Source organism: Bufo gargarizans, chromosome 10 (assembly GCF_014858855.1).
Source record: "Bufo gargarizans isolate SCDJY-AF-19 chromosome 10, ASM1485885v1, whole genome shotgun sequence".
Classification (NCBI taxonomy): Eukaryota; Metazoa; Chordata; class Amphibia; order Anura; family Bufonidae; genus Bufo; species Bufo gargarizans.
Window position 1 is genome coordinate 6,774,800 of NC_058089.1, and position 56,931 is coordinate 6,831,730.

The following is a 56,931-nucleotide window of genomic DNA, read 5'->3' on the forward strand; positions in this document are numbered from 1 at the left end:
GTGAGACAGAACATTTTTTGAGCATTCGATTTAATGAAAACAACGAATAAACTGAAACAGGATGTTTTTCAGCTGATCAAAAGTTTAGGACCACACCTCCCAAAAAACTCTAAACCCCCCCAAAACAGAAATCCAACTTCCAAACATGAGCTCAGTAATGAGTAGCTCCGCCGTTGTTTATGCAAGCGTTTCCATGAGGTGAGTGGGAACATTTCTCCAAGTGGTGAAGACGGCCGCACGAAGGCCATCTACTGTCTGGAACTGTTGTCCATATTTGTAAACTTCCCTTGCCATCCATCTCCAAAGGTTCTCAATTGGATTTAGATCAGGGGAACACAGGATGGGCCAAAAGAGTGATGTTACTCTCCTGGAAGAAGTCCCTTGTCCCGCGGGCATTGTGTACTGTAGCGTTGTCCTGTTACCCCACAGACGAGGGCCCTCAGTCATGAGGAATGCTCTCCGCAACATCTGGACATAGCCAGCGGCCGTTTGACGCCCTGCACTTCCTGAAGCTCCATTGTTCCACTGAAGGAAAAAGCACCCAGACCATTATGGCGCCCCCTCCACTGTGGCGCATAGAAAACATCTCAGGTGGGATCTGCTTGTCATGCCAGTAACGTTGGAAACCATCAGGACCATCAAGGTTACATTTTTTCTCATCAGAGAATAAAACTTTCTTCCACCTTTGATGGTCCCATGTTTGGTGCTCTCTTGCAAAGTCCAAACGAGCAGTTCTGTGGCGTTCAAGGAGACGAGGTCTTTGAAGAAGTTTTTTTGTTTTTGAAGCCCTTCAGTCTCAGATGGCGTCTGATGGTTATGGGGCTGCAGTCAGCACCAGTAAGGGCCTTAATTTGGGTCGAGGATCGTCCAGTGTCTTGACGGACAGCCAATTGGATCCTCCGGCTCAGCGCTGATGACATTTTTGGGGGTTTTCCACTTGACTTTTTTGTTCCATAGCCCTCAGGATCATTTAAGAAATTCCAAATGACTGTCTTACTGCTTCCCACCTCAGCAGCGATGGCGCGCTGTGAGAGACCCTGCTTATGCAGTTCAACAACCCGACCACGTTCAAAAAGGTTTTTTTTTTTGCCTTTGCCATCACAACGTGTGACTACCTGACAGAAAGTGACAATGAATCCACAGCTTTGCACAGATTTGGCCTTTTAAAGGCATGTGGTCCTAAACTATGGATCAGCTGAAAAACAGCCTGTTTCAGTTTATTCATTGTTTTCATTAAATTAAATGCTCAAAAAAAAATTTGATCTCACTCCCATCTCTTCTTGTTGCATGGTGAAGCTCTACTTGGAACCTTATTAAGATCCAATCATGTAAAATATGATTTTCTGCCATTTTTCAAGTGGTCTTAAACTTTTGATAAGGACTGTATAACATTCCAGAGCTGCACTCACTATTCTGCTGGTGGAGTCACTGTGTACATACATTACATTACTTATCCTGTACTGATCCTGAGTTACATCCTGTATTATACCCCAGAGCTGCACTCACTATTCTGCTGGTGCAGTCACTGTGTACATACATTACTTATCCTGTACTGATCTTGAGTTACATCCTGTATTATACTCCAGAGCTGCACTCACTATTCTGCTGGTGCAGTCACTGTGTACATACATTACTTATCCTGTACTGATCTTGAGTTACATCCTGTATTATACTCCAGAGCTGCACTCACTATTCTGCTGGTGCAGTCAACTGTGTACATACATTACTTATCCTGTACTGATCCTGAGTTGCATCCTGTATTATACTCCAGAGCTGCACTCACTATTCTGCTGGTGTAGTCACTGTGTACATACATTACTTATCCTGTACTGATCCTGAGTTGCAGTTTTAGTCTTATAAGGTCACTATTTTCTCTTTTATCCACCATTGTATTATCAACCTATTGTGTATTACTGTATAGACCATTAAAGATCCCTTTACTTAAAAGAGTGTGCCCCACTTTAATTTTATTTATTTATTCCACATTTTCAGACCGGGTGTTGTCTGATAGTGGGAGCACCTCTGTTTGGATTCCCACCTCATTCGAGTGCGACATTACCTTATATTTATTTCTTATCCTGTACTGATCCTGAATTACATCATGCATTATACTCCAGAGCTGCACTCACTACTCTGCTGGTGCAGTCACTGTGTACATACATTACTTATCCTGTACTAATCCTGAGTTACATCCTGTATTATACTCCAGAGCTGCACTCACTATTCTGCTGGTGCAGTCACTGTGTACATACATTACTTATCCTGTACTGATCCTGAGTTACATCCTGTATTATACTCCAGAGCTGCACTCACTATTCTGCTGGTGCAGTCACTGTGTACATACATTACTTATCCTGTACTGATCCTGAGTTACATCCGGTATTATACTCCAGAGCTGCACTCACTATTCTGCTGGTGCAGTCACTGTGTAAATACATTACATATCCTGTACTGATCCTTAGTTAAATCTTGTATTATACTCCAGAGCTGCACTCACTATTCTGCTGGTGGAGTCACTGTGTACATACATTACATTACTTATCCTGTACTGATCCCGAGTTACATCCTGTATTATACTCCAGAGCTGCACTCACTATTCTGCTGGTACAGTCACTGTGTACATACATTACATTACTTATCCTGTACTGATCCCGAGTTACATCCTGTATTATACTCCAGAGCTGCACTCACTATTCTGCTGGTGCAGTCACTGTGTACATACATTACTTATCCTGTACTGATCCTGAGTTGCATCCTGTATTATACTCCAGAGCTGCACTCACTATTCTGCTGGTGCAGTCACTGTGTACATACATTACTTATCCTGTACTGATCCTGAGTTGCATCCTGTATTATACCCCAGAGCTGCACTCACTATTCTGCAGGTGGAGTCACTGTGTACATACATTACTTATCCTGTACTGATCCTGAGTTACATCCTGTATTATACTCCAGAGCTGCACTCACTATTCTGCAGGTGGAGTCACTGTGTACATACATTACTTATCCTGTACTGATCCTGAGTTACATCCTGTATTATACTTCAGAGCTGCACTCACTATTCTGCTGGTGCAGTCACTGTGTACATACATTACTTATCCTGTACTGATCCTGAGTTACATCCTGTATTATACTCCAGAGCTGCACTCACTATTCTGCAGGTGGAGTCACTGTGTACATACATTACTTATCCTGTACTGATCCTGAGTTGCATCCTGTATTATACCCCAGAGCTGCACTCACTATTCTGCTGGTGCAGTCACTGTGTACATACATTACTTATCCTGTACTGATGCTGAGTTACATCCTGTATTATACCCCAGAGCTGCACTCACTATTCTGCTGGTGCAGTCACTGTGTACATACATTACTTATCCTGTACTGATCCTGAGTTACATCCTGTATTATACTCCAGAGCTGCACTCACTATTCTGCTGGTGCAGTCACTGTGTACATACATTACTTATCCTGTACTGATCCCGAGTCTGAAATCTCCCACCATTCCCTGCTTGTCCAGTGTCTCCAAAGTGCTTTCTCTGTGATTTGTGTTCTCAGAAGCGTCATCTTTACACCTGGCTCTGTATAAATATCCGACATAAGAAACTTTTCCCCCTGAATTATAGTAACTCATCTGTACTATTTGAGGAGGTGTCAGATAAGGATGCGAATGTCTGTACAGCGCTGCAGAATACAGCAGCAATATATAAGAAGCTCGCTGTAGGGAAAAGACTCTGGGCCAGATTTATCATTAGCTCAGGTCAGAATAATGGAGTGAAAAAGTCCCAAAAAAAGTCCCAAACGCTAAAACTGCGCACAAATTTGCGACTTTTTTCTGCTCTGCACTATGCTCGCCAGTTTTCTGAAAGTGGGCGTGTTTTCTTATGTAAATGAATCTCTAGACAGATTTACTATTGGGACTATTTAAAAAGTCGTAAAAAAGTCGCAATTTCACTCCAGTGAGGACCATGCTTATCTTATGAGACTTTTTAATAGAACATGCGACTTTTTCATAAAAACGTACGACTTTTTCGTAAAGATGTGCGACTTTTGTAAAGCTGCTTACTGACGGATAAACTGCTACCGTCAAACCACATTTATTACAGTCTTAAAGGGCCGATCATAAATCTGACTTGGCTAAAACTGACTTTAGCCATATGTGAAAGTGGAGTGAGCCGTCAGAGGCATGATAAATCTGGCCCCATGTGTGAACGGGCCCTTAGAATTCTGTATGGTTATGTAGAGTATTGCTCTTTGCCTCCACCTAGTGTTCTGCCTGTGCAACTGTCCAGCTAGTTGAGACTTGAACCAGGAAGTTCAGGATGATGCCGTGCTGGATTATCAAGTATTCTGGATTATAGGATGCCGGATTAAAAGGAATCTGACTACATATACTGCATACACATACAGGGCCTGTAGAGCCTTTCCGGACAGATTTGTGAATGTGCAAAATAAAATATTCAACCCCAAGCAAATAATAATAAAAATTACATTCTATGCATGAATTCTTCGCTACAAAAATATCCACATGCTTCAATTTTTTTTTTTTAAACTTCCATCTGTCTCCCATTTTTTTTCCCCAAGAACTCCCTGTACAAGCTGTAAAAGCAAAGTGCCGCCGCCCACTACCAGCCGCGCCGCAGCCACATGACACTCTGCGCCATGTGTTCCCTCCAGAATACACCGGACTGCGTCGTGACAAAAACACACAGACTGCAGGAAATTTTTTTTTTTTAGTTAACATTTTTATCTTTTTCTATTACGGGGAGATTATATCTAAAGAAACAAAAAAAAAAAAATTACACTGTCTGCGGTCGGAGTTACTATAGAGAGGTCATTGAGCAGCATCAAAATAGGTAAAAAATTGTGAAAGAAACAATCTTCTGATCTACAGAGAACTCAATGTCGCTAATAAGGTTTATAAGTCAAACTGGGCCGAGGATATCCTCAGGAGACGTCTCCAGGAGCAGCTCTGGAATGCAAAATCATAGGGGAATCTAATAAAAAAGTAGCAAAAAACAAAAAAAAAATGTATTTAAAAAAAAATAAACAAACAATACAAGAAACACATTTCTAAAAATAAATAAACATGAAAATGAAAAACACACATTTAGGGTCCATTCACACGTCCGTTGTTTCTTTCCTGATCTGTTCCGTTTTTTGCTGAACAGATCTGGACCAGTTCTGTACCCATTCATTTTCAATGGGTCCTGAAAAAAAATCAGACATTGTGCTGTCCGATTTTTTTCAGGACCCATTGAAAATGAATGGGTCCAGATCTGTTCAGCAAAAAACAGAACAGATCAGGAAAGAAACAACGGACGTGTGAATGGACCCTTAAAGGGGTTGTCCGGGTTCAGAGCTGAACCCGGACATACCCTTATTTTCACCCCGGCAGCCCTCCTGAGCCTGGCATCGGAGCATCTCATGCTCCGATGCGCTCCCGTGCCCTGCGCTAGATCGCGCAGGGCACAGGCTCTTGTGTTTTCAATAACACACTGCCGGGCGGTAACTTCCGCCCAGCAGTGTGTTCGGTGACGTCACCGGCTCTGAGGGGCGGGCTTTAGCTCTGCCCTAGCCGTTTTACTGGCTAGGGCAGAGCCAAATCCCGCCCATCAGTGCCGGTGACGTCACCGGGCTGCCTGTCAGCCCCATAGAGAGCCCGGTATGTCACCGGAACTCAGAAAAATGCCTTTGCCCTGCGCGATTTAGCGCAGGGCAAAGGAGAGCATCGGAGCATGAACTGCTCCGATGCTCATGTCAGGGGGGCTGCCGGGGTGAAAATGGAGGGCTGTCCAGGTTCAGCTCTGAACCTGGACAACCCCTTTAAGTGAAGCTGTATTTCCCACCATTCATTACCTGTGTCTGAAGCCTCATTCACACGTACGCGTTCCACGTACGCGTTCTCCACGGACAGCACACATCCCCATTCATTTTAATGTGTGTTAGTCAGTGTTTTTAGCACGGATGCACGCTCTATTTTTTCACGGATCCATCACGTTCATTATAGTCTATGGGTCTGTGAAAACCACGGATGCCATCCGTGTTTAGCGGATCATTAGGAGTTGATGCTTTGAAAATTATTCTTCAGCCGCGCAGTGTCAGGGAAACACGGACAGCAAAAAACGGACACACAGATCCTTCTCGGGACAGCTTACGGAGGCATCACTGACCACCTCCTCACGGATTTGAGCGCGGATACCGAGGTGTCAATGAGGCTTTAGGCTGGTGCTTAACGGCAACTTTGGTCACACGCATTAAAGGGGTTGTGTCAAGTTGAGAAGTTATCCCTTAGGCTACATTCACGCGACCGTATGAACGAGTCCGCATCCGTTCCGCAATTTTGCGGAACGGGTGCGGCCCCATTTATTTTTATAGGGCTGCAAAAGATGCAGACGGCACACTGAAAAAAAAAATAGAACATGTCCTATTCCTGTCCGCAAAAGCAATAGGCATTTTCTAGGATAGTGGCGGCATGTGCGCTCCGCGAATTGGGCCGCTATCCGTGTCTTGCGGATCTGTAAAACACCACGTTCCTGTGAATGTAGCCTTATCCACAGCTGAATGCTGGGACCCTCACCGATCACGTTATTAGGCCCCCCGCATGCATGACCACCACTCCATTTAACCGGGGGAGCGCAGGCCCCCCCCAATCTCATGATCGGAGTCTTACACTCGCCGATCAGACACATCCCCTATCCTGAGAATAAGATGGGACAGAGAGGAGAATTAAGGACCCTTCATCTGGGGATCACTTAGGACCCCCCTATTATCCCATATTTATTCCTTATCGTACAGAGGGAGACTAGATGACACTAGAAGGAAAGATGGCACTAAGCAAAGTTTGACTGAACATTATAGGTTTTGGAGATTGTTAAAGGAGCACTCCATGTACAGCTGACAATGGTATGCCTAGTGCAGGGCTGAGGAGGAGGAGGGGCATGACACAGGACACCGGAGAATCCTTGTGTCATGCTCCACCCCCTAAGGCATAACACAGTCCCCCACAGGCAGAGCTCCATAGGAATATCACTGTCACAGGCATCAGTGTCTCCATCAGGCCACGATCGCAATGCAGGGGAGCCACTGAGGTCCTGGAAATGCAGCCTGTCAGAGGCTGTGGTCACAATTAACCTTGGCCTCTTAGGGGTTAAACAACTGTGATTGGCGTGATCGCCGATCACAGACATTAGTTCCAAGTGTCTGCTGTGTAAAACAGAAGGTACCCAGCGGCTACGGCCATGTTCAAATACCGGACTTAATTATCAGATTTTCCATTCTGTTTTGATGAGCGCCATATACTTGGTAGTGGTCTCTATCTTGTATTGCACTTGCTGCTCCTATTGAAGTGAATGGCAGTACCGGAGAATGGCCACTACCCAATGTATGGCGCTGTGGTGTTCTGGTGTCGTACCTGCGGCTGCCCCTAACAGCAGATTGTTGGGGGTGCCAGCTGTCAGGCTGTAGACAGGTCATCGATATGTTCGTCTAGGAAAAGCTTCTGTGCACCCCCTAGTGGTGGCAGCAGACAAGCAGAACTGTATCATTTAATAATGTCTACGCAGAAGATTTGGAGCTACGTATAAGAAAAACGGAGCACCGACCGCTAGAGAGGGCTGGGGCTATTGAGAATAAAAAATACACGCGTTGCGGATTCGCATGCCGGAAATCCCCACCACAAATGCATAAAAAACACTGGGGCACTTTTATGCGTTTTTTTTTTTGTGTTTTTCGGTTTCTGTTCACCCCACAGAAGTCTGCAGAACGGCACAAAGAACTGACACGCTGCAGATTTTAAAACCAGCAGGTCAATTACTGCACATGAAAAATACACAAAGTGTACAGGAGATTAGTCTAATCGCATTCACTTTACTGGTACTGTGTTATGCCGCCATTTTACACGCACGTAATCCGCCTTGTGTGCAGCAACCCTTAGGCGGTTCACACGGGCGTGTCCGGATGAGGTCCGGATGCGTTCAGTGAAACTCGCACCATTTCGCAAGCAAGTTCGGTCAGTTTGGTCTGCGATTGCTGCGGGTGCCATCCGTTTTTCACTGAAGCCCCATTCACTTCTATGGGGCCTGCGTTGCGTTATAAACGCAGAATATAGAACATGCATGCAGAACTGAAGTACACAGACCTATTGAAACGAATGGGTCAGGATTCAGTGCGGGTGCTATGCGTTCACATCGCGCATTGCACCCGCGCAGAAAACTCGCTCGTGTGAAAGGGGCCTTAAAGGGCTGACATTTGCAATCTGGTTGCTATCGGGGTCTTCAATATGAGATCCGCAGGGGTCCGATTCCCAACACCCCACAGCCTCCCAATAACAGAGCCGTAGATGGCAGCTCAGCCCATTCACTTCAAGGGGACTAAGCTGCGCCTGGGCCACGTGACCGATGAATGCGACATCACACGGCCCAAGAAGAGGCCTAAGTGCTCACAGAGATCCGCAGTCTCTTTTTACAGCTGATGGGCGGGGGGCCCCCGGAGTCGGACCCCCACACATTTGATAAGGATGGCTTATCATGAGGATATAGGCCATCAGTATCAGAAGCCCGGGGACCCCTTTAATAAGGGGCAGCAGGATGTAAAATAACAAGCAATACTCACTGGATACAACTGCAGAGAGGTTATCGGACCGAGCATTTTCCGCCCCCTGCTGGACGTTATAATGGATTACACCGGTTTGGACATCACGAAATGTATCTATGGATAAAGAGCAGCATAGGAAGAAAATGCCTTTATCCCTTTCTGCAGCTACCTGTTTCCATATATTCTGATGAAATCCAAATGATCCGTGTTGTCAAAGCTTCCCCTACACTGGGATGATCAAAGGAGTGGGGCTATGATGAACCTATAGGGGCCCCTCCAGTCTTCCACAAATAAGGCTTAATCATCATTTCGTGATTGGTTCAGCAATCCTCGTTTCTCACCGGTTGCAAGATCTCTGCTTGCAAAACAAAAGAAAAAACAACAACATTTCTATTCACATCCAGAGGCTACAGTTTGCTACAATAATATCCAGTCTAGAAGATAACCCCCTCAACTTCAGACCGATACATTGTAGCAAACTATCAGGACAGGAGAAAGATGTGTGATGTGTTTACTGCTGCTCACAGTGGAATGGATACAATTGTAACAACCTCCGGAGAAGAATACGGTCTGTGTAGCTGTTCAGCCTATTAGATGACAGCAAGCAGGGGTATTGAAGTTGGTGTGCATACTACAGTTGCAAGAAAAAGTATGGGAATTGGAATGCATACTACAGTTGCAAGAAAAAGTATGTGAACCCTTTGAAATGATATGGATTTCTGCACAAATTGGTCATAAAATGTGATCTGATCTTCATCTAAGTCACAACAATAGACAATCACAGTCGGCTTAACTAATAACACACAAATAATAAATGTTTCCATGTTTTTATTGAACGCACCATGTAAACATTCACAGTGCAGGTGGAAAAAGTATGTGAACCCCTAGACCAGTGATGGTGAATCTTTTAGAGACCGAGTGCCCAAACTGCAACCCAAAACCCACTTATTAATCGCAAAGTGCCAACACAGCAATTTACCCTGAATACTAATATAGTATATCTTCCATGTACTTTATCATTTAGCTATAATAGCCTGCCTGTGCCGTTCATAGTGCGTTGATGAAAGGCAGGAAAAGTCTAAGGCATATCGGTACACCATGGACTTTTTCCAGGGCGTAGGTGCCCACTGAGAGGGCTCTGGGTGCCACCTCTGGCACCCGTGCCATAGGTTCGCCACCACTGCCCTAGACTAATGACATCTCCAAGAGCTAATTGGAGTGAGGTGTCAGCCAACTGGAGTCCAATCAATGAGATGAGATTGGAGGTGCTGGTTACAGCTGCCCTATAAAGAACACACACTAGTTCTGGGTTTGCTTTTCACAAGAAGCATTGCCTGATGTGAATGATGCCTCGCACAAAAGAGCTCTCAGAAGACCTACGATTAAGAATTATTGACTTGCATAAAGCTGGAAAGGGTTATAAAAGTATCTCCAAAAGCCTTGCTGTTCATCAGTCCACGGTAAGACAAATTGTCTATAGATGGAGAAAGTTCAGCACTGCTGCTACTCTCCCTAGGAGTGGCCGTCCTGTAAAGATGACTGCAAGAGCACAGCGCAGACTGCTCAATGAGGTGAAGAAGAATCCTAGAGTGTCAGCTAAAGACTTACAAAAGTCTCTGGCATATGCTAACATCCCTGTTAGCAAATCTACGATATGTAAAACACTAAACAAGAATGGATTTCATGGGAGGATACCACAGAGGAAGCCACTGCTGTCCAAAAAACCATTGCTGCACGTTTACAGTTTGCACAAGAGCACCTGGATGTTCCACAGCAGGACTGGCAAGATATTCTGTGGACAGATGAAACCAAAGTTGAGTTGTTTGGAAGAAACACACAACACTATGTGCGGAGAAAGAGGCACAGCACACCAACATCAAAACCTCATCCCAACTGTGAAGTATGGTGGTGGGGGCCTCATGGTTTGGGGCTGCTTTGCTGCGTCAGGGCCTGGACGGATTGCTATCATCGAAGGAAAAATGAATTCCCAAGTTTATCAAGACATTTTGCAGGAGAACCTAAGGCCATCTGTCCACCAGCTGAAGCTCAACAGAAGATGGGTGCTGCAACAGGACAACGACCCAAAGCATAGAAGTAAATCAACAACAGAATGGCTTAAACAGAAGAAAATCCGCCTTCTGGAGTGGCCCAGTCAGAGTCCTGACCTCAACCCGATTGAGATGCTGTGGCATGACCTCAAGAAAGCGATTCACACCAGACATCCCAAGAATATTGCTGAACTGAAACAGTTCTGTAAAGAGGAATGGTGAAGAATTACTCCTGACCGTTGTGCACGCCTGATCGGCAACTACAGGGAACGTTTGGTAGAAGTTATTGCTGCCAAAGGAGGTTCAACCAGTTTTTAAATCCAAGGGTTCACATACTTTTTCCACCTGCACTGTGAATGTTTACATGGTGTGTTCAATAAAAACATGGTCACATTTAACTCTTTGTGTGTTATTAGTTTAGGCAGACTGTGATTGTCTATTGCTGTGACTTAGATGAAGATCAGATCACATTTTATGACCAATTTGTGCAGAAATCCAGATCATTCCAAAGGGTTCACATACTTTTTCTTGCAACTGTAGTATGCATTCCAATTCCTCGCCAACTTCAATACCCCTGCTTGCTGTCATCTAATAGGCTGAACAGCTACACAGACCGTATTCTTCTCCGGAGGTTGTTACAATTGTATCCATTCCACTGTGAGCTGCAGTAAACACTGTATATTAGTAATTAGCTTTAGAACTTTTCATTACACAGTGAGTAAACTGATAGTAAATGCTCTGCTCTTCCCATTCACGTCAGGGCCTGAACTCCAAGGTGATGGCTGATTAGTGGGGGTCCCGGTTGTATTGGTGTCAATCCAGATTTTATTTTATTTCAAATAATCTGGTTGCTATGGAAACCAGATTTTCTATAGGGCTGTCATTAACCAGTCCTTCCCGGATTACTCCGATCAAGGCTAGACTGGTACAATGCCTGGCGGTATGCAGGCTAATTTTGTTAATTTTTTGGTGCCAGATTAATTGCGTTAAATTTAGGTGAAGATGTAGAATAAATTTACTTAAGGCAACAGCTGTATTCACGATTCTGCTGGTTGTTAATGGAAACAGTAAGCAAGCTTGCTGTCTGACTCCGCAAAAGCGGAGATCCTATAATGGAGGGGGTGGTCATTCTTTCTGCATCAGATTATTGTGCAGAGTCCGGTATAAATATCACAACTCCCAGAATGCAAATCACCGAAGCAACATTTGTGCAGACTTTGAACAATGTTGAATAGCTGGGGGATTTCAGCTCTAAATTCTGTAGAATTGTGAACACAGTTCTTGAGTATAATACAAGCTATAAAGCAGGCTCAGTACACCAGCAGAATAGTGAGTGCAGCTCTGGAGTATAATACAGGATGTAACTCAGGATCAGTACAGGATAAGTAATGTATGTACACAGTGACTGCACCAGCAGAATAGTGAGTGCAGCTCTGGAGTATAATACAGGATGTAACTCAGGATCAGTACAGGATAAGTAATGTATGTACACAGTGACTCCACCAGCAGAATAGTGAGTGCAGCTCTGGAGTATAATACAGGATATAACTCAGGATCAGTACAGGATAAGTAATGTATGTACACAGTGACTGCACCAGCAGAATAGTGAGTGCAGCTCTGGAGTATAATACAGGATGTAACTCAGGATCAGTACAGGATACCTAATGTATGTACACAGTGACTGCACCAGCAGAATAGTGAGTGCAGCTCTGGAGTATAATACAGGATATAACTCAGGATCAGTACAGGATAAGTAATGTATGTACACAGTGACTCCACCAGCAGAATAGTGAGTGCAGCTCTGGAGTATAATACAGGATGTAACTCAGGATCAGTACAGGATAAGTAATGTAATGTATGTACACAGTGACTCCACCAGCAGAATAGTGAGTGCAGCTCTGGAGTATAATACAGGATGTAACTCAGGATCAGTACAGGATAAGTAATGTATGTACACAGTGACTGCACCAGCAGAATAGTGAGTGCAGCTCTGGAGTATAATACAGGATGTAACTCAGGATCCGTACAGGATAAGTAATGTATGTGCACAGTGATTACACCAGCAGAATAGTGAGTGCAGCTCTGGAGTATTATACAGGATGTAACTGAGGATCAGTACAGGATAAGAAATGTATGTACACAGTGATTACACCAGCAGAATAGTGAGTGCAGCTCTGGAGTATAATACAGGATGTAACTCAGCATCAGTACAGAGTCAGTGACTGCACTTTTTAGGTACAGCTGCCCAATAGACCATCTTATTTGCACAGTATACAGTACTGCTCAGTTCCCAGAGACATTCACATTGATGTACTCACAGCATTACTATATAACACGGGACGTACAATTTTTGTACACAAATAACTGGCTTACTGCAGGCTTTTTATCTCATTTTATTAATATATTTTTTTAGAATTTTATAAAGGACGCCTGCATATTGCAGCATGCTAGTAACCAGGATGACAGAGCCCGGCCTCACATTCTTACATTTCAGGAACAAAATAGCTGCTTTGGATAAGGATTCAGACACCGCATGATTCAGTTGCAGTTTGCATTTTCATTTTTGTGGGAGGGGAGGAAGGGTCATGGATTCCAAAAAATATATAAAAGAGAAAGGAAAGCTTAAAGGGTTATTCCACTGGATAGGGAATAGCCGTTTGATCACTGGGAGTCCCCTCCCCTACTGATCACGAGGATGCAGTCCCATGTCACCTGCTTGAATGGAGCAGCAGCTGGGCATGGGTACTGCCCAGGGCGAGCCCGGACCCTTGAACCCATCCAACAGTTATTCCCTGTGCAGTTGGGGATGATTTATTATTACTGGAATACACCTTTAAGGGGTTAACTCATGAAGACATCCCTGTGCCCAATAATGGGGTCCTCCCTTGTATCTGGGACAAAAAGGTCCTGAACATGTATTCCCAACACACAGGGACCCCCACCAATGGCCAGAATGGGGGATGCCCTCTGCATCGTGGCTTTCTGTCTGATGGAGGTCCCCCAGTCCAGCCAAAGGTCAGATCCTAACCGAGTAACATTTATCACTAGAGGAGTAACTTGAAGCTCCAGGGCCCCCACCTACCCTGTGCCATTTATACTACTATGCTTCTTATGTGGCTGAAGGGCTTTTGGGGCCCCTCAGACGCCAGGGTTGAGTTGTAACTGCTGACTTTGCACCTCCTGTAGCAACACCACCTGAGTTCTTTGGTAAGTGTCCATGGCAGGAATACCCCTTTAATTACTTTCCTTTCTTCCAGACCTGATCCTATTTTTCCTCAAAAACCTTAACCTTGTATCAACGGTGACTGAAAACGAATGAAGGTGTTCATGGCCCGGCGCAGAAGGCGTCTACGAACCCTTAGCTTATACTTTATAATTTTCTTTCACAAATTGAGTTACCTCTGCAGCAAAACAGAGATGTAGCAGAGCTGAATTTGCCATTTAACACTATGGAACCGTGCAAAACTCAGCTCTGCTACATCCTTACAAAGACATTATAACAGAATTAAAAATAAGAAGAAAAAAAATAGATATATCCCCCAAAAAAATTATAACATAAAATCTGCCATAAAATATTCCAAACAAAAACAATAAGTATACATGACGTGTGATTACACAAGTTTTTGTGCCATAAAGGAAAAGTGATGTCGTTACAAACGTTGGGGTAACCTCTACAGTGTATGTCCTTAGAACAGAGGGCTCCCCGAGGTACGCTTAGCCTGCTTTGGACCCGAAGGCACTCCCATTGTACCCTGGGGACAGAAAGGCAGTGGAAAAAAATAAAAAATTGCCCAATGGATGTTTATCTTAGAAAGCAGATAGAAGATACATTGTTTCTAACATAACATTGGATACAAATTAGGATAAAACGTAGATTAAATTATACATATATATATAAAAATTCTGGATTTGGACTTTCCTGGGTCCCGATATACAACCTTTGTTCTGACCTATAAACATAATGGAAGGGTAAAAAACAAAAAAAAGGTACCTGGTGGGGATAGACATGCTTTAGGGGAAAGGTTTTTTGGAGAGTTGTGGTTCTCTGTCCTGTTTTGGCCGTATGGAAACAACGGCAGCTGCCATAGGTGAAAAGTGTGATACGAAGGGTGAGGTGTCCTAATAAAACGCTCAGTCTATATTTAGTGGGATTTTTTTTTTCTATTAATATATATATATATAATATATATTTATATATATTTATTTTTTATATTTTTTCTTTTTATAATATACCAAAGTATAGATAGAAAAAAAAAAAACAGATCCAATAGCTTCAGGGCTGCGGCTAGGTTCAAATGTCTTGGTAATACTCTGAACCGAGTTCCATAGAGTGGAGCATGGGTTTCTGGTCGAGGGAGGACATCTTGCTGAGCATCTCGGCCGACAAGGAGTAGCTATTCCCTGACTTTTCCTCGAACCAGCTGTCCAGAGCTCTCTTAGCATCGAAATTAGAAATGGACGGCCCGTTCACCGCTATGGCCAGGAGATCGCTCAGCTGATCCAAGGTGAGCCTGGAGCGGTTGTTTTTGCGTAGCCTCTGAAGAGCGTTGCGCCCTTTCTCGCAAAAGGCCGTAGACGTGGGAAGGACTTTTAGGATCTGCACTACCTTGTTCAAAAGGAGGAACCTTTGTTTGTACTTACAGATATGGCCTATCAAATCTTTGAAACCGTTTTTGGTACAGTAGTCAGCCTTGAGCTCTCGCCATTCCATCAGCAGACCGCTCCTGGTGTCGGTCCCCTCCCTGCAGTCCGAAAGAAACGACGGGATGCTGCTCAGGTGCTCGTATATTTGCAGCATTTCCTCCTCTCCGTAGCTTAAGAGCTCTTCCGTGCTTCTGGGCCACATGGACAGGTCAAAAACTTGGCAAGCCTTAACAAAAATTCGGCTACGGGAATCAAACCGTTGGGCCAGGGTCAGTTGGGTCTTCTGGCAAATCTTCTCACGGATGGACTGAAACTTGGCTTCGGCCACACGCAAGTTCTTCAAAGAGATCCCGTTAAAGCTTTCCCGGAAGTTTTCTTCAAATTCCTGCAGATATTCCCCGGGAGAATCTGTCAGGCGGCTAATTTCTTGAATGGCTTCCTCTATTTTTTCATCCACCTGGGACACCAAGAGGTACTCGCCCTGGAAGACGTAGGCCAGACGGGACAAGACTGCAATCACATCCAAGAGGAAGTAGATGAGCTTAATTGACTGATAATCCATGAGAAACTGAAGGAGGGCTAATGCAATAGCAGAGGCGTCGGCTCTTTGCGTTTGACCGCTGACGTCTTTCAAGTGGGCCACCACTTCCAGGTAGTCCTTAATCAGAGCATTCAGCACGTTCTGCTCACCTATAATCCATTTCACCCCCCGGATATCGCCCAGGAATTCCGTCTCCTCGCAAAGTGTTGCGGCTGTAAGTCGGAGTTCACACATCAGGCGGGGGGAGTACCGGTAGAAACTAAGTAGCTGCTTCAGATTGTTTTCTAATTCTTCTAAACATGGAAGTTCTTTTCCACTAATTGCATCCAAAATTTCTAAGTGGGGCCTATGCACCATGAAAGGTAAACACAGTAGCCAAGGCAAGGTTTTCCTGATTGTCATGTACATATTAGCTCTTAGTCCAGCCGTTACGTTGGCTCCATCAACTCCTATCCCTATGGTCGGCCTCTCGTCCTGCAGTCGGATACCAATTGCTGAGAAGGCCCTGTCAACGCCTTGGAGGTAACCCTCAGTGGTAGGCAAACCCAGCTCTTGAAGTGACAGGAACTCTGTGGCGGGTGGGCCATCGTTACTGGTGTATTGGACATAGACCGCTACTGTATCGGCAAGAAGGTCTTCGCTTTGCCCGTCTAAGATGATACTTAGAAAAGGGGATTGTCGAATACGCTCTACTAAGTCTTCCCGAAGTGCTCTGGCGATGTGATGAATCAAAATCTGACAATCACCTTCGTTCATGTACTGATCGACGACGCGGAGTTCACACTTTCTCAGTAGTTCTGCTAGAGGTCGGAAGTCATAATAAGGCCTGCCTTCCATAGCCAAGTGGTATGCTGTGTTGAAAAGAAGAGTCATGTTCCTGCACATCTCCTCTGTCTTTTCGGGGTGCATCCTGAGCTTGTAGAGCTGCAAGCACTTTTTGTGGAGGTTACTTTGGCTGTGGAGCTTTATCGTATGGATCTTAAATTGTTTCGAACCAATGATGAAGGCTGAAGTCCTTGAGGACTGCACCGTGTACTGCCTGCAAACATGACACCACATCTCGTTCAACGTAGACGAGTACCTCAGGAACCAAAACTTTTTTAACCATTCTTGCTTGAAACGACGGATCCGTCTACCAGAGGAAGCAGACATCTTCGAAGGCTCATCGGTAGATGCTAGTATCTCGTTGGAGACCGACTCATCTGCCGAGTCTACTTCCTGATCGTCATCTTCCATCATTGTGGGAGCGATGGACATGTTTTCTGGAGCTGGGAAGTGAAAAAAATATATATACTCATTAGGCCAAAAAATCCACTTGGACACGAACAAAGAAAACTTAGACGAGTAAAGAGATTAAGAAGGAGGTTGGGACGTGTTTATTATGCACCATGTGACCCTAGAAAACTAAAAAAAAATCTTCATTAAAAATATTAAAGTATCTAGTCTACATCCTGCAAACAGTATAGTCTATTAGGTAGGTAAAATGAAGGCTAACTAACAGTCTACCATGAGCATCAATAAAACTAAATGTAACATACCTGAAGTATCTGAAAACTCTGGAACCTCAGTTTTCTGAGGAAGCAACTGAGGAACTTCTGGGACCTTTCCAGACCTTAGCATTTCCACCTCAGCCTCAAGTTCACGGATTTTCTTCTTCAACCTGATACAGTTTGGGCAGAAAGAAGTGGTGGGGATCTCGTTTGAATCACCAAGGGCAGAGAACTCATCCGGACTTTCTACTTTGATAGACGAGCGGTCTTCTAGATCATCTTCTGGAGGGTTGGTCTCCCTGTCTAGGCCTTGAGCGGAAGCATAAGGGACCTTCCACTCCTTGGGGATTCTTGTTTGGTTTTGGGAGGAAAACTTTTGGTTCGTTTTACATCTATCTCCATGGTCCTCATGTTGATACTTGGGAACCTTTTTCCCCAGTATAGGACTACTCGTCACCAGGGGATGGTCTTCCATCTTGGCAGACTCCAAAGAAGCCTCTAAGACATCTTTGAAGATTAAATCTATCTTTTTCTTCTTGGTGTGAGGGTTTATCTCCCCCTCCTCACAGCTCCGCTTGTAGAGGCTCTTTCCTTGCTTAAGGGCTGTAAGTGGAAATGGGGCTTTCACATCTTCTTGGTTTTCCAAGAGTCTGTCATTGTTTTCCCTTAACAAACCTCTTTCTCCTAGAATGGAAAATTAGGCGTGTTACCAGTTTGCCACATGTTCCCTTATTACATTTTTAAGGACGACTCCAAGAAGGCTTTTCATGAGAAATGCTGCAATGTTACACCACTTCCAATAGACCCTTTTCTGCATCGATCTAGACTTGGATCCACATTTAGGACCCTCCACTATTGGTTAAAGCCAAGTCCTACCCCGGAGCAGCCCTACATGCTAGAGGACCACAGAAATGTAAATTGTAGACATAAGGCATGAGCATCTTTTGATTACAGTGCTGCCCTGCCCTGCATACATCATTAAGGACGTTTTCTGAGACCCACAGGTTATCAAAATCAGACTGTGGGGCTCTGACTCCCACCACACCCCACAATCAGTTGTTGGAAGGGGCCTTTTCTTCATCCTGCGAAGTCACATCCGTTGGTCGTACGGCCATACTGCACCTCAGTCCCTTTCAAGTGAATGACTATTGAGCTGCAATACCAAGAACAGCCACTATACAATGTACGGCGCTGTGGTTGGTACTCTATAAAGAGGCTGTAAGCCTTATCTGAGCGCCTACCGATCTGATATTAATGGTCTATCCTGAGGACAGGTCATCAATATTCTAACTGGGGTAACGGTACTTTATTATGCTAGGATACTCTGTAACATTATGATTAGTAGAGGACTGACTAATCCAGAGAACAAATGGCCCTATTGGCTTTTTCCATGAGCAGCAGAATTTAGGTCTGTCCACTGTGCGGGGCAAATGCAACATGGCGCCATTCATGTCAATGGACAAAGCTATGTAGAACTCACTGGATAGGTTCTGAATTATTCCCATGTGATAAGGGGATGATACATCACTATGTCCTGTCTGGTTTAGGTCTGCGCCTCCGTCACCATCTCCCAGCACAGCTCCAGTCGAGGGAATGGTGCCGGCTGCAGCTCTGGGCGGTGCACGGCCTGGTGGCTGGGGCACCGCCATGCAGTGAAGGTGACATAGTGCTAAACTGGAGTCCTAGAGGTCAAAACCCATGAAGGTATATCCTAGTGATATAGAATTACTTTACCCCTTTTAAAGGCTTATGGACACCTCTGCACTAAAAATAACAATAATAATAATGTTCATTCTAAATAGTCCCTATTAAATAAATTTCCTACCATTTTGCTTCTGCAGAGTGTGTGCTAGCCCTTCACCTAGCTGCCGAATCGGACATAAATCCATCAAAGCTCTGTTCCTGATGGATCTCTCTGCTCTCTCCCCCTCCCTTCTCTCAGTGTTAGGGATAGCAGCAGAAAAGGGGAGGAAGTTGTACATGGCAGATCAGAGTGTGGAGAGGGGGTAAAGCATCCAAGGAGAGTGGCTCATACAGGCTGTAGATAGGGAGGAAAAACAGACACGTGACAGTTTGCAGGAAGGGATCACGTTTGCTGTGTGCAGAGAGAATGGAGAGAACCCATGACAGACTCTCCAGGGGAAAAGGAATCGCATACTTCTCCGCATCAGTGACCGTCAGTAAGAGAGAAAAGCAATCCCTCGTAGGCTGTAGAAATTCCCCATGTAATAACAATTCTGGATCCTCTATTCTTATGACTATGTTGTGCCATTCCTTTATTATTTCTACTAGAAGTTATGAATGAATTGCAATTAGCCTTCAGTAAGGGTACAGAGGGGTGTAACCAGTTGGGGGGGGGGTGTACCTGCACAGACTGACTGTATCCAATCAGCGCTGCCATTGTCAGACTGTGCACGAGCCCTAACCCACAGCACAAAAAATCTGCTCCGCTGCCATGTCAGGTAATAGGGCAGCAACTGTTCTGTTTCCCTCTAGCGCCACCACAGGGGAAACAAAGGATTACACAGTAACCATTAAAATCAATGACCTGCCTGTGTAATGTTTAGATATGTCAATCTCTGGAGAATTGATGCGAGATTCCCTTCAGTTCACTAAGAATGCATGCATGGGGTCCAAATGGGTTAACGGGATAAATCGCATTAAAGTAACACTCTGGGGGGTAAAAACGATACAATGTGTAATGTCTAATGCATGGATCAGCGACCTCAGGCACCCCAGCTGTTCAGAAACTACAACTCCCAGAATGCTCCAGTAACTTCTATGGGAGCCAGAAGAAACAGTTCAGCATGTTTGCATGCTGGGAGTTGTAGTTTCACAGCAGCTGGAGTGCCGAAGGTTGCTGATCCCTGGTCTAGTGCAGGGCTGGCCAGCCTGCGGCTCTCCAGCGGTTGTAAAACTACAACTCCCACCATGCCCGGCTGTAGGCTGAAAGCTGTAGGGCTGCAGGTTGGCCATTCCTGGTCTAGTGCATGGCTGGGGGGGCAGGGCCTGACACAGATGCTCCGCCCTCTCAGGCCCTCCACTAGGCATACCATGGTGTCTAGGTTTCTCCAGAGAGCTGCCGATATCATTCACAGGAGGTTGGAAATAATGGCAAAATTTCATGTATTTTTAAAAACAATTATTGCAACATAAATTCTCACAATTTTCATGCCCAACATTCACAGATTGATAAGGGATCAGAAAACTAGGTACACATGGTGCATAACTGTAAAACCATCACATACAGAGAGAAAAAGCATCATTAAAGGGAAAGTATCACCACTTGTTACAATCGCTAGACTAGGTGTGACGGGGACGGGGGACGGGGGGAAAACAGGTGCAGGTCCCTTTAAAGGGGTCGCGTCACAAAACATATTCTACATTTTTAAAACCATCACCAGGATCTGAATAATTTTGTAATTGCATGTAATTAAAAATGTAGCACAGCCATTGAGCTATTCAATAAAACGTATCTGTATAGCGCCGCCCTCCTTATTTTTTTGTCCGTCGCACGTGCTCAGTTTAAACCTTCAACTGCCGCCTGCCATATGTTCTGTTAGAAGCTGTGGCAGTTAAAGGGAGAGAACTGCAGCAGAAAGGGCGTGCCCCCTGAGCTGCAGCAGAAAGGGCGTGCCCCCTGAGCTGCAGCAGAAAGGGCGTGCCCCCTGAGCTGCAGCAAAGGGCGTGCCCCCTGAGCTGCAGCAGAAAGGGCGTGCCCCCTGAGCTGCAGCAGAAAGGGCGTGCCCCCTGAGCTGCAGCAGAAAGGGCGTGCCCCCTGAGCTGCAGCAGAAAGGGCGTGCCCCCTGAGCTGCAGCAGAAAGGGCGTGCCCCCTGAGCTGCAGCAGAAAGGGCGTGCCCCCTGAGCTGCAGCAGAAAGGGCGTGCCCCCTGAGCTGCAGCAGAAAGGGCATTCCCCCTGAGCTGCAGCAGAAAGGGCATTCCCCCTGAGCTGCAGCAGAAAGGGCATGCCCCCTGAGCTGCAGCAGAAAGGGCATGCCCCCTGAGCTGCAGCAGAAAGTACATGCCCCCTAGGAAAGGACACATCCACTGAGCTGCCAGGCTGAAGATAATCTAGCAGAGCAATGACTGTGGAGACCTCTGGATCCATGTGAGGTACAGGGCTGGTTCTAGATTTGTTAGAAAGAACCTCAATCATGGCATAACCCCTTTAAGTTGCACTGTAAACACTGTTGGACCTCAAGGGCCCTTGTGTGTCTGGAGGCCATTATCATGTACCATCCAGGGCCCACCAGAAGATCCTCCTCCAATCCTCTAATAGCTCAGTCCAACTCTGAATTAACAGTAGCTGAAGGATATTGGAATGAGAGAGGAAACTAATGCAAACAGAAAGGAAGGGGGAGGTAAAACGGGGGCAAATTAAGTATTTTTAAGTGGATTTGAACCTATAATGTTTCCTTGGTCATATACTATTATATGAGAAGTTGAAGCAATAGCCAAGGTTTGGTAACTATATTCCTTCTACTTACATAGATATTAGCATTTTTCAGTTTTATTCCGGCGGCCATTTTGCCAAAATGACAACAGGAAGTGCAGCCACACAAGTTGCCACATTAAAATTAGCTTCCGAGATGGTAAATTGCTTCTTTGTTATGGATAGAACAGACTAACTGAATGAAAGCTAACACAGACTAATATGGCTGCACTTCCTGTTCTCACTTTTGCAAAAATGGCCGCCTGTCCTGCACAGATAAAAGCCAATATCTCTGCACTTAAAATGAATACAATTTCCAAACTTTGGCCGCCGTTCTAAGTTTTGGTTTACTAACAAATGGACAATTTAAAGCTTTGGGTGTAAATCACCTTAAAGTGCTCAAGGTCATTCAAGACGTGTATCTTATATCACGGAGAAGATTCCCTTTAATGTATGCAGTAAAATAGGAAAGTTCAGAAGAGAAGGAAAGCTGAAGAGATGACGGGTAGGTAAGTCGTGTGCGTTACCTCTGCTGAGGTTGCGGATGATTGTCTCCTGAGACATGCTGTGCAGCCGCTTCATGTAATCCTCGCTGTACCACACCCGCAGCTTCTCCCCGGGCTGAATGTCACAACACGCGCGGAAGTAAATCTTCTCGCTGTGCTGGAACGCCATGAGGTTCTGCTCCCGCTCCTCTCGAGATATCACTACATATCTGCAGTACAAAAATGTCATAGGTTCAGATAACGCAGTAAGAGAGGGACTAACGGTATGGTGGGTCATGGGAGGTAAGTATCCTTCTGCTAGGCAGTGAGGGAAATCTGAGCCAGCGGGAAAAAAACAAGGAGAGCAGGCAGAGTGCACGCACCGACAATCACGCCATTAAAGTCTATGGGGGTTGTGGAAACAGCTAAGTGCACTGGTGGTGCAACTCCATAGACAGTATGGGACTGAGCCCCACGTATTACACATGTCGGAGGTTGGACTCTCCCTTTACCTGAACGCTCTATTTAAATTGTGGATGTAACCATAGTGATACAATGTAACCACAGCATGACAATGTAACCATAGGTAACAACAGTAATACAGTGTAACCTGCAACGGACAACTCTGGCAACTAACTGGTGTGACTTAGGGCTATTCCTAAGAGCGCTATCCTGGCAGCTCCCTGGTTTTCACCCGTTAACTCCTCTACAGGGATGTGGCCTTCACTGCAGGGGAGCCACCAGGCTGCTACCTCTTGGAATAGTCCTGGGGTAGATGGCAGCTGACCCACAGAGGTTAGAGCGGGTCAGGCAAACAGTCTGAGCTCAGGGCAGGCAGAGGTCAGGGCTGGCAGATGAGGATCAATACCATAAACAGGCAGTAGTCAGGACAGGCAGTGGAGGGTTAGGGATGGTAAACAGGCAAGATTCGGTACACGGGCAGTCAGACAGAAATAACCACAACTGCACTAGGAGTAGCAGAACTAGAATACCTAAGGTTAAGGCACATTCCTCCTGGGGAGCCTCCTTGAGTAGACAAGGGTGACCAGCCATAGGTCGGAACAAATTAGGGCACGTGCTGGCCCTTTAATAGTCAGCAGAAGAGTGTGAACACTAAAGGGAGAGGAGAAGGGCTTGGCAGAACCAGGCTGTGGCCCAGAGGAGGAGCGACTGGACCCGCTACCAGAAGCAAGAGAAGGAGAAGTGGGTCTGGGCTGGAGGGAAGACCAGGCCTGGTAAGCGCTGCGGAACCTGTGCCCACCAGAGGGAGCAGGGCAATGGCGGGAACCAAACACTGACCTCATCCAGTTGGCGCAGCTCTCATCAGTCCCATCAATGGATTTATATCGGTTGTTGTTATCCACTATCTGCAATGAAAAATACAAAAATGAAGAAAACAGTATATAATGAGGCAGTGACAGACAGATAGATGTTATATAGAAGATAGATAAATAGATAGATAATAGAATATACGATAGATGTTATATAGATTATAGATAGATACAGTATAAGATAGATAGATAGATAATAGATAGATAGATAGATAATAGAATATACGATAGATAGATATAAGATAGATAGATAGATAGATAGATAGATAGATAGATAGATAGATAATAGAATATACGATAGATAGATAGATTCTACACATTTCAGAACTGAACCCGGACATATCCCCATTTTCACCCCTCCGGCCCCTCCGACATGACCATCAGGGCATTTCATGCTCCAATGCTCCCCTTGCCCTGCGCTGTATTGCGCAGTGCAATGGATTGTTTGTTTATATTATTACACTGCTAGGAGGAGGCTTTCGCCTAGCAGTGCTGCCGGTGACGTCACTGGCTCTGATGGCCGGGCTTTAGCTGTGCGCTAGCCGTTTTACAGGCCGGTGACGTCACTGGCTCTGATGGCCGGGCTTTAGCTGTGCGCTAGCCGTTTTACAGGCCGGTGACGTCACTGGCTCTGATGGCCGGGCTTTAGCCGTGCGCTAGCCGTTTTACAGGCCGGTGACGTCACTGGCTCTGATGGCCGGGCTTTAGCTGTGCGCTAGCCGTTTTACAGGCCGGTGACGTCGCCAGGCTCACTGTTGGGCGAAGCTTTTGCCTAGCTTACCCATGGAGAGCCCGGTACATCACCAGATCCCCCCCCCCCAAAAAAAAAAAAGCCTTTGCTTTGCGCTATCCAGCACTGGGCACTGCTCCGGTGCTCATATCAGAGGGGTGAAGATGGGGATGATATGTCCGGGAACAGCTCTGAACCCGAACAATGCCTTTAATAAAAATAACTCCTCTCAAATATACAGTACATTGCGCTTCAATTCTTCACAGTTTTCAAAGATCTCTGCTTGCTGTCAGTCACAATCCCTTTCTATATCCAAAGATAAAACCTATACGGACCTAAAAGCCTCTGTAAAGTGGTTCCCCTCCCCCCCCCCCCATTTACTGACAGCAACCAGAGATCTTGAAATTTGAAAGAACCTGAAACACAGCGAATATTGGAAAGATGCAGAACTCGCTTCACGGACACGACAAGTGCGCATACAATAAGCAGTTTTAACCCTTTAACCCCATCGTTTACACACCAGCCAGGAGAAGAATCCGGAGGACTTGTCCTGGGACGAGATCTTCCCCTCGTACGGCCCGTAGATCCGCCCTTTGGGTATGACCTCGTTCACACAACGCACTTCACTCTCTCCGGTGTCGTCCTTCACCACCTCAATCCCGCGCGGTGCGGTCAGCGCTGCCCGGTCAGGCCTGCTGAGGGGGATCGGTGTGTCCGGCACCAGGACGGGGGGTCCGTGACTGGGACACTCATCGACAAAGTATTCCTGGCACAGCTCACAGACTGAAGGGGGAGAGGAAGCGGGATATGCTGCTATCTAATCATTTATACCAGGTGCTAAGAAAGGTATTTTCTAATTATATATTTATTTTTTACTATATTTCCTGTACATGACTACGGGGGGCGGCCATCTCGTCTAAGAATGTAGAGATATGCTTTAGGCATAGACCATAGGAGCTGGTAGTTTGGAGAGGTTCATTGACTTATATGGGGGAGTGTTGTGGGCATGCTCTGTGATCTCCGTAGAGGTCATTGTGCAGGGAGGGGGAGGAGGTGAGCTGCGACATCACCTACTGTGCATGGTGGACCCTGCGTTCTCTATACAGTGGTGGTACCTGTCACTATAATTCTTCCTGTGATGATAATGAGATGACTGCTAAGACGTGATCTCTACAGAACAGGAAGTTCTGTAGTGTTAAAACTGCAAGATTTCTGGATTTTTTTAAATAGAGAATGATAAGAAAAATGTTAACATGACTGAAAATTCTTTAAAATAGATTGAACATAAAAATGTGATTAAACAAAGGGTCATTTTCTGCTTTGTGCCGTTCCTCTGTTATTCCTCTTGGAAATGTCAAGACTAAAATGATAACTGGGTGTTAACATTTAAACCTTGTCCAATGGGTTTGTCCCTTCACAGCCGGACACAGTCCAATCAGTGCTGCGAGTACGTAGGAACGGCCCAGTTGACAATTTAGGAGTACATTTCCAGGAGGATCAACAGAGGAACTGCACAGTGCAGATGGCATTGTCTGTAATGAACTTACACCAAAAATCCACCTGCTGGAGACTTTTCGACATTGCAGCGTCCCTCTTCTCCTTCAGCCTTTTGGGCTCCAGGTCCAGGCAGCGCGAGTTGGACCCTGCAGAGCTGAAGACAACGCCGAGGATTAAGAATCGGGACCAGAACATTCTTCATCACTGGGAAGAGCTCCAGTCAGGGGGAAGCCCCCATCAATAATCAGGATAAAAGGGTCCCGTGGCTTTTATGGGACACAGTAAACTATCACCATGCAGGGTTTACGGAAATGGAGCCAAGCTGCAGTACCAGAAACGGTGCACAGACATAGGTGGCGCTGTGACTGTACAGATCGAGCCTAGAGAAATCAGTACTCGGCTGCATACACCATGGACGCCAGCAGTTCTCTTTGCAGTGGATATCTGATGACGAATGAAGCCTGTGGTAGTCAGAGCATGCTGGGAGTTATAGTCTTGCAAGTGTCTGTGAAGGTTCTCATTTATCCAGGTCATGGTATATCTGTAAAGAATAAATCAAGGCAACTGAACTTACTGACGTTTTCAAGAAATCTACAGTAAGTCCAGTTGCTTTGATTTATTCTTTACAGATAAGACAGAGACAAGCAACCTACAGCTCAATAGTGATGTATTTTTAGAAGTTGGCCATTAGGTGGCAGCATTGTACTGCAGACTCCAGACACACAACCCCATCTCATTCATGGCTTATGCGGAGATCCGGGCGGCCGGGGTTACGGAACCAGCTCGGCGCACCGTCCTAGGTTATTCCAGCCTCCCCGGCCACCGCATAAGAGGGGCATACCGATCTCAGCCATGAATGCCATGGGAATACCGCCTCTCCTGCCCTCCCCATTCACACTCGACTCGGCTGAGCATGCATGTGTTCTGAATGGAGAGAAAGCGAGTGCCAGACACCTCTGACAGCGGCCCATCGTCCATGATAGCAAGAGGATTGGGTGCTGAAATGCAACTGCTCCGACCTCCCCGACATCTGTCGCAGTGTTTCCCAACCAGTGTGCCTCCAGCTATTGCAAAACTACAACTCCCAGCATGCCTTGGCTGTCAGGGCATGCTGGGAGTTGTAGTTTTGCAACAGCTGGAGGCACACTGGTTGGGAAACACTGATCTGTCGGACAGGCCGTGCCTATACCAATTGTGTATATTATCTTATAAATAAATAAATTATATTTTGGGACTTATTGTAGGTTTAAATATTATTTTTATATTATATATTATTATTTTGCAGCTATTAAACTTTTTTTTTTTTTTTATCAATAATGTATTGTACATGTATATGTCAGTACATCACCTGTGAACTAATAGCGGTCAGATCCCAGGGGTCGTCCATATTAGCTCCGGGTTTCGACCGCGTCGGAGGCCCCCCTCGCCCCCTCCCCCAGTCTATCCATTTTAAAACCATGATTCGTGTGGATTGTATCATTACAACCCTAGTACCTGTAAAAATCAATGCCTTTGACAGCTGAGGGTTCGCTCCAGTAGCATCCGGCGGCGGCGGTAATCCTCAGCGCCTGCAGACTGATACTTATTTAGAATACTATGCACGGATTGAAACATTGTAACAAACCATCAGGGCAGGAGAGACACCTGTGCTGCTGCTGCTGCGGTGAACACCCAGACCGGATACAACTGTAGCAAACTCCCAGCTGTGAGAAGCCCTGGACATTGATGGCCTAACGTTGGGATACGCCATCGATGTCAGATAGGCGCGGATCCCCCATAGTTTAGGAGAGAGCGCACTGCACATGCGCGGCATGCGCTCCGTTCATCGCTAAGCGCGCCTGGCTGTTTTCGGGAGTCCCCTAGCGGCGAATGGGGAGCGGTCACCTTTACGCTCCCCATTCACAGCCGTATTTTCCGGACGCGCGGTCTTCAGTGGACTCACCATTGCTTGCTGTACTTCCTCTCTTCGACTGGTGACCCCAGTTCTGTCTTCGCCCTCATGAGGTCCCCAAGGTTGGGGCTATACACCACCCGGCACTCCTTGCCACCGTCGCTCATGGTGTCCTGCAAGTGAAGAGGCAGACATGTTACACTCATGTTCACACTGGACCGCGGCTCGGCAGGCGGAGGCCCATGTTAGTGTTTTACACACAGGTAGCAATGAGCAGACACGGAGCGGAGGGGGGGGGATGGTTACCGCTGGTATGTGACATGTTGCGGCGCGGCCTGTGTCTTCTCACGACGCTCAGGAATGCAGCTTCCAACCTCTCCACCTGAGCGGCAGTTCTCGACTTGTTCTACACCCCCCCCCCTCCCCATCCCCCTCCCTTGGCACCAGGTGACCCCTCAGCCCAGTATACTCCAGTTTAGTTAATTCACTGTATAATGCACCAGCGCGAGTAGCTGTATAAATAGGCAGCAGTGACATCATCAGCATAAGAACGCCGCTATACGCGGAGAGGATTCCCCTGGTGCAGAGTACGCTTGGCACGCGCCACCACGGCACATGCTACACGGCCGCTAAGTCCTCGTCTCCTTAGGCCTCATGCACACGGTCCGCAAAAAAGAACTGATCTGCAAAAAACACGGATGACATTTTGCGGAACGGAACAGACGGCCCCTAATACAGTCCTATGGACAATGATAGGAAATGTTCTATTTTTTGGGCGGAACGGACATACAGAATCGGAATGCACATGGAGTAACTTTCCGGGGTTTTTTTGCCGACCCGGTGAAATGAATGGTTCCACATACAGTTTGCAAAAAAAATAAAAAACGGAACGGACACGGAAAGAAAATATGTTAATGTGCATGAGCCCTGAAGGAGAGCAATTACCGCCCCTGAGCAATAGGCAGGTTAAAGGGGAACTGAACCTGATTTATACTTCGCTACGGATTTTTTGGGGGTTAGTGTCCCTTTAAGTAAAGAAACCGTTCCCTCCGCACGGCTCCCCACAAAGGGTCTTCCTGTTGTATCAGAAAGCCCGCTTCCCCTCTGGTTTTTGCAGGGCTCACCACAAAGTGCAGTTAGAGGCGACAGTTTCGGCCTCCCTGCGAAAGTCGCTCACTTCCCTAAACGCGGCCTCGGGGGAGGAGGGGGGGGGGGGAGAGAAGTCGTTTAGAGCCTTGAACTGAACAAATGTTTCATCTGGAAGGTTATAAGTTTCATATCGTGGAAAAGCGGAGCGTCCCTTTAAATCATCAGAATTCACTGCGACCACTTTGGCACAGGGGGCTATAAGTACTCACAGGGCATTACACAGCAGTACTCCCGTGAGGATGGCCACTGCCATCAATGAAAGTATTAGGCCTCATGCACACGACTGTTGTGTGTTTTGCGGTCCGCAAAACACAGATGGTTATATTTTTTTGCGGACCACGGATGCGGACAGGACATGGAGTGCTGTCCGCATCTTTTGCGGCCCCATTGAAGTGAATGAGTCCGAGCCGCCAGAACTGGGTCTCGGATGCGGACCAGAACAAGGGTCGTGTGCATGAGGCCTTACGGGGAGGGGCCGTGAAGCTGCCGCCAGCGATTATAATACTGAGGGGGTCGGGGGTCCTGTGGCCTCTGCGCCACCAATGAATATAATTAACCCCCAAATACAAATGTACACGACGGGTGCCGGCCGTATCACCCAGCCTCAATGACAGGGATCCCGCCGACCCCTGTCAATTAACCCCTCAGGTACTGCACCTGTAGGATTAATTATCGAGGTTCAGCGATAATAATAATAATTTAATAATAATATATTACGTATCGCCACCCCCGAAAAAGTGCAAACTATTAAAATATTAATAATATCTCCTGTGCGGTGACAGAAAAAAAAAAAAAAACAAGCGATTCTACATTTTTTTGTCACCTTGTCCCCCAAAAATAAGACACAGCGGCTCTAATATGGGCCGGACGCTCCATAACATGCAGACATAGTAATAAACAGTATATATAGAGTAGTTGTATCCAGGGTGATAGATATATACACAGGTTGTACAGAGTGTGTTGTATATACAAGAGCAGTATACAGGGAGTATTATATATACCACAGTAGTATACAGGGCATGACAAGTACATTAGAAGTATACATGGTGTAATATATATATATACAGAAGGTGTTACACAGAGTGTGTGGTATATACAGAGAGTATTGAATATACAGTAGTGGTAGTATACTTGGTGTAATATACAGAGGTGGTGGAGTGCAGGGTGTGCGGTATATGCAGGGAGTATTATATACACAGTAGTAGTACAGAGGAAGCATTAAATACACAGTAGTAGTAGCAGTATACATGGTGTAATGTACAGTGCGGTGCAGGGAGTATTATATACTCAGTACTAGTATACATGGTGTAATGTACAGTGCGGTGCAGGGAGTATTATATACTCAGTACTAGTATACATGGTGTAATGTACAGTGCGGTGCAGGGAGTATTATATACTCAGTACTAGTATACATGGTGTAATGTACAGTGCGGTGTAGGTAGTATTATATACTCAGTACTAGTATACATGGTGTAAAGTACAGTGCGGTGCAGGGAGTATTATATACTCAGTACTAGTATACATGGTGCAATGTACAGTGCGGTGCAGGGAGTATTATATACTCAGTACTAGTATACATGGGGTAATGTACAATGCAGGGAGTATTATATACTCAGTACTAGTATACATGGTGTAATGTACAGTGCGGTGCAGGGAGTATTATATACTCAGTACTAGTATACATGGTGTAATGTGCAGTGCGGTGCAGGGAGTATTATATACTCAGTACTAGTATACATAGTGTAATGTACAGTGCAGGGAGTATTATATACTCAGCACTAGTATACATCGTGTAATGTACAATGCAGGGAGTATTATATACTCAGTACTAGTATACATGGTGTAATGTACAGTGCGGTGCAGGGAGTATTATATACCCAGTACTAGTATACATGGAGTAATGTACAGTGTGGTGCAGGGAGTATTATATACTCAGTACTAGTATACATGGAGTAATGTACAGTGCAGGGAGTATTATATACCCAGTACTAGTATACATGGAGTAATGTACAGTGCAGGGAGTATTATATACCCAGTACTAGTATACATGGAGTAATGTACAGTGCAGGGAGTATTATATACCCAGTACTAGTATACATGGAGTAATGTACAGTGCAGGGAGTATTATATACCAAGTACTAGTATACATGGAGTAATGTACAGTGCAGGGAGTATTATATACCAAGTACTAGTATACATGGAGTAATGTACAGTGCAGGGAGTATTATATACCCAGTACTAGTATACATGGAGTAATGTACAGTGCAGGGAGTATTATATACCCAGTACTAGTATACATGGAGTAATGTACAGTGCAGGGAGTATTATATACCTAGTACTAGTATACATGGTGTAATGTACAGTGTGGTGCAGGGAGTATTATATACCCAGTACTAGTATACATGGAGTAATGTACAGTGCAGGGAGTATTATATACCCAGTACTAGTATACATGGAGTAATGTACAGTGCAGGGAGTATTATATACCCAGTACTAGTATACATGGTGTAATGTACAGTGCGGTGCAGGGAGTATTATATACCCAGTACTAGTATACATGGAGTAATGTACAGTGTGGTGCAGGGAGTATTATATACCCAGTACTAGTATACATGGAGTAATGTACAGTGCAGGGAGTATTATATACCCAGTACTAGTATACATGGGGTAATGTACAGTGCAGTGCAGGGAGTATTATATACCCAGTACTAGTATACATGGAGTAATGTACAGTGCAGGGAGTATTATATACCCAGTACTACTATACATGGAGTAATGTACAGTGCAGGGAGTATTATATACCCAGTACTAGTATACATGGAGTAATGTACAGTGTGGTGCAGGGAGTATTATATACCCAGTACTAGTATACATGGAGTAATGTACAGTGCAGGGAGTATTATATACCCAGTACTAGTATACATGGAGTAATGTGCAGTGCAGGGAGTATTATATACCCAGTACTAGTATACATGGAGTAATGTGCAGTGCAGGGAGTATTATATACCCAGTACTAGTATACATGGAGTAATGTACAGTGCAGGGAGTATTATATACCCAGTACTAGTATACATGGAGTAATGTACAGTGCAGGGAGTATTATATACCCAGTACTAGTATACATGGAGTAATGTACAGTGCAGGGAGTATTATATACCCAGTACTAGTATACATGGAGTAATGTACAGTGCAGGGAGTATTATATACCCAGTACTAGTATACATGGGGTAATGTACAGTGGGGTGCAGGGAGTATTATATACCCAGAACTAGTATACATGGAGTAATGTACAGTGCAGTGCAGGGAGTATTATATACCCAGTACTAGTATACATGGAGTAATGTACAGTGCAGGGAGTATTATATACCCAGTACTAGTATACATGGAGTAATGTACAGTGCAGGGAGTATTATATACCCAGTACTAGTATACATGGAGTAATGTACAGTGCAGGGAGTATTGTATACTCAGTACTAGTATACATGGGGTAATGTACAGTGGGGTGCAGGGAGTATTATATACCCAGAACTAGTATACATGGAGTAATGTACAGTGCAGGGAGTATTATATACCCAGTACTAGTATACATGGAGTAATGTACAGTGCAGGGAGTATTATATACCCAGTACTAGTATACATGGAGTAATGTACAGTGCGGTGCAGGGAGTATTATATACCCAGTACTAGTAAACATGGAGTAATGTGCAGTGCAGGGAGTATTATATACCCAGTACTAGTATACATGGAGTAATGTACAGTGCAGGGAGTATTATATACCCAGTACTAGTATACATGGAGTAATGTACAGTGCAGGGAGTATTATATACCCAGTACTAGTATACATGGAGTAATGTACAGTGCAGTGCAGGGAGTATTACATACCCAGTACTAGTATACATGGAGTAATGTGCAGTGCAGGGAGTATTATATACCCAGTACTAGTATACATGGAGTAATGTGCAGTGCAGGGAGTATTATATACCCAGTACTAGTATACATGGAGTAATGTACAGTGCAGGGAGAATTATATACCCAGTACTAGTATACATGGAGTAATGTACAGTGCAGGGAGTATTATATACCCAGTACTAGTATACATGGAGTAATGTACAGTGCAGGGAGTATTATATACCCAGTACTAGTATACATGGAGTAATGTACAGTGCAGGGAGTATTATATACCCAGTACTAGTATACATGGAGTAATGTGCAGTGCAGGGAGTATTATATACCCAGTACTAGTATACATGGAGTAATGTACAGTGCAGTGCAGGGAGTATTATATACCCAGTACTAGTATACATGGAGTAATGTACAGTGCAGTGCAGGGAGTATTACATACCCAGTACTAGTATACATGGAGTAATGTGCAGTGCAGGGAGTATTATATACCCAGTACTAGTATACATGGAGTAATGTACAGTGCAGGGAGTATTATATACCCAGTACTAGTATACATGGGGTAATGTACAGTGGGGTGCAGGGAGTATTATATACCCAGTACTAGTATACATGGAGTAATGTACAGTGCAGGGAGTATTATATACCCAGTACTAGTATACATGGAGTAATGTACAGTGCAGTGCAGGGAGTATTATATACCCAGTACTAGTATACATGGAGTAATGTACAGTGCAGTGCAGGGAGTATTACATACCCAGTACTAGTATACATGGAGTAATGTGCAGTGCAGGGAGTATTATATACCCAGTACTAGTATACATGGAGTAATGTACAGTGCAGGGAGTATTATATACCCAGTACTAGTATACATGGAGTAATGTACAGTGCAGTGCAGGGAGTATTACATACCCAGTACTAGTATACATGGAGTAATGTGCAGTGCAGGGAGTATTATATACCCAGTACTAGTATACATGGAGTAATGTACAGTGCAGGGAGTATTGTATACTCAGTACTAGTATACATGGGGTAATGTACAGTGCAGTGCAGGGAGTATTATATACCCAGTACTAGTATACATGGAGTAATGTACAGTGCAGGGAGTATTATATACCCAGTACTAGTACACATGGAGTAATGTGCAGGGTGTGAGCGCCACGGGCCGGATGTTGCACACACAACAGGAATATGACACCCTGACCTCACAGGGCCTCTTCTCTCAAGCTGCACCCAGAGCCCACCTGGCCTGAGGCCCTGCCCCTTCCTACATCAGCCCCGCCCATCTCACGACAAATCAATGGCGACCCGACCCCGCCCCTTTCGATGCCATTGGCCGCTGCACTGTCACTCACGTGAAGGAGGCGGAGCGCTACGATGTATCGAGTGTAACAAGAGCGTCGGGGGCGCGCAGGGGTGAGAGGCGATGCGCGTGCTCGCTGATACCTGTCCCCGGGACCCCCGGCCCCCAGCAGCCCCCCGATACGTGGTGTCAGTGCCGGGCGCTCACTCTCGGGGAGTCGGCGTCCTTCTGTCCGACTGCTCGCCACGTACTCGCCCGTCGGGCCACTCGCCACATTGGCTAGTGCGGAAAACTCACCGCTCCGGGCGCCTCCGGACTAGGGGGTCCCCGGCCCCGGGTGGGGGTGGTGTCCCCTCCAGGTGGGTGTGTGGGGTCTGCTCTCAGCGGTGCCGGCTCCTCCTCTCCCCTCCGCCGCCGCCGCCGCCGCTGCTGCTGCCGCCAGCTGTGACCACCATCTTCTTCCACAGGAAATGACGGGGACGGAGGAAGAACCGGCGTGTGCGGGGCAGAGCCGGACCCCCGAGCACCGGCAGAGCGCCCTTAACCCCTGCACTGCTGCCTATTAACCCCTGCACTGCTGCCTGCAGCTCCTGCCTATTATCCCCTGCAGTGCTGTCTACAGCTCCTACCTTTTAACCCTTGCAGCACTGACAACATAGCCCGAGGGATACTGGAGTTAACCCCTACACATCTGTGCTGGAAATGTCATACATTGTGCATGTCCATATGATAGCTGATAGAGGGCAGTATTATAGTAGTTATATTCTTGTACATAGGAGCAGTATTATAGTAGTTATATTCCTGTACATAGGAGCAGTATTATAGTAGTTATATTCTTGTACATAGGAGCAGTATTATAGTAGTTATATTCCTGTACATAGGAGGCAGTATTATAGTAGTTATATTCTTGTACATAGGAGGCAGTATTATAGTAGTTATATTCTTGTATATAGGAGGCAGTATTATAGTAGCTATATTCTTGTACATAGGGGCAGTATTATAGTAGTTATATTCCTGTACATAGGAGCAGTATTATAGTAGTTATATTCTTGTACATAGGGGAAGTATTATAGTAGTTATATTCTTGTACATAGGAGGCAGTATTATAGTAGTTATATTCCTGTACATAGGAGGCAGTATTATAGTAGTTATATTCTTGTACATATGAGGCAGTATTGTAGTAGTTATATTCTTGTACATAGGAGCAGTATTATAGTAGTTATATTCTTGTACATAGGGGCAGTATTATAGTAGTTATATTCCTGTACATAGGAGGCAGTATTATAGTAGTTATATTCTTGTACATAGGAAAAGTATTATATTAGTTATATTCCTGTACATAGGGGCAGTATTATAGTAGTTATATTCCTGTACATAGGAGGCAGTATTATAGTAGTTATATTCTTGTACATAGGGGAAGTATTATATTAGTTATATTCCTGTACATAGGGGCAGTATTATAGTAGTTATATTCCTGTACATAGGAGCAGTATTATAGTAGTTATATTCCTGTACATAGGAGCAGTATTATAGCAGTTATATTCTTGTACATAGGAGCAGTATTATAGTAGTTATATTCTTGTACATAGGAGTAGTATTATAGTAGTTATATTCTTGTACATAGGGGCAGTATTATAGTAGTTATATTCCTGTACATAGGAGGCAGTATTATAGTAGTTATATTCTTGTATATAGGAGCAGTATTATAGTAGTTATATTCCTGTATATAGGAGCAGTATTATAGTAGTAATCTTCTTGTACATAGGAGCAGTATTATAGTAGTTATATTCTTGTACATAGGGGCAGTATTATAGTAGTTATATTCCTGTACATAGGAGGCAGTATTATAGTAGTTATATTCCTGTACATAGGAGCAGTATTATAGTAGTTATATTCCTGTACATAGGAGGCAGTATTATAGCAGTTATATTCTTGTACATAGGAGGCAGTATTATAGTAGTTATATTCCTGTACATAGGAGGCAGTATTATAGTAGTTATATTCCTGTACATAGGAGGCAGTATTATAGTAGTTATATTCCTGTACATAGGAGCAGTATTATAGTAGTTATATTCCTGTACATAGGAGCAGTATTATAGTAGTTATATTCCTGTACATAGGAGCAGTATTATGGCAGAATTCCTGTCCTTAGGAAGGTGACATTACAGGTGGCTTATTATGGATAAATACATTGGGTCATATTGTCAGTCCTGCGCACGGTGTAATTATCTAGGACTATTTAGAAATGCATCAATGTTATCAATTTGTAACTGAATTTTATGCCAGAATTTGCACATCCGTGTGCACGCCCCTTTCCCATTAAGGAGCACCCCATTTCAGTTTTGCACCATTTTTGATAACTTCTTGGTGTGACGAGAGGCAAGGGTCCCTGGTTGGGGTATTTTCCTTTTTTTTTATTCTGACCTATTTTCTTGCTCTGGAGAAATACTCGATTTTTCCTTTGCATCAGATTTGACACATCTCCTCCGATGAGTCCTTGCAGGAGACCTTCTTTAATCACGTTTCATACCTGAGGAAGGCATGGTCCGCCGCCAAAACCTGTTGTTTATTTTATCAATGAAATACTATTTTACAGCTGTTATTTATTTTAATAAATTATTTATAATTGCTAAGTACATTTTTTACTATCTATCTATCATTTGTATTTATTTATGGTGGAACCAAGCCGTGACTCTGAAGTTTAAGCGCCTCTCTGGTCGCCCCTGCATATTTGGTGGCAGAGCCTTCTGATCTTAAAGGGGTGATCTGGGAATACATAAAGTCACAGGAGCTGGCAGCCCCTCCCTTACTGAAACCATCATACTTACCTGCTCCAGTCTTCCACTGGCTCCCGCGTCTCTTAGTTCCAGTCCTGGGTTTGTTTTCTTTCTCTCCGCCTTGATCATGGTCACCTGATCCTCCTCAACCAACCATTGGCTTCGGTGGTGATGTGTCCACAAGAAGCATGTCACCACTGAAGCCAGCGGTTGGCTGAATAGGATCAGGTGACCATGGCGGTGGAGGAAGAAATCAAACCCCGGACCGGAAGATGGAATCGCAGGAGCAGGTAAGTATGAGAGGCATGCTGTTAGAAATTATATATTCCCGAAAAACCCCTTTAAGCTCTTCCAGTGATCGGACTTAGATTGGAGAGGACGGTTACAATTTTGCTGGCAAGAAAAAGAAGTCTGCAGCAGCTGTGCCGGTCTCCACGGGTGGATGAAGCGGAATACATGCCGAGCAGCGACCTTTGGACAAAGAAGTAAGTCATTAACAAGGGTTGTTTCAGGTGACCGGTTTGGATGGACACTGGGGAATGACGGGTCCACCATGAAGCTGGAAGACAGGTTAATCTTCTTAAGGAAGTGGGGCAAGAAATGGGCAAGGGTGCAAAATCTGGGAATGCCCTGATAATATGGGGCGATCCCAGTGGAAATCGGTAGGGTGCACTTTAAAATGGAATTCCCACATCATCCAGAGATGAGAAATCATTGGGCTCGCCCAGGGACAGCCAACCTGAGGCTCTTCAGCTGTTGCAAAACTACATCTCCCAGCATGCCCAGACTGCCTACACCTAGGGCATGGTGGGAGTTGTAGTTTTACACACAGGTTGGCCATCTCTGAGCTAGCCTATCATTTTATGATCTGTGGGGGTCTAGTCTATGGACTCTTGTCAATCCTAAGAATGAAGGGTCTGGAGGACTGATTTAGCTTTTACAGTTTTTCCCTGCACAGTGGCGGCCGGCCGCCCGCCATGCAGGGAGCAGCATCTAACCCCATTGACTTAAAGGGGTTGTTTCATCTGAGACGTTGGTGGCATGTTGTTAGTCACCTCTAGGACCCACAACTATATCCCAAAGTCCGCCAACCTCCATACTTGTCTATGGGAAATGGTGATGTCAACAAGGCCAAACAGGGACTGTAGTGGCCCAGGGACAGAGTGGGAAGGTAGGGCAGCAGGTGTGTGGTATCAGGCCATGGCAGCATCAGAATAGTGGTTGAGGCAGGTGGTGTGGCACCCAGAATGATCTAGTCTGATGTATCAGGCACTGGCATGTGGAAATTCTGGTTGATCCACACCTAATTCACCTTTACTAGTGTTGATCGAGCACCAAAGTGCTTGGGTCGAACACCTCGGGATTCTCTACCGAGCACAATGGAAGTCAATATGAGAACCCGAGCCGTAAACCAGGCACTCTGAAGAGGGGAGGGCGTCTGGTTCATAAGAAAAGGTCAGAAATTTATGGAAATGGTTTGGAAACAGTGGGAAGGATGTCTGGATGCATCTTGGACTCCCAGTCCCAGGTCACGTCTGGGAACGATGTTGTCCGAATAGTACGCCACTTTTACAGACTGACAATAATACGCACCAAACCGATTTTGGAGGAAAAATTGTTAGGAAACATTCTTTCCTGTATATTTACTTGTATATAAAGTGAAAGGCCTGCCAAAAATTACAAGGAACCGGCACTCTAATACACCCTTTATTACACATAAAGGAGGGCATCAAACACAGCCTTGAAAAATTATGATTGGTGACCCTTAAAAACATTAGGGGTGAGGGTCTGCTGTTGATCTGAGCATCGAAAAAATTACATGCGAGTGCCTGCAGGTGAGCTGGCCCTCTAAAAGATTGTAGGTGAGGGCCTGCAGTTGCGCTGACCCTCTAAAAGATTGTAGGAGAGGGCCTGCAGTTGAGCTGACCCTCTAAAAGATTGTAGGAGAGGGCCTGCAGTTGAGCTGACCCTCTAAAAGATTGTAGGTGAGGGCCTGCAGTTGAGCTGACCCTCTAAAAGATTGTAGGTGAGGGCCTGCTGGTGAGCTGACCCTCTAAAAGATTAAGAAGGAGAGAGGATCCAACTCACCTGCTTTGCAAATGATCAGCCGTCGGGTCATGAATAATAACTGCTAAGTTTGAAACGCGTCGACTGACACAAGACCGCGTGTTTTTACCGCTTGTGATGTGAACAGCTGTAATATTAGTATCCACCGGAATAAAGAAGTTACGGCTTCAAATCAACATTGAAAGTGCTGGATTTTTCTTTTCTTCTGGTATATCCTCTAAAAGATTGTAGGAGAGGGCCTGCTGGTGAGCTGACCCTCTAAAAGATTGTAAAATAAAAGCCACATGTAAAGTGCCTTTATGTTCAGCCGCTTTCCTCTGGTGGAGTAGAGAAGTCAGGGGCAATCCAGGCCTTGTTCATGGCTTTTTGGCAAATGACGGCTTGGGACTCTCCACCTCGGCTCAGCACAAGCCATCAGTTCTCTGAAAGGTGCAGAGTCCACCACTTAGAAAGGGAAGGACTGCAGCACCAGCAACTTTGGCCAGGAGCAGGTTCAGCTTCTGCGCTGTTGGATGAGTGCACGCATACTGCTGTCTCTTGGCAATCGCTTCGGTGATCGATGACTGACGAGGAGCAGGAGCATCAGGACCAGCAGATGATGGGAAGGATAGACAACTCCCTTTGGCTGAGGTGGTGGAGCCTTGACTGCAGGAAAAGGGTTGCGGGTCACTGGTTTATGCAGCGGTTGCTGCGTCGGGCAGTACCACTACATTAGCGCCACGGTTTTCCCTTTTATGGTGATGCTGCATGTGTTGACGCAGAGCCATGGTGCCAACATTGGCATCCTGGCCACGCTTCACCTTCAGCCCACAGAATCTGCAAATGACCACGCTGACATCATCTGGCGGCTTGATGAAAATTTCCCACTCCGGTGAGTATGCCATTTTTCCCCCACCACTCCTTGCTGACTGCCTGCTGCCGCTGAATCCACGGACCCGTGAATCGTAGTTCTTTCAGGACAGGTAGGCTCCTGAGTAGCAGACGGTCTACCCGGGGCACGTTTGGCTCCAGACCTCACACTGCTGACTCCCCTTCATGCTACCACCCTGCTGGCTCTCCTCCAGATCTTGGCTGGGCAGTACTCGCTGCTGACTATCCTCTAGAATCTCGTCCTCGCTGAAGGATGGAGCAAAGCCGATGGCTTACAATACTTCTCAAGCTGAGGGACAGAAAATGACAGAGGCAGGTGGGGGCACAGAGCTTGTTCCTGGGCCATGCCAACTAAGCGTGTCAGAGGAACCCACCCATTCTTGGCTGGGGGTGGCTGATGTCAATTAAGATGATGTTGAACACCGAGTCAACCATTCAAGGACAGCTGGGTTGCTGGTCAAAACACGACCGCTGGATGACACTGGCAACTCAGTTTTGCCACTGCCCGTTCCCTTGAAAGGCCCTGGCACCTGTCTGTAGGACATACCTTTCAGTAACTATAAGTGTAAAATAGCAATACTATTAGACCGCTTTTTAACCCAAATTACAGAATCAAGGCCTAATGGAATTACTTATCTATAAAACAATGTGGGCACCCCAATAACAGTAGTGCTAGACTGCTATTTCACCCCCAATAACAGAATCAAGGTGTATAAAAGAATTGCTTATCTATTAACCAAGGGGGGCACTATTCAATTTGTCCCTGCACTCTCCCTATACTGTGTAAAAAGTCTCCCTATGGTGTCCCTACAATGTCCCTGCACTCTCCCTATGATCTCCCTATACTGTGTAAAAAGTCTTCCTAAAGTCTCCCTACAATGTCCCTGCACTCTCCCTATCTAATATTTCACTATTAAAGGCTTTCTTAATCACTGTGCCTAGCGCTTGTCATGTCTGTCCCTACTCGATTCGCTCAACACTTCTGATAACCTATCCTCTGGATAGGTCATCAGTATCTGATGGGTGGGGGTGCGACACCCAGAACCCCCGCCGATCCGCTGTTTGAGAAGGCAGCGGGGCTCCTGTGAGTGCCGCGGCCTTCTCCAGCTTTTCCTAGACCGGTGATTTCACATTCATCGATCACGTGACTTAGGCGCAGCTCAACCTCATAGAAGTGAATGGGGCTGAGCTCGATACCAAGCACAGCCGCTATATACAATGCACGATGCCAGAATACGTTAGCCAAGCGTAAAGTTATATCACCCATCCGAGATGACCAGAAGTGGAGAAACAAGCAGGACTTCTCTGCTGGATACATTTTGCTAAATTGCTAAATTTACCTTGACCAATAGTAATCATACAGTCGCTGTAAGGGAGGGTCCATATATAATGTCTGCAGCGCTCCGGTGTGCAGTTGTAATGTAAACCTGCGCAGTAACAGAGATATTAGACTGGGTAACGTTTGTAGGGCTGCACTGGAGATGGCGGTATGGATACAGTGGAGCTGTGCTAGAGTGTGTGCTGCCACCTAGTGGATGCTAGGAGCACAGGCAGGCAGCTACAGAGTGACGCTGGTATCCCACATATGGGCGCAGCTTTTCATACTTTTTTAAGCCAAAGCTGGAAGTGGATTCAAATGATATGGGAAATTTAAAAGAAGGATTTCCACTTCCACCAAAAACTGAATGTGTGCTTCCAGCTTCAGCCTACAATGTGGAAATTAGCAAAATTAGTGTAATTAAGTAATTCAGCAGTTTGGCACAGAGGGGGTACAAAGTATGTACAGTATAGTATGCCATTAATCAAGGGGATATTTTTTTTACTTATGTCTATGAGCCAACATGCTAAAAAGGGAGGGGGAAAAAACTCCCAAAGCATGAAAAAAAAAAAACACTGACCTAAAAACATCCAGTGTTGGGGGGGGGGGGGGGCAGGCGGTGATGGGCAGGAGCCTCCCTAGCGGGTGATGCTAGGGAAGCTCCTCCCCGCCTGCCGTTGGCTGCTCCTCCCCCCCCCCCGACAGCGGAATTTTACATCCGTGCACAGGGAGGAGCAGCAGTAGCGGTGCAGGGACCAGGAATTTAATAGTCTTGGATAACCTCTTTAAGGACAAAGGACACTCGTTTGATCACAGCGAGGATGAAAACCTCAAGAGAAGTGTGAAAGAAGCTATTTATGTCTAATTGGAGAGGAGGCTGCGACATCTGTCGTCTGCCACTTACAAGGCTGTTTTAACACCTCTCCTGGGGCAGTTTAAGCACACCTAATTGCTTCAGTCATGCAAATAGCCATCAACATCTTACCTCCACGAGGTCCTAGACCTTGTGTTGATTATGTTGACTGAAGAACGTGTCACCACCAGTATTTAATGCCAGAGGTTTTTTGTACAAGTCAGTGTCATTGAGAAAGCCAGTGAGATGACTAGAGAAGTCGCTCTGACTTATTACTACTGAAATACTATGACTTAAATGAATGAGAACCTGCACTGACATCTAGTGCTGAGGGGTTTATTTTATTCTACACAAAAAACGCCGGTAAGTTTCTCCCAGGTCTTCGCTGCTCTTTAGGAGACTTTGTAGCCATAAAGTATCATCCAAAGTGTGCAACCCCTTCAAGTGTATTGAGAATGTATCCAATCCTATTTACTAATCCTGCTACTTTCACAGGAAGGACATTGGTACATTGTAACAATTGTGTGAATGTTGTTTACAGATAGAATATACAAGGTATCAGTGGTGTAGACAGAAGAGAGGCGACCCCATGACAAAGGTTTGGCCCCCCCCAGGGCAGAAGAACCTGGTATTTGTAGATGGCAAAGGGCATGGGACCTGTACCCCGTAACAGCAGCATGAGCTACAGGTATGATACATGGCGCCTCTTGTCTGTCCTGCCCGCCTCTGATTGTTTATTTGACATGCAGATTGCATGCAGCCATAGATTTAGCAGCGCACGGGTCTAAGTGACCCGACCGCCATACTTTCCAGTGCAATATAAATCAATGCAGACAAGTAAAGAAAACCTGACAGAACGTGTCAATGTCACGTCCTCTTGTGTGGATTTTATCTGCAGCACAATTTACCAAGCACCTAAAAAAGCAGACAGCTGGCGAGGCGCCGTTTCCATGAAATATGTAACAGAGGATCGGATCCAGCGGTCTAAAAATAAAGCGTTCCCAGACTCCAAAAACTGATGTTTCATGGAAACAGAGATGTCGCTAAGCAACACGGGGGCCGCGCGACACGGGTTATTCCTAAAGTTTATGGTTGAGAACCACAACTCCCAGCATGTTGGAGAGAGTTGTGATTCCACCAGGAAGAGCCACTAGTGGGACGACACGGCTAGATATTAGGCTTATTGCACACGAACGTGTGCGCTCCGTGGCCGTATTGCAGATCCGCAATACACGGGCGCCGTTCCGTGTGCATTCCACATCACTTCAATGGGTCCGCAATAGTGTTGAGCGCAAATATTCGAATCGCGAATATTGCCACTTCGAGAATTCGCGAATATTTAGAATATAGTGCTATATATCCGTGTTCGCGAATAATGTTGAATATTCTTATCGCAAATTTATCGTGAATTAATTGCGAATATATTACATTGGCGATTTTTGCAACAATGACTGGAGATCCCGAATTCTCGAATTTGCAAATTTATGGCGAATATTCAGCCCAAAATTCCCGAAATATTGCGAATTCGAATATTGCCTATGCCGCTCATCACTAGTCCGCAAATCCGGAGATACGGAACGGAACACTACGGAAGTGCTACAGAGTGCTTCCGTGGGGTTTCGTCCCGTATTTCCGTTCCGCAAAAAGATAGAACATGTCCAATCTTTTTGCGGAACGGCCGGATCGTGGACCCATTAAAGTGAATGGGTCCGCGATCCGCTGCAGCTGCCCCGCGGTGGCGCACAGGTTCGTGTGCAGGAGGTTATGCCATCACTTGTGACTGGCCTGACCTCCACTGCCTGTCCCTGCAGAGCAGCGCTCCCGGCCGCGCTGTCCCATTCACTTCAGTGTTCTTTGCCCAGCATGTGGTCAGGGAGCCACAGCTCTGTAGCCCTGTCATCCTCCGGATCTACGGGGTCTCAGACATCGGACCCCCACACGCCATAAAGTGTTGAGCTCGGAATACCCCTTTAATAAATACATTGACCAAAATGGGGAAAATGCTATTCCGTCTTTGTGTTATGGGTAAAAATGACATGATCCCATCACTCTGCAGGTCAGTACCAAACTTATTGTTTTTCTCATGTTTTAACGAATATAAAAAAAAAAAAATTGCCATATTCTGACACCATGGCTTTTTTTGATTTCCATGTGAGGGTTGTGTTTTTTGTTTTTGGCAGAGTGATCTACAGTTCTTATTGGTACCATTTGGGGTACATATAGGGGGTCATTTACTTTCCTGTATTAGGTGTATTTCAGGTGCAGATTGCGACACCAGGTCTAAAAAAAAACTGGGCGTGGCGTAGGCGGGAAAGGGGGAGGGGCCGGCCGGCCCGTCTCATTCATCATTTTCTACACCTGTTTTTAGGCCTAGAACATGGTCTAAATGTGAGACAGCGAGGAAGCTCACTTACATTTAGAACTGGCGCTCGATGCGCCAAAGTTATCAATATTTTGGAGGGAGATGTGGCAGCCAAAAATATGGCGATTCAGCCTTTCAGATTTTTTTTCACATTACTGCTTGCATCATATGGGATAAATACTTTTATATTTTAATAGCTTAGGCGTTTTTGGATATGATACTAATTATTATTATTTTTTATTTTTTATTCATCTTTAGGAATGAGCGAACTCGAACTGTATAGTTCGGGTTCGTACCGAATTTTGGGGTGTCCGTGACACGGACCCGAACCCGGACATTTTCGTAAAAGTCCGGGTTCGGGTTCGGTGTTCGTCGCTTTCTTCGCGCTTTTGTGACGCTTTCTTGGCGCTTTTTGAAAGGCTGCAAAGCAGCCAATCAACAAGCGTCATACTACTTGCCCCAAGAGGCCATCACAGCCATGCCTACTATTGGCATGGCTGTGATTGGCCAGAGCACCATGTGACCCAGCCTCTATTTAAGCTGGAGTCACATAGCGCCGCCCGTCACTCTGCTCTGATTAGCGTAGGGAGAGGTTGTGGCTGCGACGTTCGGGCGAGATTAGGCAGATTAACTCCTCCAAAGGACTTGATTATTGATCGATCTGCAGCTGTGCATCATTGAGCTGCTGATACTCAATTGCTCACTGTTTTTAGGCTGCCCAGACCGTTTGTCAGTCACTTTTTTCTGGGGTGATCGGCGGCCATTTTGTGTCTTGTGGTGCGCCAGCACAAGCTGCGACCAAGTGCATTTAACCCTCAATGGTGTGGTTGTTTTTTGGCTAAAGCCTACATCAGGGTGAAGCTGTCACACCAAGTGCATTTAACCAGCAATAGTCTGTTCATTTTTTGGCCATATACTAAATCAGGGGCAAGCTGCGCCCGTCACCAAGTGCATTTAACCCTCAGTAGTGTGGTTGGTCAAGCTGTCACACCAAGTGCATTTAACCAGCAATAGTCTGGTTATTTTTTGGCCATATCCCAGTCTAATTCTGTCACTAAATCCATACCGGTCACCCAGCGCCTAAATACTAGGCCTCAAATTTATATCCCGCTACATCTGTCGTTACCGCTGTCCTGTTGTGGATGGGCAAGTTATTTAGTGTCCGTCAAAGCACATTTTTTGTTCTGGGTTGAAATACAATTCCCAATTTAGCAATTTCCTAATTTAGTGGTTTCTGCTATATCAGAGCTATTTGAAATCTATCCCTAAAAGGGTATATAATATTCAAGGTGCACATTGGGTCATTCAGAATAACTTCACACACACCCGCTACTGTGCATTTCCAAGTCTAATTCTGTCACTAAACCCATACCTGTCACCCAGCGCCTAAATACTAGGCCTCAAATTTATATTCAGCTGAATTTGAATACAATACATTGGGCCAAATAATATTTTTGTTGTTGTGGTGAACGATAACATCTAGTAAGGGATGCGGACATGGTCGTGGTGGTGTTAGTGGACCCTCTGGTGCTGGGAGAGGACGTGGCCGTTCTGCCACATCCACACGTCCTAGTGTACCAACTACCTCAGGTCCCAGTAGCCGCCAGAATTTACAGCGATATATGGTGGGGCCCAATGCCGTTCTAAGGATGGTAAGGCCTGAGCAGGTACAGGCATTAGTCAATTGGGTGGCCGACAGTGGATCCAGCACGTTCACATTATCTCCCACCCAGTCTTCTGCAGAAAGCGCACAGATGGCGCCTGAAAACCAACCCCATCAGTCTGTCACATCACCCCCATGCATACCAGGGAAACTGTCTCAGCCTCAAGTTATGCAGCAGTCTCTTATGCTGTTTGAAGACTCCGCTGGCAGGGTTTCCCAAGGGCATCCACCTAGCCCTTCCCCAGCGGTGAAAGACATAGAATGCACTGACGCACAACCACTTATGTTTCCTGATGATGAGGACATGGGAATACCACCTCAGCATGTCTCTGATGATGACGAAACACAGGTGCCAACTGCTGCGTCTTTCTGCAGTGTGCAGACTGAACAGGAGGTCAGGGATCAAGACTGGGTGGAAGACGATGCAGGGGACGATGAGGTCCTAGACCCCACATGGAATGAAGGTCGTGCCACTGACTTTCACAGTTCGGAGGAAGAGGCAGTGGTGAGACCGAGCCAACAGCGTAGCAAAAGAGGGAGCAGTGGGCAAAAGCAGAACACCCGCCGCCAAGAGACTCCGCCTGCTACTGACCGCCGCCATCTGGGACCGAGCACCCCAAAGGCAGCTTCAAGGAGTTCCCTGGCATGGCACTTCTTCAAACAATGTGCTGACGACAAGACCCGAGTGGTTTGCACGCTGTGCCATCAGAGCCTGAAGCGAGGCATTAACGTTCTGAACCTGAGCACAACCTGCATGACCAGGCACCTGCATGCAAAGCATGAACTGCAGTGGAGTAAACACCTTAAAACCAAGGAAGTCACTCAGGCTCCCCCTGCTACCTCTTCTGCTGCTGCCGCCTCGGCCTATTCTGCTGCTGCCGCCTCGGCCTCTTCCTCCGCCTCTGGAGGAACGTTGGCACCTGCCGCCCAGCAAACAGGGGATGTACCACCAACACCACCACCACCACCTCCGTCACCAAGCGTCTCAACCATGTCACACGCCAGCGTTCAGCTCTCCATCTCACAAACATTTGATAGAAAGCGTAAATTCCCACCTAGCCACCCTCGATCCCTGGCCCTGAATGCCAGCATTTCTAAACTACTGGCCTATGAAATGCTGTCATTTAGGCTGGTGGACACAGACAGCTTCAAACAGCTCATGTCGCTTGCTGTCCCACAGTATGTTGTTCCCAGCCGGCACTACTTCTCCAAGAGAGCCGTGCCTTCCCTGCACAACCAAGTATCCGATAAAATCAAGTGTGCACTGCGCAACGCCATCTGTGGCAAGGTCCACCTAACCACAGATACGTGGACCAGTAAGCACGGCCAGGGACGCTATATCTCCCTAACTGCACACTGGGTAAATGTAGTGGCAGCTGGGCCCCAGGCGGAGAGCTGTTTGGCGCACGTCCTTCCGCCGCCAAGGATCGCAGGGCAACATTCTTTGCCTCCTGTTGCCACCTCCTCCTTCTCGGCTTCCTCCTCCTCTTCTTCCACCTGCTCATCCAGTCAGCCACACACCTTCACCACCAACTTCAGCACAGCCCGGGGTAAACGTCAGCAGGCCATTCTGAAACTCATATGTTTGGGGGACAGGCCCCACACCGCACAGGAGTTGTGGCGGGGTATTGAACAACAGACCGACGAGTGGTTGCTGCCGGTGAGCCTCAAGCCCGGCCTGGTGGTGTGTGATAATGGGCGAAATCTCGTTGCAGCTCTGGGACTAGCCAATTTGACGCACATCCCTTGCTTGGCGCATGTGCTGAATTTGGTAATGCAGAAGTTCATTCCCAACTACCCCGACATGTCAGAGCTGCTGCATAAAGTGCGGGCCGTCTGTTCGCGCTTCCGGCATTCACATCCTGCTGCTGCTCGCCTGTCTGCGCTACAGCGTAACTTCGGCCTTCCCGCTCACCGCCTCATATGCGACGTGCTCACCAGGTGGAACTCCACCTTGCACATGCTGGACAGACTGTGCGAGCAGCAGCAGGCCATAGTGGAGTTTCAGCTGCAGCACGCACGGGTCAGTCGCACTACAGAACAGCACCACTTCACCACCAATGACTGGGCCTCCATGCGAGACCTGTGTGCTCTGTTGCGCTGTTTCGAGTACTCCACCAACATGGCCAGTGGCGATGACGCCATTATCAGCGTTACAATACCACTTCTATGTCTCCTTGAGAAAACACTTAGGGCGATGATGGAACAGGAGGTGGCCCAGGAGGAGGAGGAGGAGGATGAGGAAGAGGGGTCATTTTTAGCACTTTCAGGCCAGTCTCTTCGAAGTGACTCAGAGGGAGGTTTTTTGCAACAGCAGAGGCCAGGTACAAATGTGGCCAGCCAGGGCCCACTACTGGAGGACGAGGATGAGGAGGAGGTGGAGCAGGATGAGGATGAAGCATGGTCACAGCGGGGTGGCACCCAACGCAGCTCGGGTCCATCACTGGTGCGTGGCTGGGGGGAAAGGCAGGACGATGACGATACGCCTCCCACAGAGGACAGCTTGTCCTTACCCCTGGGCAGCCTGGCACACATGAGCGACTACATGCTGCAGTGCCTGCGCAACGACAGCAGAGTTGCCCACATTTTAACCTGTGCGGACTACTGGGTTGCCACCCTGCTGGATCCACGCTACAAAGACAATGTGCCCACCTTACTTCCTGCACTGGAGCGTGATAGGAAGATGCGCGAGTACAAGCGCACGTTGGTAGACGCGCTACTGAGAGCATTCCCAAATGTCACAGGGGAACAAGTGGAAGCCCAAGGCCAAGGCAGAGGAGGAGCAAGAGGTCGCCAAGGCAGCTGTGTCACGGCCAGCTCCTCTGAGGGCAGGGTTAGCATGGCAGAGATGTGGAAAACTTTTGTCAACACGCCACAGCTAACTGCACCACCACCTGATACGCAACGTGTTAGCAGGAGGCAACATTTCACTAACATGGTGGAACAGTACGTGTGCACACCCCTCCACGTACTGACTGATGGTTCGGCCCCATTCAACTTCTGGGTCTCTAAATTGTCCACGTGGCCAGAGCTAGCCTTTTATGCCTTGGAGGTGCTGGCCTGCCCGGCAGCCAGCGTTTTGTCTGAACGTGTATTCAGCACGGCAGGGGGCGTCATTACAGACAAACGCAGCCGCCTGTCTACAGCCAATGTGGACAAGCTGACGTTCATAAAAATGAACCAGGCATGGATCCCACAGGACCTGTCCGTCCCTTGTCCAGATTAGACATTAACTACCTCCCCATAACCATATATTATTGGACTCCAGGGCACTTCCTCATTCAATCCTATTTTTATTTTCATTTTACCATTATATTGCGAGGCTACCCAAATTTGAATGAACCTCTCCTGTGTCTGGGTGCCGGGGCCTAAATATATGCCAATGGACTGTTCCAATGTTGGGTGACGTGAAGCCTCATTCTCTGCTATGACATGCAGACTGATTCTCTGCTGACATGAAGACAGATTCTCTGTTACGGGACCTCTCTCCTCTGCCTGGGTGCCGGGGCCTAAATATCTGAGAATGGACTCTTACAGTGGTGGGTGACGTGAAGCCAGATTCTCTGCTATGGAACCTCTCTCCAATTGATTTTGGTTAATTTTTTTTAATTTAATTTTCATTTTAATTCATTTCCCTATCCACATTTGTTTGCAGGGGATTTACCTACATGTTGCTGCCTTTTGCAGCCCTCTAGCCCTTTCCTGGGCTGTTTTACAGCCTTTTTAGTGCCGAAAAGTTCGGGTCCCCATTGACTTCAACCCAAACATCCAGGTGTCCGCTCAACTCTATTCATCTTATATCTGGAAAGGGGTCATTTGAATTTATGATTTGGTTTTATTTGATTTTTAAAAACTTTGAACATGTCTAAATAGGATCGTTTATATTAATAGACTGCAGTCTATGGCAAAATCACTACGTTCCCTTCAAGGGGTTGTCTGGGTTCATATCCCCTTTTCACCCAATTAGCCCCTCTGACATGAGCATCGGAGCAGTTCTTGCTTAGATGCTCTCCCTAGTCCTAGGACAAAGGCTTTTTTGTTTAGATTTATTACACTGTTGTTCTAGAGGCTAGGACGGCGCTGAAGCCACCGGGCTCACTGCTAGGCGGGAGCCTCCGCCTAGCTTACCCATGGTGATGTAACCGGGCTCACTGCTACGCAGGAGCCTCCGCCTAGCTTACCCATGGTGATGTCACCGGGCTCACTGCTAGGCAGGAGCCTCCGCCTAGCTTACCCATGGTGATGTCACCGGGCTCACTGCTAGGCAGGAGCCTCCGCCTAGCTTACCCATGGTGATGTCACCGGGCTCACTGTTAGGCGGGAGCCTCCGCCTAGCTTACCCATGGTGATGTCACCAGGCTCACTGTTAGGCGGGAGCTTCCGCCTAGCTTACCCATGGTGATGTAACCGGGCTCACTGCTAGGCAGGAGCCTCCGCCTAGCTTACCCATGGTGATGTCACCGGGCTCACTGCTAGGCAGGAGCCTCCGCCTAGCTTACCCATGGTGATGTCACCGGGCTCACTGTTAGGCGGGAGCCTCCGCCTAGCTTACCCATGGTGATGTCACCGGGCTCACTGCTAGGCAGGAGCCTCCGCCTAGCATACCCATGGTGACGTCACCGGGCTCACTGCTAGGCGGGAGCCTCCGCCTAGCATACCCATGGTGACGTCACCGGGCTCACTGCTAGGCGGGAGCCTCCGCCTAGCATACCTATGGTGAAATCACCGGGCTCACTGCTAGGCGGGAGCCTCCGCCTAGCTTACCCATGGTGACGTCACCGGGCTCACTGCTAGGCGGAAGCCTCCGCCTAGCTTACCCATGGTGATGTCACCGGGCTCACTGCTAGGCTGGAGCCTCTGCCTAGCATACCCATGGTGACGTCACCGGGCTCACTGCTAGGCGGGAGCCTCCGCCTAGCATACCCATGGTGATGTCACCGGGCTAACTGCTAGGCGGGAGCCTCCGCCTAGCATACCCATGGTGACGTCACCGGGCTCACTGCTAGGCGGGAGCCTCCGCCTAGCTTACCCATGGTGACGTCACCGGGCTCACTGCTAGGCGGTAGCCTCCGCCTAGCATACCCATGGAGAACCCGGTACGTCACCGGATCTCCATAAAAAGCCCTAGCCCTGCGCGATACAGGGCAAGGCAAGGGAGAGCATCGGAGTATGTCAGTGCGGCTGAGTGGGGAAACCCAGACAACCCCTTTAAGGGCTGGTCCCATTATGACAACTCACCCCCTGTCTACTGGATAGGAGATAAGTGTCCGGATCAGCGGGGGGGTACAACTGTTGGGGCACCTGCCAATCCTGAAAACTGGGACCCATGCTCAGTGGCGTGCCAAGGGGGTGCGGTCTGTGCCCTGGGTGCCAGCTATGACACGTGACATATGCATGTCCGCTGCTCCATTTCACTCTATGGGAATGCCGGAGACAGTACCAGCGTTCACCTATCTCAGTCAGCCCCGCAGCGCGCTTGCGTGACCACCGATCATTTTAAATGGGGAAGCATAGGACGGCGTTCTAGCGATCATATAAACCGCAATCGACCATGGCACCTGAGGAGTTAAACGTCCGTGATCAGAGTTGTCTCTGATCATGAACCTGCTCAGCTCCTGAACTGCCACTATGGAACCCATTCCGCTCCTGTGCAGGCGCCATCTTTACAGAGGCCGGTCTTGGTCACAGATCACGGTGATTTTTCTCTGAGTATTACTCCCCCCATCATTGTAGTCAAAATGAAATGAGCCTGTAAAGCCGCGCGTGCCGCCGCTGCCTGGGCCCAGCTGCCTATTGTTACGCCCTCAGAGGTGTAATTAGATGATGAATTGCTGTTTGCTCACCGACCTCGCCGTCGTTATGTCGCTGTTGTCACTCTTCGGGAGCCGCGCCATCCTTTGTGTTTGCAGAACAAGCTGAGAAGGATTTCCACGAACAATCAGCCATTTCTCATACGCAGCGAAAGACGCTTTTGTAATGAGGCAGAAATTAAAAACCCCAAAAAATAAAAAATACAAAAGAGCAAAGAACAAGTCGCATCAACCCTGCATACTTGTACTTGGCACGTGCTGGAGTGCGCCGTACACCCTGCGTGTGGGACAAGGGGCATCGGGTGATCCCCTCGACATTCCTATCAATATATTCTCCACTTGGACTTAGTACGGCAATCACTTCAGTATAAACGGACTCCGCTATGGACGTGCAGTCTAACAGCCCAATTTAAAAGCGAGCAAGGCAATGTGTCCTTATGTATGCAGAGCATAACCTTGCAGCAGAATAGACTGTGTATCACGGACACGTAGGAGATATATATTTAGGGTCTGCAGTATCATGATCCCATTGGCAGCTGTATTATCATATATGCAGAGAGCTCCCCCTAGTGGTGGCTGCAGCAAATCCATATTCACCAAGATTCCCAGTAAAGGGTTGCGCTGGCTGGCATGCGGCGCGGTTTGGGAAAGTTTTTGAAAAGTCATCAGTTTATGAAAGTTTTGTGGGCATTTTGGGGTGTTTACATGGTCATGGCTAGGCAGCCCCAGGGGTGGGCCTTCAAGGAGGTTACCTAGAAACTCTACTTATTACTTATCCGCAAGGTAGGGGTTAAGTGTCTTATCAGTGGGACCCCAACCCTTCACGAGAATTGGGTCCCCGTTCTGCATCTGAGATATCCGCTGATGCTCCATTCACAGCACTTGGCTATCTCCGGCTAGTCCGAAACTTATTCTGTGGTCTGCACTGACAGTGACATCCCCGCATGGCGCCGGCCTGTGATCAGTAGGGTGCAGGCCTGATGACTACAACAGTATATGGCAGCATGGAGCTGACGGGTTCCACAATAGGATTCCACTGTATCCAAGTCCTGCAGAAGCTGCTGCCGGGGGGGTCCACTGCGGGTGCACCATTTGTCCTATGGTTAAAGCAGCCCTGAGCTATTGGTTCCAGTTGTCCCATTTAAGTGACCTTTCGTTGGGATGATCAGTATGGGTCTGGGGTCGGCCCCCATCAATCAAACATTGATGTCCTATCCTGGGCATCGGAAAACTAATGGGACATTGACTCTTTAGAGTTCTGATATAGGAGACCGTGGATTTGAATGGAAACAGTAATGCTTCGGTTCTCCAGTGGTGGCGCTGCAGGAAAATAGAAATACTGCTTATAGCTGATCGCTGGGGATCAATGGGGCAAATTTACCAATCCAGCCTACAGATGCGCCAAATTTATCACAGTGGCTCATGTTGGTGTGCTGTTGGTGACACTATTCTCTAACTTTATACCGCCTATCGTATGGCGTACTTTGCGCAAAATGATCCAGGCTCCTGATACTGGTCAATTCATCAATATCCAATCTTTGGGATCCAGACAAGTTCCCCCCCCCCCCCCCCCACCCATAATCCGCTGTTCCCTGCAGCTTGCGCCACTGGAGCTAGCAGGGAGCAGACAGCTCCGTTCAAAGTGTAGTGGCCGTGCCATTGCAGTGAATAGGAGCTGGGCTGCAGTACCCAGCATAGCCACTACACTTTGAACGGAGCTGTCTGCTCCCTGCTCCATTCAAGAGCCAGCTCCAGAGACGGAAGCTGCAGGGAACAGCTGATCAGTGGGTGAGGGCTTGTCTGACCACTAATGATCGGATATTGATGACCTATCCTGAGGAAAAGTCATCAATATCAGGAGCCTGGAAAACCCCTTTAAGCCTAATTCTTTTCCTGGTAAGCCATTCCGGACATCCCCTTCAATGAGCAAAAATGATTGTTAAATGTCTATAACAAGATGCAAGCCAGCAGCTTTGAATGTGACTGGAGGTGAACTGAACAACTTAGGCTAAAGCCAATGGGGCTGCATTGACGCAACCATGATGTGTCTGAAAACAGTGACGGCAAGTAGTTTTTAACCACATCACAGCCGTGGCAGTGACACGCTGCCTGTACTTATGTTAACTTGTATTTGTTCCATTCTCCTCCAGTCACATCCAAAGCTGCTTTAAATTGCTTTTGAAAACATGAAGCAGTTTATCTATACGTCATTATTAGTTGTGGGGTCTGTCACCTTGTTTGATAATGTTTGGTCCAGTAGGACCACAGGGTGCCGGTTGATGTCACCAGAACTCGGACGCTAGAATGCCCCATGTTATGACCAAGTGAAACAGGTCCAAAAGTGTAAGGCCTCTCGCACACAAACGCATGCGCCCCGTGGCCGTGCTGCAACCCGAAAACTGCGGGCTGCAATGCACGAACACCCACCATGGGGCAGCCGCAGCGGATCGCGGACCCATTCACTTTAATGGGTCTGCGATCCGGCCGTTCCGCAAAAAGATAGGACATGTTCTATCTTTTTGCAGAATGGAAGTACGGGACGGGACGAAACTCCGTAGTGCTTGCGTAGGGTTCTGTTCCGCACCATTCCGCATCTCCGGATTTGCGGACCCATTGAAGTGAATGGGTCCGCATCCGTGATGAGGAATGCACACAGAACGGTGCCCATGTATTGTGGATCCGCAATACGGCCACGGGGCGCACACGTTCGTATGCAATAAACCGTACTGTTATCTGAGTGCCCTTAAGGGGCTTGTACAGGACTGGTAAAAAAAAACATGGCTGCTTTCTTCCATTCACAGCGCCACGCCTGTCTACAGGCTGTGTCTGGTACTGCAGCTCCGTTCCAATGAAATGAATGGGGTAGAGTCGCAGCCATGTTTTTTCCAGTCCTGTGTAAACTCTTTAATGAGCTGCACTTCTAATTTCTTCGTTCAGCTTTGGAGGTGAATGGAGAAGAAAGCACATCGGAAACTCAAAGTCAATGCAGCAGAATTAAAATGAAACTTTTTTTTTTTTTCTGCTTCTTTCAACCATGAGTTGCTGTAAATGAGTCTTGGAGGCAAAGTTCTCCTTTAAGAAACTTAAGTTTTAAAATGTCTGCAGGGCGTAGTGCTGGAATCACGCAGGGCACTGCCATAGCCGGGCTGTGACAAAGCAGGTTAACATGACAAACTAACAATGCCCCGTCTGAACAGAACAATGCCTGTCTTCCATTGTGCGGTGATGATTTGCCGCTGGTGTCACTGTGAACCTTACGCACCGGCCCCTTCCCTGCCGGCACAGCGAGGCTGTTATTCATGGCGTCTTTTCTTCGTTATTGCACAATGTTTGCTTCAGGTTCTAAGTCTGTATTTGCCCCTTTTCACCCCCTTTGGTAATAATGCACCCAATTAGTGCAATGACGGTTTTAGAAACCGAGCGTTCTGCACCGGTGGTATGGGCGATGGGAACAATACCGGGATCACAGTATACTGGAAGAATTGTGAGCGCCCGTAATGGCGCTGAAAAGACACAAAGCTGTAAAAGGAGGGACGGATTTGCGGATATTATGTGCCCCTTTAATGTTGTGGCATGAAATATACCGTACAGTGTTCTGAATAGAGGCGCAAACTGCATCCATGCGGTGCCGGGTATTAGACCTCCATAAAGTGCTATGATGTATACTGATCATCTATGGCAGGGATGGCCAACCTGCGGCCCGCCAGCTGTTGCAAAACTACAACTCCAAGCATTCCCAGACTGCCTACAGCTATCAGCATGCAGCAGGGCATGGTGGGAGTTGTAGTTTTACAACAGCTGGACAGCCGTGGGTTGGCCATCCCTGACCTATAGCATTAAAGGGGTTCTCTCACGTCAGGAAATGGCATTTAACATGTAGAGAAAGTTAATACCAGGTCCTTACTAATGTATTGTGATTGTCCATATTGCCTCCTTTGCTGGATGGATTCATTTTTCCATCACATTATACACTGCTCATATCCAGGGGTTACGACCACCCTCCAATTCGGCAGCAGTGGTCGTGCTTGCACACTATAGAAAAAAAGAGATGGCCTACACAGTCCCATCAGCACGGTCCCATCAGCAGAGAGGCCGGCGCTTTTTCCTACAGTGTGCAAGCACGACCACCACTTCTGGATTGCAGGGTGGTCATCATAACCCCTGGAAACGAGCCGTGTATAATGTGATGAAAAAAATCTATGATGCCAGAAAAGGAAGCAATATGGAGAATTACAATACATTAGTAGGTGCCTGGAATTAACTTTCTCTACATGATAAATGCCATTTGCTGAAGTGAGATCTGAGAGATCTGGGGATTTGGAGACAAGCCATCGCCCCCATTCCTGGACAGTTTTTGCAGTGTGGTCGAAGGATTATCCTGCTGAAAGAGGGCACTGCCATTAGGGGGCACCACTGGCATGAAGGGGTAAGTAGGTACTTGTCTGTATAGTGGTTAGGTAGGTGGTATGTGTGTCATCCACATGATGCCAGGACCCAAGGTTTCCTGCAGAGCATCACACTGCCTCCGCCGGCTTGTCTTCTTCCCATAGTGCACCTAGTGCCATCTCTTCCCAGGTAAGTGACACACCCGGCCGTCCACATGATGTAACCAGGTTTGGGGTGTTTCCAATGCTAAGCTTGGTCCCCTGGATGTCATGGTCAGGTGTCACTACGTGTTGCTGCTTTACGGAGGGGATGGTAAGGTGTGATGTACCCCAATGGAAACTAAGTCCAGAGAGTCGGGGTCTGCAGTAAACCAGAGTGCTTCTTCATTTGAGGAACTAAAGTGCAAAACAGTACAGGCAGTGCACTGAGCTTGCTTCTCCATTCTCCTCCCTGGCAGAAGAAGGTTATGTGCTGAGGAAAGGTCTGAGCTAGCTGTGTCTATCAGAAGGCTGGTCAAAGGCCTAGTGGCCCAGGGTCTATGGCTCAGTTGTCTGGCTGGCCCTCTGGTCAAAGAACTGGTGACCCAAGATCTGTGGCAGAGTATCCCCTTCTCAGCATCACCTTCTGTCACTTGTGCAGTCTGTCAGAGTCTCTTCTACTAAACACTGGTCAGTATCTGCAGACTAGTGGAGAAGCACAGCCAAAACAGAAATAATGTTACAATTTCACTATGTCATAGACTTGTACGGATACACTCAATACAAGTGTAGGGAAATGACTGAGCAGTTTT

The 56,931-nt window shown here is 46.7% G+C and overlaps 1 protein-coding gene across 2 annotated transcripts; it reads right to left on the minus strand.

Moving 5' to 3' along the window:
- Positions 1–13,017: 13,017 nt before the first annotated feature.
- PRDM11 (PR/SET domain 11) lies at positions 13,018–34,655 on the minus strand. 2 transcript variants are annotated; one of them, XM_044269910.1, is made up of 8 exons: positions 34,333–34,655; positions 27,735–27,856; positions 25,843–25,946; positions 24,816–25,078; positions 23,534–23,601; positions 22,277–22,464; positions 17,364–17,999; positions 13,018–17,093 (listed from the first exon to the last, which is right to left on the minus strand). In XM_044269910.1, the coding sequence occupies exons 2-8, from the start codon at positions 27,848–27,850 to the stop codon at positions 14,932–14,934; spliced, it is 3,537 nt and encodes a 1,178-aa protein (XP_044125845.1). In that variant the 5' UTR covers positions 27,851–27,856; positions 34,333–34,655; the 3' UTR covers positions 13,018–14,931. The 2 variants fall into 2 exon arrangements, with proteins under 2 accessions (XP_044125845.1, XP_044125846.1); XM_044269911.1 differs by lacking the exon at positions 17,364–17,999 and having other exon boundaries at positions 34,333–34,652.
- Between the last annotated feature and the right edge of the window lie 22,276 nt (positions 34,656–56,931).

What these genes read in the sequence shown, in the direction of transcription:
- PRDM11 (XM_044269910.1), bottom strand. Translation starts at nt 27,850, where the DNA reads ATGAGCGACGGTGGCAAGGAGTGCCGGGTGGTGTATAGCCCCAACCTT. An exon ending in CCAGCAGGTGGATTTTTGGT is followed by an intron (nt 25,079 to 25,842) that starts GTAAGTTCATTA and finishes CTCCCCCTTCAG; the next exon opens with TCTGTGAGCTGTGCCAGGAA. An exon ending in AGCTGCGCCAACTGGATGAG is followed by an intron (nt 22,465 to 23,533) that starts GTCAGTGTTTGG and finishes TTTGTACTGCAG; the next exon opens with ATATGTAGTGATATCTCGAG.